Source organism: Varroa jacobsoni, unplaced genomic scaffold (assembly GCF_002532875.2).
Source record: "Varroa jacobsoni isolate VJ856 unplaced genomic scaffold, vjacob_1.0 contig01641, whole genome shotgun sequence".
Classification (NCBI taxonomy): domain Eukaryota; kingdom Metazoa; phylum Arthropoda; class Arachnida; order Mesostigmata; family Varroidae; genus Varroa; species Varroa jacobsoni.
In genome coordinates this window covers 1-72,089 of record NW_019214670.1, presented here as the reverse complement: position 1 = coordinate 72,089, position 72,089 = coordinate 1, and the positions used below count along the sequence as shown (strand labels likewise).

Below are 72,089 nucleotides of genomic sequence, written 5' to 3'. Positions count from 1 at the left end.
TCGAAACGCCAAGCTCAACACAGGCGGTTAGTATATGCCACACAATCGGATTGGACCATGTCACCCGAATTGAACGATGCTCTCGTTTCCTCATGGCACATACTGACATCGATGCAGAGATACTGGCCAAGATACACAAAGAGCTACACGATAAAATGACTGAACAGGTCTATGAAAAGCCTTTGACGACGTTCGAACTGGACCAGAATCCGGATCAGTGGACCGAAGTGGCTATTATAGGCCAAGGTAGGCCAGCTCTTGAACAGTGCTCGAAGGAGCTGGGACTTGCGTTCGACGAGTGGGATCTTGACTACTATACAAATTTATTTAAAAATAGGCTGAAAAGAAATCCCACTACAGTGGAGTGCTTTGATCTCGCGCAGTCAAACAGTGAACATTCCCGCCACTGGTTTTTCAAAGGCGATCTCGTTATTGACGGCAAAGCCGAAAAAGAGAATCTCTTTCAGATTATCCAGGGTACTCAGAAGACGTCAAATCCTAACAATGTTATAGCATTCAGTGACAATTCGTCGGCGTTAAAGGGTTACAGGACTCAAGTGTGGATACCTGAGAATCCGTGTGGTCCGAGCAGGCTCACGGTACAGACGAAAGAGCGGCACCTGCTCTTTACAGCCGAAACCCACAATTTCCCGACGGGTGTGGCACCCTTCGCTGGAGCCACTACTGGTACGGGCGGCAGGATTCGTGATACACATGCGACGGGACGCGGATCGTACGAAATCGCAGGCACCGCGGGTTATTCGTTTGGAAACTTGCACATTCCCGGTTACGATCTGCCCTGGGAAGAAGAATGGGAGTACCCACCAAATTTTGCCCCTCCTCTTCAGGTAGCTATAGAAGCATCCAACGGAGCCTCTGACTACGGAAATAAATTCGGTGAACCTGTTCTGACTGGTTTTTCACGCTCGTTCGGGATGCGCTTGCCCAATGGCGAGCGCAAGGAATACGTCAAGCCCATTATGTTTTCGGGCGGTTTTGGATGCATTGATGCGGACACCTGTGCAAAAGTAGCGCCAGAAAAGGGTAACATTATCAAGACATCAAACAGTACCTTATTATAAAAACAAAAAAAAAACTACCTATTTTGAGATAGGAGTAAATTATATTGCAAAGCGGAGATATTACCTTAAGGGATGCTTTTAGCTAACGACAGGTGTAGAAGTGCATTTTTAGAAGTAGTGTCTTGCAGTGCAAGTGTCTTTCTTGGGTAAAGGTTTCTAGTGAGTATACTTGACGAGGTAACTATCGCTTGTACGTCTTGACTCTTAGGCATGCTGGTTGTGAAACTCGGTGGGCCGGCGTATCGAATCGGTGTGGGGGGAGGAGCCGCGTCATCAATTGTCGTTCAGGGTGATCAGAGTGCCAAACTTGACTTCGATGCCGTGCAGAGAGGCGACGCTGAAATGGAGCAGAAACTCCATCGTCTTGTTCGCGCTTGTGCTGAACGTGGTGTTGATGCCAATCCTATTCAGAGCATCCATGATCAGGGTGCTGGAGGTAATGGAAACGTGCTCAAAGAAATCTCGGAACCTGCCGGTGCGATTATTCGCACCAAAGAATTCCAGTTAGGTGATCCTACCATCAGCACCATGGAACTGTGGGGTGCTGAATATCAGGAGAATGATGCCATCCTTTGCAAATTAGAAGACAAAGAGCTTCTCGAACTAATCTCACGTAGGGAACGCTGTCCTGTTAATTTCGTCGGCGAGATAACCGGCACAGGGAAAATTGTTCTGGAGGAATATGAGGGTCAAGAACGTCCACCGGTCGACCTCGACCTCGAAAGCGTCTTGGGACATATGCCCCGAAAAACATTCCAGCTTGACAGCTACAAGCCGCCTTTGAAGGCGCTCAGCCTGCCGTCAAACCTCCAAATAATGGATGCTCTTCATCGTGTTCTGCGGCTGCCAAGCGTGGCCTCAAAACGTTTCCTTACGAGTAAAGTTGATCGTTGCGTCACGGGTCTTGTAGCGCAGCAACAATGCGTCGGGCCACTCCACACGCCCTTGGCTGACGTTGCTGTGATAGCACTGACTTATTTTGACACAGTCGGTGGAGCTACATCGATTGGCGAACAGCCTGTCAAGGGAATTCTAAGTCCATCTGCAGGCGCTCGCATGTCAGTGGCTGAGGCCGTAACTAATTTGATGTTCGCTAAAATTTCGTCCCTGAAGGACATCAAATGCAGTGGGAATTGGATGTGGCCCGCTAAACTACCCGGTGAGGGAGGCGCTCTTGTTGATGCGTGCAAAGCGATGTGCTCCAGCATGAAGGCGCTTGGCATAGCAGTTGATGGCGGTAAAGATTCGCTCGGTATGGCGGCACGTGTAGGCGTGGAAACCGTTAAATCGCCTGGTACCATCGTCATCTCTTGTTATGCACCTTGTCCAAATATTACGCTAACTGTTACCCCGGACATCAAGGGGCCCTGGGCTGGCGAGTCTACAAGTCTTATCTACGTCACGTGTACGCCTGGCAAGGCCCGTCTCGGAGGCTCCGCTTTGGCTCAGGTATACAGCCAACTCGGAGACCAAGTTTCAGACCTGGATAGACCGGAGCTGCTAAAAGCGGCATTTGAGGTAACGCAAATGCTTTTGACGGAGAAGAAGATCCTCGCTGGCCATGATATCTCCGATGGTGGTGTTATTACCTGCGTACTTGAGATGCTATTCGCTGGAAACTGTGGAGCTACCATCAATATTCTAAGCAATGGAAACGAACTTTCGGCTCTATTCAACGAAGAGGTAGGTTTCATCCTTGAAGTTGCTAGTATTGATTGTGACTTAATCATCGCCAAGTACAATGCTACGGGAGCCAAATGTGTAAAGATCGGTGAAACGACTATCAGTGGACCCAGAGCGAAGATCAGCATCACTTGTGGGGCATCGCAGGTCGAATCTGAAGTAGCGGAACTACGGGACATTTGGGAGGCGACAAGTTTTGAGCTGGAAAGCTACCAGACTAACTGCGATGCCGCTTCCCAGGAACGTCGAACTCTCCAGAGTCGCACTACTCCCCCGTATAAACTTACGGAAAAAATCACATTACAGATTCCACGCAATATTACCAGTCGGAAAATTAGGGTCGCCATTTTGCGTGAAGAAGGTACCAACAGCGATCGGGAAATGCAAGCCGCAGCATATATGGCTGGGTTCGAGGCCTGGGATGTCACCATGACCGATTTGCTCGATGGAAATATTGCACTAGACCATTTCAATGGCATAATTTTCCCGGGTGGCTTTTCCTACGCCGACGTACTAGGATCTGCTCGAGGATGGGCTGCCGGCTTCAGATACCACGACAAATTGCGCTCACAGCTCGAGGTGTTCAAATCACGCAGTGATACGTTTTCACTTGGTGTGTGCAACGGATGCCAGCTGATGGCACTTCTTAGTTGGGTTGGTCCTAGTAAGCACGGCAATCCGGGCGTGTCGCTTCTACCAAATATTTCCGGTCGCTTCGAGTGCCGCTACAATGCCGTACGAATTGAGAACACAAACAACATCTGGCTTAAAGGTAAGCGATGCAGTTATAGCTAGCTATAGCGTCTAGCTGTTTGCGTAGGTGAGTATGCCAAAGGCATATGCTATGCTAAACAAATTATTATATATCCTCATGTTTTACAAATCAGCTAAATAGAACAAAGAGCATAACATAAGATCGCACATTAGTTGAATCATATTTATTATACATATGGGCATGGTAAAACTTTTGCGTGCCATTTCTGTTAATGTATAGGCATGGAGGGTGCGATACTGGGCGTATGGACAGCTCATGGAGAAGGTCGATTTGATTTTAAGACTTCCGACCTGATGGCTGCATGTGAGAACAAAAACCTCGTCACCGTTCGATACGTCGACGATAGTGGCTCACCCACTCAGGTTAAGGTTCACGTTTTCAAAGCTTTTACTAATAGTAATGTCATATTGTATCATTTATATTATTTCGTATTGGCAGTGGCTTTTAAACTATCTTAGCAGCGCATACATGTTAACAGGCTGAAAAGCTTACTTTTTACTATGAGAATACATTTACATATGAATATATGGCTTCACGATCGAGTCCTGCCGTTTCTTCTTAAAGCTGACAATCTACCCTTGCTTTGAATTATCATTTAGACCTAGAGCTCGGTAAGGGACATTGTGGTGATTTGACTCCATCTAACATCTTCCCCCATTCAATTTTTTCCGTTCTCGTTCAGGTCTACCCCCTGAATCCTAACGGATCCCCGAATGCTATTGCTGGTTTAACATCGGAATGTGGTCGCCATCTTGCGCTTATGCCTCATCCGGAGCGTTGCTTCTTGCCTTGGCAATGCCCTCATTGGCCCAAGGATAAACAGCGTGATGGCGGCCGCTGGGCGTCTGCTACAGCGAGTCCCTGGCTTCAGATTTTTCTCAACGCGAACAAGTGGGCAACCGACAACCAATAATGACTCACAACAATTTAATATGATCATGAGATGGCTACATGACTACTTTTATGCTATTGCTATGAGAGTAAGTATCACATATTCGTTTGTTGGTTAGTTTGTAAAAATTTATTGACGATAGTTAATGCACTTCTTCGAAGCAAGAGCCGAATTTGTTGATTTAGAAATCGCGTTTGAGAAACCACACAAAGTGTGCATGCGATTCAGGGTGTGAGAACGTATGCTTTCTTGATTTAATAATATCATGTCTTCTTAACAGGTTGCAGCTAGTAAAGATGTTCATTGGTACCTTGCATACATAAATTTACACTTGACATTATTACATGTTATTTGCCTATAGCTGCATGGAGCCTATGGAGATAACCATGGCGGATGCTTGAAATAAATGCGATACATTTTGTTATTCTCGTAACTTCACGGTCTCTTTATTAACTAGCTAACCTTTAAATAGATCTTCATTTAAAGTCGGATTTGGCGCGTCAAGCCTAGGTGGTCGAACGAATATCCCTTTCTTTTTTTGCCACTGTCAGACACTCAATTACTACTCCTAGCTTCGAGTTGCTTTAGGCATGGAGAAATACCTCATGTCCTTTAACTTGCCAGAGGGAAAAATTGGCCCTTTTTTTCTTTCACTAGACTCTACTATGCGCCTTTACTGGTACACTTGTCGTATTTGAAGTTCTTCTTTACCCCCGACCAACGGCTAGCAATGTCCATGCTCGATAGAGGCGTGCCATTTTTACCAATTCTGAATGCTGGCAGGCAGCATCGCTTCAGCAGACTTGCAAAAAGCGGTCGCAGCAGCTCGTTGCTTAAACCCTTGACATGAAATAGGGGTGAATCATGTAGGGTGAGCAGCCTCTTTGGCCAGTTGAGAATGGCAAGTGAAGTGTAGTCGAGCAGATCAAGGTCCGTCTTTTTGGCTCGTCTGCCTAGGGCATTATCGATGAGTCACACAAAGGACAGGCAGGCCGACAGGACCACAAAGGCAACGCACACGAGATCAATGTTGTACATGCACTACAAATCAAACTCTAAAAACCACCCAATCTGATCCTTTTTTGCCCACTTTTTCTCTCTCTCCGTTTCGCCCTTGCCGTCTTCGAAGAAAACAGTCTTTTGTCTTTTTTCATGCGTTGGACACTTCGTACTCATATATGTTGAGCCAGATATAGGCTGCCACTTCTAGAGGATAACTCATGAACGTACTTTTTGATTGTCAGTTTGCATATATCAGCATAGTTTCGATTTGCTTAAAGAACGTTTCTTTGCCCTATATGAGCGACCCCGTGCCATTAGCTACCATGTATTTGGCTGGCCAATGGTACTGAGTTCAAGCTCGTAAGCACTGGAAAAAGAAGGCGATCGATATGTATCTGGATAAACCCACTTAGAGTAAGTAGCATTGTATATTTCAAGAGTGCATATAAACGCTGACTCTACCTTAGCACAGTACCATATAAGGGTTACTGTATGTTATAGAAGGGTTCTGACATGCTTAAACACGAGTAGTTCGATCTCTCAATTATATCAATTCTATTTTGCTATACGAACCCAGTCCATGTCAATCAACGAAACGTATAGACCTCTCTGTTTTGCGTAATCCATTTTGCATAATAGACTACACTCCAGTCATTCGTGGTCTGTGTCGATCGTATCAGCAGCCTTTCTGGCCTTTGCTTCACTGAGAACTGTTTGGTTTTCGTAGCTGTGAAGCGGCTACACCAGAAAGCCCAATCTTGACGCGCTGTTTGTTCTAACTCGAGACCCGCGCTTGTCCATATATCCCCAAGGGCCTATAACTTTGATGTATGGCTCACTTGCCGGGTCTGAAGCACGGCCACAAAGACCGATCTAACGTGCCCAGAGCTCGCACACTTTGTCGAGCCGTCCTCATTTTCGACGTTGCGATTCCTCATCTCGCTCCCCATTGTCAGCTAGCTTGTTTGCCTGCTTCGAGAGCACCGCCATGCAATGTGTCTTCTGCTCAGTCTTGAGCCCATTACATTCCTTTGAACAGGTCACTCTGTCCTGTGCTCTGGTTTCTTGTCTGGGCCTCCCCACGATTCCTGCTCTTCATTTATTCTGTAGCTCTTCCAGCATTTTATCCTTATGCTGTGTTCTGTACCAGCAGCGATCTCTACGAGCTTAGGCATGGCCGTAGAGCTAAACCACCTTGTGCGTCTGTGTGTGCTTGTGTCGGATGCATCAGCACTCACGGCGATCTTAGTAGGTGCTAACGTTGCTAGGTCTCCCAGCCTAAGCCCGTGCCCAACTCTAAGGGTTTCCATCGGCGATCCCCAAACGCTTTTCTTCACAGACATCGTGGGCTTTTCTTTCTCTGCTGTCGTACACGGTGTGTGGTAATTGAGCAATCAATGCTGCCACCTTCTCCACTCCGAGCAGTTCCCCTTCGCTATCCGGTAGGGTCCCTGTACCTCGTTTATTCTCCGGCCTCCTCCCCCATCGTTTTGTACTCTTCATATCCCATAGCTAAACCCCATCCCGACATCCTTTACTTTGCAGCGATGTCAAGCACCTGCTAAACTATCTGTGTCTCATTCTCTCTCACTTTTCCTTTTGAAGCCTATTCCTGAGTTGCTTTAGCAATGGGAAGAAGGAAGGAGCCGGCAAACGCCTGACCGTATGGAAGTATCAGTATAGGAGTAGGCTATGACACTGTGGGTTTCCATCCCTCTAATGAGAACCGCAGCATTAAGGGGACGAAAATGAGAATAAGCAGAGGGGCACGTAGTGAGTATGAAGGAAAAGAGTCGACACCGAGGCAGGGAGACTTGGCAGGGCGATCATCTATTTCCCACGCGCGTAGTTAGAGCACGGCGGCGGCACCAGCCCCAACAAGGGCGAGTGGCAAAACCCAAGTAAAGCAAGGGCCGCAAGCACAATGATACTTGGACACCGCAGATCCACCATTTTCATCCCGCGGCCCACTATGAAGGGTTAGACGGAGCAGTGAAGACGAAACGAAGCAGCATAAGATGAAGCAATGAAGTAATGGTGTCGGGAACGGAACTGTACGCGAAATGAAGACCAACGCTCTTATATTGTCAGCCAGGCACCTCGGTGTGCCATCCAGCTACTAGGCGGCAGCGCAGCGAGTGGAGTAACAGACTTAACAATCAAGGAGCTTCGCTTGTCAAACAATAGGAGCTAGGCATTCTGTAAATGGATATCCACATCATGGGGGAATGTCGCTGACGAACTCTGGACACTCATAGTTGGTCCGGTTGATTTCTGCGTAATTATTACATGTAATAACGATAGTTAGAATTTCCGCAACTATAACTTGTGGCGCCATAAGGCAAGCTTTGGTTGCATATAGATCGAAGTAAAGATCACACTTATTGTAGAATCCTATTTCTTAGTATGCGATTAGCTCTCGAATTTAAGATTTATCACGTATTTCGGAATATTAATTAAAGTTCGTATTATTGGGTGTAAAAATTAGATACATCTCGATCAGCGTCCTGGCTGATCCTGGCTATAAAGTCATCTGTTTTTTCAGGTAACTGGGTGAAAGCAGGTTATGATAGATATATATATACGAGTAGTCGAACGACATCGGTGTTTGGAATGCGATTTGACCTTTATAAGAGATGTTACGACACACCGACCCAATAGATTCCAAAAAGCCACCAGTCAACAGTTTCTGGCAATTTTTTTTTAAATGTGTAGGGTTTCTGCGTTCGCCACTGCCCGTAAGCATTGCTTCAGATGGCCGGCTTCCAGGACGAGTGAAATGCGCCTAGGTCCAATTTCCAACCTAACGTGTCTCAAGGTTTAATACGCAAACACGTCATTATCGCATCTTCATGAAAATAGGTTTAAAGGTATCTGATCTTTTTAACCTTCAATTACTCAGTAAAATGCAGCCACTAACAAACTATCGTCTGTTCCAAATCTAAACCACTCAGGAATGGTTGAAATATCAGTATGAGAATATCTTCTATGCAAACGCACTTGACCAAGAGAGACTAGCAAAATCGCAGAATTTGATCTGTGGTCACCTCTTTAATAAAATATTGTCTTTTACTCTACTTTCATCGATGCAAGATGTCATGAGATGTGAGACAGTAAGAGAACGCGAGTTTGCGAAAGCTAGTGCCTTAACCCACGAACAATGAAACGACTTGAACATTGGACCAAAATAGCATATAACTGCCGTGACTGGCCAAGCTTTCTTGCTCCACCTGATCCTCTTAATCTAGACGAGTTGTGTATCCGATCATATCTCAGACAAACCTAACCTCATACACTCGTACTCGTACCTGTTTTACCTGTGCTCAGCTTTGTCTCCAATCACCGTTACCAAAACAGGAACCGAATTCTATGTATTCTTCCTTACTTCCCGCCCTATACCATGATAGGGTGTTATCTATGCATGTGAGCGTCGAATCTTGACTGGCCTGGATTGTCAGTTTTCTGTCAACACCCTCATAGTTTGGTCACTGACTTGCCCAGATTTTCCTGCGGTCTGCTGACTCACGTATCTGAGGATATTGGGGGGTGAAGGCAAGGGAAAAAACACAGAACACCTATCGTGATGTCTATGAATCGGCGACAGTGGCCACTTCAATATTTTAGCGATTCGTCCGTCCGCGTCATCGTCAGCACCCAATGCTTCAAAGACCTAGTCTTTCACTCTTTTTCACAGTTCTCAACGGACTCTCATTGATATATACTCTCGCGCATAAGGGCGTGAAGGTGCCATTTACGAAGGTGTGGCTTGGTTCCGAGGCAGCGCCTGAGCACGGCTGTTACGGGATTTGTCCGGATCACGCTTTCCTCCAACGCTGTCTCAGTTCCTTCCTCCAGGACCTGTTATTGCCCCGATTGCTCGTACCGATATGAATCAGTGAAACGGTGTCGCCCCTGGCCTAAGCATAAGCCTGTTGGTTTTAGACAAAAGGGGTTCTAAATATACGAGATGACTTCAGCCAGCTTTAAGCCCTGTCGATTTGAGGTCTGAGTCGGTAAGTCGGCTATTGTTCTAGACAAAAAAACTTAACCAAAACGGAAGCAAAATTGTCCACAGTAAGAACGATAACAAGGTCCCATGATGAAGAGAATCAAGTTTTAGTGGACCAGTGAAAATGATGAATGAAGGGAAGGATCGTTACACTGACAATGGTCAAAGCCGTAGCTCGACCCAAACGAGTTGGATGACAGAGGGAGAGAAAGGCAGCACTAAATATGTACAATCGATTGTGCAGAAGCCGAACGATACCCGGCAAAATTCTGTTTTTCGAAACTTCATAGTTCACGCTTTAACCAGAGATACACGTGGTTCTGTGGCTATTTATCACTGATGAATGACACACAATCGGCGTATTAATAGTCAACTGGCCACAGCAAAAAGTTTTACTTTTGCTTTTCTCTATTCAAATCTATCATCATCATCATATACTGCAACAATAACAAGAGGAAACAAGTAGATACAAGCATTAAGTTATCATAGCTGTAAGTTTTTGCCTCCCGTGGGAAGCTCTCAAGTTAATAAGGCTTTTGACACTCGGGAGATAGCTTTGCATGGCTTGTTGGCTTTTTTTTTTGACTGGCATGTGCCGTTGGAAGGAAAAATGAACAGGCTAGTACAACTCGGATATAACGAATACAAGATGTTTCACTTTCTGTATGTTTGATAGCGAAACCTAAATGGGTCCCCGCCTTATAAAAGCGTGTTCGTGCTATATTCAACTCTGGGTTTCCCAATAACAATATAAATACTCATCTATACAAACAGACTCCAAAACGGGTGAACCCAAATAGACATAGAAGCTCTGTGAACGCAATAGTAATGGGTCGGAACTTCAACCATCACTACTGAAATCAGGTTTTAGATTCACAGGATGCTATGGTCTACCTGCGTTTTTAAAAATTAAGGCTTAAGACTTCTTTAGAGACTTGTAGCCTGATGGCGTTAAAAAAATGCTTTACAATAATAGCTGGTACTGTGGAAATCTCTAGAAGGGGGTGACATCTAGACACATCACGTTGTGGCATATAATCACGCTTACAAAAGGCAATTGTCGATGGAACTACCCATTGAACAACCAGAAATCTTTCAGATTGGCAAATAGGCTACGATCAAATAGGCTAATAGCGAATAGGCTGATCTTCCCCATTGAACAAGCATCTACGAAATGTTATAGGAGTTCGAAGATGAGAAGAGACCCGGATACAGCGGTCAGGTCCACGAATGAGGCCCTATGTCATTGATGGTAGCCAAGTGCCCTGGGCCATTCCGAAAAAAAAATAGACTAAAGTAGAAACGACGGAGCCTCGTTTAGAAGAAGATGGCGCTTCGATAGATATGGAGGTCTGTCGGAAAGCATTGAGAGATGGCTGACCCATTTCCTAACTATTACCGAGGTCCACTTTTCTTTGGCAAGATCAAGAACAGCAGGGAAAGAGAAAGGGGGGCCGAGCGAATAAGACGAGAGGCTGCAGTGGAGAAATGCAATCAAGTTTTCATTAGACACGTTATAATATTGGTTCTGAGCAGGCTATTGCAACTGCCTCTTTTGGCAGCTAGCCCTAGCAGTCCTTGATGCAAGCTTACCGTTATTACCCGATAACTTCTGCTACAAAGTCAATATTTGAGCTGCCCGCGCGCTTTCGACTCTAGCTGCTCCTCTCCACGATAGTCTCGTATTCGCCTTTGCTTGTATAATAACAATTGTCCAGGGACTAATTCAGCTGCCTCGGGCAGCAGAGTCTGCAGCCGGCTTCAAAGTTGAACTTTTACGTTAACTCATATGCGGGCTGACAACCCGTCGGGCTGCCGGTTAGTCTTACGAGTACACCATTCGACGATTTTGCGTGTCGTCCGAAGACTTTCAAAGACGTTCTAGGAATAATTCTTCCCTATAGCCATGCTGATTGTCACATTGTATTCGTAGTTAATCCAGTGTTGAAACAGTAAATTCTCAGCAAACAGTTAACAGGACAAAAGAGTCGCATATAGAAACGTTTTCGACTTGCGTCTTTTGGCTTTTTCGCCATCGTCACGGTACATTATGATGATAAGCAATTTTCTGTAGAACATATTGAAATGAAAAAGAAGTAACGCGGACTTTTGTGAAGCCGAAAGCAAAGTATGTGCTTTGGTAACACCTGATAGCCGGAAGCACCTACTAAACAGTCTACAAATGATCTAGAGTTATCTCAAGCGCCTTATACAGATTTTCGATAACGTTTAGTTTAGGAAAAAATACGGCCTAATAGATCCCTTTCTGACGCAATATATCGTTTTCATAACATGTGCAGCTATATCAAATGAGAATCGATATCACTGGCTATTCCTGACAAATATCCTTTAATGCATGTACAATAATAGATGATATTTACAAATCACCCGTTGCACTTGTTAACGTTTTGTATAAATCTCAGCCATACTGGCAATATTCTAGACCGCTTGTGCAAAGTATTATCTGGCTCAGTAGAACGCTAGCCAGTGCAGCTGAAGGGCAATCCGCTAGTTTCGATTGGCCCCCCCAGAATTTTTGTGTGGAATCTATTCGTCTAGTAGAAGAGGAACACGATTACTGTAGCAATGCCTAAAGCAAGCGCTAAAATAACCTTTTAGTGTCGCATAATGATACCGTCCGAATCTTTCAAATTAAGACACATTTCAGGCTCCCTGACCAGCAAAACCGGCGAGGGTTCATCATCAACCAAAACAACCGCATTCGGCAATTGGATTTGCTGTTTCTAGCTCATTTTTCACCACTCTCGTTAAGGCTAACAAGACCAGGAAAGACTTCGTCGACTTTTTATAAATAGCTACACTTATAAAAGGTTGGTCTTTTTTCCTTTTATTTAATTATAGTTGTCGTGTAATATATGTCATAGAAACTTATGATATCCATATTAGAAAGTTATCGTGCATACCTACTGAAGTTCTAAGATGCGAACTGTAATTTGCATGAAAAAAAAAATAGAATTCATTTGCGGATAAAATACGTTTACATCTTTTATGCACGATGCGGTGTTAAGTTTTGTACTTACCAACTAGACAATAAATATACCCAAATAATACAGAAGCCATGTTATTTCTAATCATTGTTAAATTTTTAATTATTAGGTTTGAGTGAATGAACTGCAAATAATATACGGATTCATTTATTTGTCGTGCATCGTATTATATAATCAAGCTTCCGTATAATGTTTCAGATTAATCCTGTCGCCACGCGCGGGAAGACAAATAATACCAAGCCTGACATTGGTACATTGTAGATAAGGTTCACTGTAGTTTAACGAGAAAACGGATTGCTATTCTCTACAAAAACGGCCACATAAAAATAGAGAACCAGCGTTTTAAAGTCTATTGTAAGTTTATAGACCTATCAAGGTTTATAAATAGAACTGACTTGGTTATTGTCTTGTATATTATCAGATATGTAAATTTGATGCCAAGCACAAACTAAGACGATTCAGTGGTGATATAAAGAAAAGCTATTACACAGCGGAGGTCATATAAGCGCGCAGTCCGTGTGCTCAGTTTAGAGGTTATCACAATAAATGAACTGGAAAGTTTCAAACACAATTTCTTACACCCTCAATTCAATGAGAATTGAAAGTTCCTATTGCTCTTAGAATTTGAAAGAGGCTTACGTTAGATTGTGTAAGCGTAGGTTGCAAATGCCAATTAAAATAGCGAAATATTTGAACTAGGAAACGTTTAAAATAGTTATAGCATACAAAAATATAATAGATGATCTTTATCAAACATCACAGTTCCAACGTCTAAATATAAAGAGGCAAAAACGATTATGGATCTCAATGTTTTCGGGAAACGTGTGGGGGGCAAAACAACTAACTGGTACGTAAGCCTATCATTTTCCTTCGAAAAAAAATACCCTCCCACTGATCAATCCTTGCACCTAGAGAGGCAAACTGAATTACATATTCTTCAATCACGTGTCGCTATCATATAAGAACCCGTACAGTATGTGCTCTCCTTATATTTTGTGAGGTCGCACTTTAACACGAAACCGCTTCAGTACTATCGCTAGGTACCAGTAAGTCATAATTATTAGCTAAGTTTCTCATATTAAGTGGCGAAAAAAGTTTTTGCCTTTACACCAGAAGTTGGAGCGATTAGCGAGCCTTTTTTAGTGTTTCGGGTGCACCACAGTCGGTAGTAAACGAAAAGGAATACGCGAAGAGTTTGAAGCATACAGAATTTTACGACAACAACGGTCGTAAGGTGAGCTGGACGTCAAGAAAAAATAGTGAGGCACGCGGTTGAGGTGAAGACCCGGGTTAAAAGGCTGACAAAGTTAGCTTGGTTAATGTGATGATCATGATGGACGACGTGCCGGCCTGTATAGAGAAAGAAGGGAAGACACTGGTTCTTACGACTAAGTCACAAAATCAGGTGTGAGGCGAACATCCGCACAAGTTTTGTGCCCAAGGAGAAGAAAGGATAGCGAAAAAAAGAAGAGACTGAAAACGCGGAATAAGATGAGTTAGTTGAGAATCAATAAGCATTGAGTAATTGTTTTTAATATTTAATGTCTTTAAAACTTTAGGGAATGCTTAGTAGATGATGATAACATCTGGCAGTAGTAGGAGGGAATTCCGTAAAAACAATTAACCAATTCAAATTCTTGGATCTGGAGATTTTAATTGCGTGACTTCATAAAACGTATAAAAGCGCGGCCTCGTAAACTATCGCATTCGTTGCTTAACTTTATTCTGCTATAACGGACCATCGAGTGTGGGACTTGGAGTGGGAGAGTGGGGTAGACTCCAACTAAAGGAGATTTTGCATCTAATATATGTGTTCATTGCTCCGTTTTGATGCAGCGTCATCACCATGCAATTGCTGTTAGAAGGTATAAACACCTTTATAAAGCCTGACTGTTCGGTAAGTGATAGAACGAATCCAAATAATTAAAAAAGTACTCGCCTTTGACTCACGACTTAATCCTGAAAGTACTCAATTGTCGCAAAGATTGTATAAATGCATTTTTATTTTCGCTTATTTCTTATGCTTGCTTATTCTATCCGAATCTATCGAATCCGGTTTCTACATTTCTATCTAACATAGGTATTACATTAGAAGCTAAATGAAGCATTAGCTTTCTTTAATGTATTACTTAATTAACTAGCATTGTCTTACAGTTTAATCAACACGATTTCATGTGCTCCGCTTATCTAGTTCTATATTTTGTAGAGGTTAGCCAGGTTCCATAGGCGTTGGCACTTCAAGCACTGTAATATACCCCTGGATCGAGTTTTGTGCGTCAACATTATACATGTCAAGAGATGAGGTTACTGCCGGCGTTAAGAAGTGTGCTTATTTGTGTCTGTGTGCTTAATGTAATCGGAAAATTACACCGGCTTCTCGAAATAAGGGGCTGCGAACGACATTAGAGACGAGCCCATTTCTGGGTCTTTAACACATGCTATTAGATAAGCTCTTTGCTTCTTTAGCAGCCTGTAAGTGCGGAAGACCGCACAGTGTTCGCGCGAAATTTTTTGCGTGAGGGGTAATAGCAAGCTAGAAAAAATAGCTGTTGGGAGCTCAAGATAATCCCCATTTGATGGAAATAGGCAACGGGAACAAGAATTTCCATGGAGCTGCGGTATAGGAAGGAGACTCGACCAACACAGCATGATACTCTGGAATGAATAATAACGTTATTCTGCCAACCGAATTCACCCCGAAGACCCGAATGAGGGTCTGGAGACCACTATCATTGACGCCACGAATGCAGCACCGGTGACTTTACGCAGAGAAGAGTCAATTGCCATTTCTGACGCCCGAAGCCCACGGAAGCGCCTCCATTCACAAACACTAAATGCGAGAGTGGGCCAAATAAGTCGAAAGGAAATGAGGCCTGTCCACGTGTAGCAAAAAATGCCTGACAGGGCGATAATTAATGCTGACATTATATATAGTGCGTTTTAGGCTCAAACGAATAAATATGGCTTTTTTATAACTTGTTTCCGGTGTTGTATCTAAATATTATATTATTATTATTATTATATTTCAATACAGATATTTCAACTAAATGTTTAGCATGTGTCAAAAGTGTTTATTCTTATTAAAGTATATGTTATATTAAAGTAAACAATAATGTTTATTCAGTGTAATCTCTGGTTACCTTGACTACATCTTTAGTTCAGGGCCTAAACCACCTGCAAACCATTTTCAAATTCTTTCCTTAACCTATTAATAAATATCTGTAATAGTAATAAATAATTTTGCCTGTAGTAATAATAAATAACTGTGCCTCAAACGATCTTTGTAAGAATAAACTTGTTTAGATGTCGGTCAAGTACGCTTCACACATGAAATCCGCGCGGAATTCAAATTTTATAGCTGATAGCAAGTAAAATAAATGAGCTAAAAAAAGCACTGAAAAGTTAAACAGATGCAAAAAGGAACAAAAAAATTCGAAAAGTTTAATTGATAGAATTCATATAGATTATACAATTGGCTAAAGATATTCTCCTTTTAAAAATGATTGCTAATTTCTGCATAAAAATATAGCCTTATCAGATATAGTGGTTTTAGCTACTTTAATCAATTTTCAGGTCCTTTAGATTTTAATTTTTCTTATAATCTTTCATTTACATCATGGAAAAGTTGCCTAAATGCCCTGCTGCTGATGACTACTAATTACGTAAATCATCGATTTCAGGCAAAAAAGTAGTTTTAATTATAGTAAGACTTTCTCTAGCATGAAATGATTGAATAGTAGGTGCTCTGTATTCAAATACCGATGTCGACGCACTGCTTTCAGTAATAGCTATTAGTTTTCTTGGACGATGTTTTTCTTAAGTAATAAAAGTTTTGGATGAACGCGATCGTAAAACTGCTGTCACCTTTTCAAAAAAGCCTATTACCATACATATATTCTACATAAACTTCATATGAATGTGTATGTAATCCGTGTTTATAATCTCTGGTTAATGATAATCATTTTAATTTTTTGTTCATATATCCATGTTACGTAATCATTATTTATTTTCGTGTTACTTGTCATTGTACGACCAGCTGACACTAAGTGATAACAAATCATACCTAAAATTTTGATTGATGAGATTTGATTCTCTTATTTTTCCATCAAGCAAGGCTTTGCACGGCAGAAAATTAAAGAATTTAAAAGGTTCAGCTATATGACAATTGTCTTTTTCCTGTCTCCTGATAGAAACTACAGTTGTAATTAAATCATTTGACTTATGTTTTGTTCTTTCATCAATTAGTTACTTTACGTTTTGTTCCGCTGAACCCCCGTTTGAACCAATAAAAAATAATAAAATTCGTTATGATTGTCGAAACAAGTTGATTTTTATTAGCTTACCCACGAATTTCAGACTTGTAATTCTTGATCATATAACCTTATATTGTATAACTAGACTTATATTTCTTGATGATTAGGTACGGACTCACTTAAAAATAATAATAGTATCGCCATCCTTAAACACATTACGCTGCGATGAAAGAAACAATATTTAAAAAAGAAAAAGGTAATTACATTCTTGATCAAAACAAGAGTATAAGAATTCAAAATCCATTATTTCAGCTTTCTCATCTTTTATTTGTAATGGTGACATGACATCCGATGACCTTCTAGCAGGAACGTAACTTCAAACGTATTGAAATATATTTGAAGTAGAAGTATAATTGGATTTAGAAGATTATATCGGTGTCCCTAATCTTTATTCATCATACAATAAAATGAAGATACTAAGATCAACTTTAGTATTTTTAACAGAGGCTTAATAGAAAGACCTCTTGTATAAGAACGTTAGCCGAAGCCATTTGCCGGCTGGGAAAAGAGTAGCTTCACACGTTCTACGCATATGTAAAATATTATTCGTTAATAATTTTTTTAAACTAATTGACAGTTACACCAAAGCAAAAATGTACCTATATATTACTAAAACTATTTCTGTCTGAGCGCTGGCCTTAAATAGTTGCTTTCAGTTACGGTGTCGTGTTGAAGTGGGGTACGTGTGAGGCTGATACGATTGAGTGGCTTTTTTTTACTGAGCGGAAGTTTCTTTCTCCCACTGGGCATAATGCTAGGTTGGGCAAACTGATTTGCAGGTGACTGGTCCAACAATCGTTTAGGATTTGTGCAAGTTTTATACTGAGGGATTGCGTATCTTTTAGGTTGCACAAAATTGGAGAATAACTGGGCACGACAGGATGTCGGCTGGTGGGCTACGGAATTACGGCAGAAATGTTCCACGCCCATCAAAGGCGTCAAAGGTTTATGTCAAGCTGCGTAGGTGTACTGCGGATCAACATCAAGATAAGCATAGAATGAAGCTCTTTGGTCTATCTGTTATTATTCAAATTTCTGTTTCATTCATTTATGCGTTCAGCAAATGTTCCAGTGTAGTTGCTTTTGCTACTATATTGTGCCCTCATGTTAACTGTCAGGTTCGTTTTTAGCAGGATACGTTTTCGAAAGTATTGCATGACAATTGTTACAAAATAAAAAAAACCCATCTAAGGGAAATAGCAGTAAAAAAGCGATCACTTTTATGTGTATAGAAATAGTATAAACGTAAGCAGGATAAAATCTGAGTTTTTTTTGCTTTGATAGAGAAACGAGAGCCTCCCGGCGACTCATGCTCTTTCTTTATACTCTCTTTCCCATATACTTTCAAAACGATTAATGGAGAATAACTACCCCTATTTATAGACAATAAATCTTTTTTTTGCAAAACTCGTTCATCCCGTATTCCCGAATTATATTATCCGAATGTTAGCCACGTTGCCACGAGGCCATACCACGCGAACGCTGCTGCTGCCGCTGCCTTCGGCTAAATGTAGTAGCAGACGTTGCAGGGCAACGCAACGAGAAATTACATTGATCATTTATAATCCCGCAAAACTTATTCTCATTGCAGACGAACCTTTTTTTGCCCTCACGATCTTGTCCAATGATTCTCACACTGCTTTCTTTACCCCGTTCCTTTATTATAGGAGAAGAGCAGGAAGCAGCAGACACACAAACCACCGCTATGGCCGACTTTGAAGGCGTTGTTGTAGCATTTCTTATCAGACTCTTATGTTTATTTCGGTCCACGAAGAGAAACAAGGAGGAAATAGAGAGAGAGAGAGGGAGAGAGAGAGTGAGAGAGAGAGAGAGAAAGAGAAAGAAATAGAGAGAGAAGTCGGGGTTAGGCAGGAGTACCACCTCCGGAGACGTTCCGATTGCGTTTCCGGCCGTCTGATGAGAGCCCAGTTCTGATGCAGCGGGGATTCAACCGTCGTTGCCGATTCTTATCTGGCTTGCACTTGCCGAGTGAATGAGGAAAAGTGCAAAAGAGATAAAAAGCTGGTTCTGGTACAAGAGGTATAGTAGTATAACGACTGTCGCCGCTTTACGCGTTTCTTGCGTTTGAGTGTGGCTATTTACCAGGAATATCTAATCCTCGGCTTTAACCGCATACCACAATGCTTTTTTTTCGCTCCGCTATACCCCCCAGAGGCACGCAAATGCTTTCCACCCTCATGGGACTAATAAACGAAGCATAAATAGAATTTGCTGGCGTTGAAAGGTATTGAGGATATCGGTAAGAAGTCCTTGCGTGCTAAGCATATGTTTATTTATTCTCTATATTCTAACATACTTCTTTGCCAGTGCAGTGTTACAAAACGATAACTTGAAAAACCTGTAAGTAATAAACAGATTACTTCACTTGCTAAGCAGATAATGCACCCTCAAAAGAGCCTCAAAAATAGATTGAAAAGAAAAACAGTAAAATAAATTATTTGGTATTATGATTTTCATCGGGTTTGCCATTCGACTGACTGTAGTCATTGTAGGCCCTGCCATTTTAAGCTATTCGGACTATTTAGTTGATCCTGTCGCTTTCTAGATTGGCTCCCTACACAGTTACACTGAGTGACTTTACCATTATTCATTCAACCGTGTCCACCTGCGACCCAATTCTGTTGGACAACAGACGCAAATGCTTTGATACTGGATCTTAGCAGCAATTAACATGCCATGACTATTTACGTGCGTAGGTTACTACTCACCGGGAATAAAGCCATCAAATGTTTATAAAAATAATCAGTCAAGTTGTTCTTTTTCGTATGTACATACTCTGCTCCTCCCTTCTACTACTTCCTATAAGTGTATTTCCACATGCCAATGGCTACTAAAGGAAAACAGGTTTTGTGAAGTGGGTTAGATCATCTTCTAACGTCCTCTTCTTCTCAGTGTTCCCTATTACTTGATTCTAAATTTACTGACTACACAGATATGGAAGATAGCAGCAGTATCCATAACAGCAATATGGCCGCAACATAACTGCTCGGCTACCACTCACATACGGGGCCCTTTTTCTACAAGGCTGTGTCACGTGACTCGTACACTACTCCCAGTCTTATTACATAGTGAGAGCGTTTCAGCGGACTTCCTCATGGAGGTCATGATCATCATCATTGCCGTCATCATCACGGTGATTTTGCCACCACTTTGCGCTAAAGGGGTGCTTTGCGTATTTTCAGTTTGTTTCTCTTTTCCAGCCCTTCGATGCTGCCTACTAAGAATTTTTTCCCTGACTGTGACCGCGCACCTTTTCTTTTCTCAAGTCTCCGAATAGACGCGATCTCCACAACACGTTATCTTCTGCCTTCTCCAACCGTATCTGTTCTCTTTGTAATTCGAGAGTGCGACCGGCAGATTTTTCGTGTGATGCTTCTGTGCTAGTTTCGTGTTGTAGGCACGAAATGAAGGAAGACTAGACCAAAGAAAGCCGTACGAGACGCAAACTTTTGCGACGTGACCACTACAGCCGCCATGCAGACCACAGTCAACTGCTGGGCCATGGCAAGCCTTCACGAGAATGGAAAGAACTCGGCAACAACTCGGTTAACGTTGTACCACCTTGACGGTGGCAGGAACAGCCCGTCAGCAATTCGCTAAACAGAATAAACAGAAGTCTGATCTCTGTTCCGAACGTAAGGCGGAGTTTACTTGTTTCTTTTATCCCACTAGCCCCAGCGTAGCCCCTGCCCAGCAGTTAAATGCCTTTAGCGTCGGCGATCTAGCTCTAACTGAAGAAAGTCTAGTTGACTGAACTAATGAATACCACTCCACTCGAGGATCTCGAAGCTTACTACCGTGCCTATGTCATATAGCAACAAGCAGATTACCTGTGTGTTATCCGGCGGTTTCCAGCGCGGCAATGTTTGGTGATGTAAATATGTCCTTGTTTTTATACCAAAGAGCGTGAACAAGGATTTTCCGTGCTGTAAGGTTATCACGCAATAACTTGCCTTAAGTAGTGCACTATTTCTTTTAAAAGTAACTGTGAAGAAAACAACAACGACCTTATGCTACTACCGCGGTGAGGATGGTTCGGGTTAAATCGTTTGTATAATGTAAATTTTGTCAGAGGTTTTACTTTAAAAAAAAAGACATTGTGGCCATACACATTTTGTTATTTCGCACAGCTGGCTCTCCAATAAGGCTTGAAAAATGATCGCTAACAATTTTCCACACGACCCATACAAAATGAAGATAACCGTTTGCCTTCGCCCTTCTACAGACAACATCGATCGCACGTAGTATTTTTGTTAAGAATTTATGGTCTAAGAAAAAAGGTAACAGGTTTCTGCAATCAGTAATTTTTATCACTTGCAGTTGTTATTTATTTGTGGTTGTTATTATTGTGCAATGATGCGTATGATTTGACGACTAACACATAGCCACACAATCGGCATATCACACGTAGCATCCTCCACAGAAATAAAGCTGAGAAACGTAACATTACAACAGACGATTCCATGAATGCACGTACCTTCACAGACACGCGCACACACATATATACACGTGTGCATATATATATATATATATATATATATATATATATATATATGCACACGTGTAGCTTTAATGATTAACCACAATCAAACCATTCAAAGCTAGTGAGGTAGCCCATTGAATAATTGAGAAACACTTTAATTCTATGTGAAATATTTAATTTCATTATTGAAGCACCCGTGGCTCTTACTCCTCTTTTACCTCTCGCATTTTGATTGTCGGCCGCCGTGGGGTGGTTTTTTCAGTGATGTGCCTTCAGCGGGGTTCCAAATTCTTTATTCACTTTATTCAGCCAGTGACCGCACTACATTTCCATCTTTTGGTAATGAGAAAACGATGAAGGAAAAGTGAGATGCGAGCGGTAAGCTTAAACAGTTCTACCGAGTTAAGTTACCTTTACAATGAGAGAAGCACAGGGGTTAGACGAGAACGTGAAGTGAGTCTATACGATAGCTGTCGTACATTGTGAAGAGGTAACATCAACAGCGGCGGTCTGACCGGTTGTACATAGTAACTAACCATCGCAGTCGAAGTAAGCCCAGCGGGCGAAATTACTTCAATAAATTGTTCGGCTTGGGGAGGACCACGGAACCAATGGCCCGCGGGCACGAACTACCTCTCGCGTCGCTGTGTAGTAGAAAAGTCGAGCTTGAGAAACCGGCAGTTACCTCGCAGGTCATCGCGGATTCGCGGGTAATGAAAAGTGATCGAGAGAGAGAGGTTTTCGAATGCTCATGGGAGAGGCGCTATGTTGCTAAAAGTAGCATACCTCCATCACATGACGTAAATGACTATTCCGGTCATAGGCATAAAAGTTCAAGTGTATAATGGTCGGCGCAAGCAGATCGAGATATGCAGACATCTAATACAAACAAATTATTGCACCAACACAGCAACACGGCTACCTGGATTTGATGTATTAATGCCATTACATAACGAGGGCAAGTATGGGGGTGCATTTATACAAGCTTTTTTCCTTTGTCCCTCTTTCCAGTTACCTCACTCTCGTCAACTGAAAACCACTTACCCATAGTCAAGAGCATACAGACAGAGAGGAAGGAATTTTAGAGTGTTACTTCAGAAAGAACAGCCCCACCTTTGCATTTATTTCGTGAAACCACCGCAGACCTTTGCATTCAAGCAAACACCTGCATATTAGCTTAAAGTCCTGCTTCCCAAAAATAAACGGAGGGCCATTCAAACCTTAATATTAAGCGCTAGCGCAATAGGAGAGAAATTGTAACAAAAGGCAGAAAAATAAAGCTTTTTTAGAACATACCAGCACCCAGAAACGGCCCTCTGGATTTCGTTACTTGTACGGTTCACGTCTATTGCGCCGACTGAGGTAGCGTCTGATGTCAATGATGAAGCAACTCTGTTGCAAGATCTTATGCGACTTAAGTCGTGTCACTTCGATACTACTCCCCCCAAATTCACCCATCAAAAAGGTGTTTCAGTTGTAAGCGTTAATGATCAAAACCATTATCCTGTAAGCAACGAGTTTAGAAAAAACATGTTTGTACTAGAGAAAATGAAACAATATTATTCCTAGTCCTTTTAACAAGAGACTATTTTAATTTACTTTTAATACGTATAACCTCATAATCATCTATTACCTTATCGAAATACCAAAATTCTTTTACTTCAATTGTGTCAACAATACAGTGATTTTTGATGGCGGTCCGAAAAGTTGAGTACGTATCATTGTTTCTTATAATATTAGCAATTATGGCTTCGCACGAATTGTTCTGAGTTAAGAATCCTGTAATAAGATTCACCAGAGAACTTATAATGTCCCTATCAAAGACGATGTCTGCTCCTACAATGAGAACATTGTCCGAAATATCGCCCCCAACACACCTAAAAAAAGAAGAAAAATGATATTTAATATCTGAAGAGTCACTGTGTCGAAACCGAACAGAATTATTAGGCGTGTACGAATTTCAAAACAAGTAGTAAACGTTATTATTACAGCTCGTATATAAATGTCATTTATTTATTATAGTCTGTTAATTCCTGTACGGTACGCACCAATCTAATAACTGCACTCGCGCACGGGTGTCACCATTGCTTAAATTAATTTGAATATTTTCCCTTAGCGTATCGAGAACAGCCGCGTGGCAGTCGGTAAAAGTGAACGATTCGATTAAAGGCCGCGCTTTTAATATACACAGACCGGTGAGGCCAACCCCTGAGCCTAATTCGAGAATTCGCCTTCCGCTGAAATTGCCAAGGCGGAGCAGTACTTCCAAGAGGATTCTTGACGCTGGCCACGACTTCAGCCCTGTGGTTCCTTATTAAAGTATAACACAATTACCTTGCTATTAACTGTGTCATTGCTGTGCTTCCCTAACATGTTTCTAGTGAAAGCAAACACAATGCATGATACTTTCGTATTTTTCACAAATGTATATTGTTTGTTATGTCGATAACTCGCGGTTTGAAAGCCACGTTTGTATAATAGTTCCTTGACATACAGACGGAATACACTATGTTTGACCTATCAGCTAACCAAAGCATGGGGTGATTAGTTATCGAAAACTTTGTTTGCTGTTATGTTGTAAACTGCGTGTGTACGACGATTAAAAAACAGTATAAAACGTACTATTTGTATCGAAAAATTTACCCTGTGAAGCGAATGCGCGGTTTTCCTTCAGCGTAACATGGAATGGGCCACTTCCGCACTTCTCGTTTATGCTATACGTGACAAAGCCCTCATGACTTTCTGCCGACATTGCGGTGCTCAACTCTGTATACAAGGCGTCGCCAAGGTCCCAGTGGCCATCTAATCTTGAGATGAGTGTTTTCAGCACAGATAATCTGCCTTGTACAAGTGATACATTTGACAATTGAGTGCGCAATTTGATCTACCGTATCTGGTTATAGCGAGGTAAATTAATTACTTTCTCTATAGATTATTACAGTAGTTTAGGACGATCGGCTTCGAACGAAATATGTCCACGGCGTGCAGAGGCTAAATGAATAGAGAGTACTGCTCTGCAATATGGGTAATAATCGGGCATTAACACTGTTATTACCAAAGCAGCCAGTAGACTATAGCAAATACCTTCATACATGCGAAAAAAAACAAGACAGGCTTTTCATAAATACACTTGAAATCGTCACGTACAGAAGAACGACAACTAAACGATGATCAAAACCAGACTATGTAAAAAAGATATGGCACTGTATATACAGATATGTAAGCAATTTTTTAAAAGCAATATTGCATTTTTATATTTTTTCAAAATGAAATCAGATCTAAATGAAGCAAGAATTGCAGGAAACACTAGGTTTCGTCTCTTTCAAAAACTAAACATAAATACTAGCTATAATAAATAGCACAAGGGTCAACCTGTAGTCTTTGTGGGGTGGAAAGGCTCTGGCGGTGGGGTTTTGGAACGCAACTTCGACCAGCATAACTTCATCGAGATCTGGTAGCAGAGCTTCCACGGCATCGGCGATTTCCCTCGCGGGTCGACAAGCCAGATACTGTTCACCAATGTTCTTGATTTTCAAGAGTATACCTTTGTTGTCGATGTCATTCTCTCGTTGTATCTTCTGCCTCGTATCCATCAGGCTGGTTTTTCTGTACACCCTATTAAAATGCTTCTCTATCCTTCCAGAGAACCTCCGATACTACACTTAATACATTCGCCTCGAAGCAACCGTTCCGTTTCTCATGTAGTTCCCGTAAGCTTTACCTTCATGTTCACATAATTATACTAGTACCATGTATTATATAGAAGCCGTCAGAATACCTTACAGGTTGTTACCTAATGCAAGAAAAAATGACGCCCCTCAGAAACTTCGAGACGAAGCTGTGTAATCAGCTGTGTAACATATTACCAAGCAACCATGTTTGGGAGAGGGCGGGCGATATGTTTGAATTCTTGGCGCCAGATGGCTCTGTCGGTTAGTGTTCACCCACTTGTTGTTGTAATCGCTACTGTTTCATTATTGGCTTATTCAAGACAAGTTCCAGCATTTAATTTTCTAGCAAAGTTTCCTATTGTAATTTACTTAATACAAACAGGAGTATCCGTTTATTTATTCGATGTAATTCTTATTATATATATATATATATATATATATACATATATATGATAGTTGAGCGATTTTTGAAAATCGGGACGCGTTACCTTGGTATAATCTAAATAATGAAGATGGCCAGATCTCATTAGATCAATTTAGAAAAAGGCCTACGTAAGCTAGATTATTTTATTCAAACTATTGAATATCGATGAAAATTTTCTCAAAGCAAAAAAATGCAGACGGTGTCTAGAGGACTCCACACTATTACCGGTTTGTGCTTTGGTGTCATTGAACATTGATATAATCGGTTAGAAATTTCTTTATTTTGTCTAATAGAAGCATCAAACATTCACTTTTGAAAAGTGTTGACACGTGTGGTAAGAGCTCGTATTATGAAAGTAGAGCTTCAGCTTTCATTATTTGTTAACTTACTAAGATCATTATTATAGTTAGCATTAAGCTTGTTAGCTAAACGAGGCAAGGCACGATTTATGTATAATAGGGAACCTAACATAAACGATCTGGCTGTGATGCAGTATTCCCATTGTAACCCGAACGGCATTTGTAAACTGTTTGTTCTCAGTTGATTGTTGCAATAGTCATGCCTTTATTGAACGATTAAATTTATTACACTGCCACTACACGCCATTACTAGTAGCTAATAGCGTTGCGTAACTGAGTGTTACTCTAAGTGCCGCGCATGCGTCCCATGCTAAGCTCAAAACCACGCCATTCTGTTTTACAGTAGACAGTGTTGTGTGAGCTGCCGTAAACATTTATTGCTTGGCGAATCGTGATTCACCCCTGTTTTAAGTGACGGGAATGGCTGGCAAACGGTAATTGTCGGCAGTACAAATTAAACATGTTTATTTCTATTATGAAAGCTGTTATCTCCATAAGACTTAGCGGCAAAGGGTAGGATTTCCTCACTGGAGCAGGTATAGCAGCGAGTTGTTCGAGAGTATTTTGCTCGCTATCGGCTACCTTTCATCTTTGATTAGCTGTCTCGCTCTAGGACACCGATTATTACCCAATGTATCCCTTCTAAATTCAGAATTTCATTAGAATGACTACTATTCAAATTGGTTCTTCTTCTCTTAACAACATCATCTCCTGATATCGTAATAAAAGTCTCTGTTCCTTTTTAGTACGACGAAGTCAGTTTGAAGGACGACTCTCGACGTAGCATAACATATAGCTGCTTCACATCAAAGGCTTCAAACTCATTGCGAGGAGAAGTCCAACAGGACCACAGCAGCGAAATACAGCCGAGTACCTTTACGCATACAATCCCCCATAGAGCCGTGTACAGCCAAATACAGAGTCACATACACAAACTGTAGATCGACTACAGAAATTTCGACCGCCCTACACGCCCCCAGTGAAATCTGTGTGAATGTAACACTAGCCGTAAATGTACCCGAGCTCGTAGATGCAGTGGAATACGTTGCCCGCAGTGTTCACAAAAGCGTGTCCCCTTTCGCACTCAGTAGTCCCACCGTCCCACGCTAACAGGCGTCAGAAGTCCAATCCCCCACGGACTGATCGGCTGAACAAGACACGAATTTTCAAATAGGATTCTCGCAAAAGCGAGGCGCGACTCCGATTTTCTTCTTCGTTCCTCTCATCCTCTGTCCCGATGGCACAAGCTCTTGTTACATCGTACTTGTACAGGCAGATTCGGCAAACCTCTACACGCAGTTCCATGGTGTCGGTGCCTGCCTCGACCCACCCTTCTCTCGTTTGCCCTCCTTTATAGTCTGACTATGTTGTACTAGTATGCTGAAGCTGGAGTCGCCGCTGCTGGTGCTGCTGAAATAGAACCACCGCATCTTGTGCTGCCGCCGCCGCCGCCATTGCTGCCACACGCGCAAGATATTCGAAGAGGCCAACTTTTTGTCCATATTCAATTTACATGTTAAACCACCCAGTGGTAGAGACAAGCGCTCAGAGCCGAGAAGTAGAAGGGGGATTTAAGATAGAGCAGTCCACTGGCAATGGGTGAATAGCTTGGGAGAAGGGCTATGAAAAAATTCAGAAAAAAGTTTTTTCTTTCTTTTCTCTGTTATGGTCTTTCTCAGAGTACAGAGTGACCTCATGTTTGGTAATGTGAGCGTGAGGCAAACGGCTTCAATGGGAATTTAAACTCGTTGAGGCCAGAACGCCGAATTGAAGTTAAGATGGATAGGCGGCAAGTTACTCGTCCTTTTGCGTTTGCTCCTCGAGCGGTACAACACCGTAGACGAGACTGAAGCGCCCGAGTGGAAAGAAAACAAAACAGGAAAGGGTTGTGACGAAGTAGAAACTTGGTTGAGCTGAACTATGGTGAACGCGTTGAGTGAAACCCAAATGGAAAGGCGTAACAAAGATACTTCTGGGTTAAGTTGCCGGTAACGCAGCCGCATTCACGGTCAAAAGGAAACAGTGACAAACCCAGGAATATAGTTTGTTTCCGCGAAAAGCCCTTGGTGCATCGTTGGCAATATTAGGCAAGATAAGGATGTTCGAAATATACATGTTGAGTGTGTTTTGGGAATTTTGATGGGAAATAGATATTCGACCATATTTGGGTTCTGTGGGTATATCCCGTGGTTTCGTATCTCTATATCAGGCCAGGTACACAAGTTGAGACAACACTGTGGATGCTCGTCTTACGCTTGCTCAGAGAGCAATGGGGCCTGAAACGTAATCTGAGTCGCTTTTTGCAGTGCAAAAATGCCCTATGGCGGAAAGGCAACCAACGAAAATGCAATAAAAAATCAAAGCGTAACTGTTTCTTTCAGGCAATCCTATGTAACAAGCTAAGTAAGTTACGATGCAAAAACCTTATCTACCAGTTTATCGCCATAATATTTTATTTATACTCAGTTATGCGTGCTACGCGTTTTCTGGTGGCTGTGAGATTACCTATTAATCTTTTTTTTACCGTGTTGTACCTTCAGATAACTGTTTATAGGTGCAGAGTTCGATAGCTATATATATAGTTCTTGCAGTCGAACTAGCAGTTCATTTAAGGCGTTTTTTTTTCTTGTTGTAAAACGTCGTGAATAACAATGTTAATAATAGGGCAATTTTCTGCTCTTATATTATTTTACACGACAAACACCTAATTGTGAATGATTGCAAATGTCTTCGTTAACTTTCGGACAAAGCTAGTCTTCGAATTTTACAAACCCGAGGTGAGCATTCTTGCGAAATTAGCCCCGGTTTTGGCATCATTTCCTGACCCTATTAGCGATACCCAAGTTGAAATGTGCAGGAAAACAATGGCAACCGTACTATGGACCATAAGTTGTTGTTAACGCAAATGACGCCATAGCCTGTTGGGTCTCTCTGTTTTAGGAACGATTTGTGGCGGGCAATTTTGAAACGCAAATAGTTGGCCCAACAAAATGGGCCGTTTTATTATCGGTTTGCATCTAGATCACCCTAGCCATTCACAGTGAATGAAAATGCATCATGTTACCGTATTACTATAAATATATAACAGTTGCTTTTGTGGTATTCTTGTAAATAAATTTTACGTTTTTAGTACGCTTACAGAGCATGTATACGGGGATATCTCTCTTTCTCTACTTTTTATTGGGCTACTTCGCTTCTGATTTCCTTAAGTTGTTTCTCCTGCAACTTGTCCAAGCTACGCTACTGAGTGCAATGGACTTTCATTCAGCCTTTACTTCTCTCCTTGTTTCGTGCCATTGCCTGCTTCACTTGCCTTCGTTTTTCGCTAACGAGTGAAGCCCGTAAGCTTCACTTTGACTTCAGTGCACACGACCTTTTTCAGCGATTCGGCCTTATTTGGCTCCGTAGTATCCTAATCTTTAGCTTCTATATACTCATAGTACAAGTACTGGCTATATGTGCTGTCCTACTTGCTACAGAACAAATAAGCATCCGATCACTGGCCAACTCAGCGTGCCGCTTGGCACAGCAAAGCAGCACGCTCGCTGAGCACACCATTCCCTGCCACGATTTCCAAGGGAATGCTGGAATTCTAAAGGAGCGGCAGCTCTCGCTAAATCGAATAGCTATCGAGGGACAGGTGAGTGACCCTTCGCAAGTGCCAATGTAGTTTGCAGACAGAGGGGTTAGTTATACAAACATAAAGTAGACTTTTATAAGTGTCTATGTATATATATAGGCGTCTCTGGTGCCAGGCGTCTCTCAGCCTATATGTGCGCGCGTGCGTGTGTATGCATCTGTGTGAATTGGTGTCCCGACCCCTTCATTTCTCCTTTCTTTCCGCTCTTTGCCCATGAGTCGTCATAAGTTTTGCTGACTATCCAGCTCGATAAAGGTAATTAACACTGAGATTCCCTGGTTGCTTTATTGGACCCACGTACCAGATAAGTGAGAGTAATAGGTGCGGAAAGCTGGGGAAAACAGCTGTGCATTAGAGTAGGCGACATTGCATTGAAGCTCGACCAAATAGGAGGCACAGGCAAAACGAGGGCCCCTGGTTTAACGAAAGCGAGGAGAATCGGAGTCGGAGTAGGAAAGGCTGCCGGTATAGCAGCTATACTGTCAATCGATAGGAGAGCTTCGACGATTGATAGAACAATTATTATACGATCAGTAGTATCCCATGCGCACCATAGACGAAAAAGGGCAGAACAGACAGGCCGCTACCCGATTAAAGACGTACCAGGGAGGACATTTGTGCGGAAAGATATTCACTTGTATAGGTCCATGCAGGCATAGGCAGATCAGACGATGAAAGTGGCAAACAACACATAGCGAGAGAACGAAGTTGAAGCAAATCGAACACGTGTCTCTCGCGAGCTCAATGTAGGCCTGTGGGTTTATGCGGCCAAATCTCCATCACTCTTTACATCATCTAGCACATGGAAGGGGGATCGAGCGCGTACCTTAATGGCCGTCTGTGCGCGCCATGTTCGCCCGTTTCCCGCACACAAACTGTTCTATTGATTTACCTACCGGCTACCACTTATTATGCTAGGTAGGGGATCCGGACCCGAACGCAGCCCGGGTGGCGACTGCTAACGGTTGTTGATAGCGTTGTGGGAACCAACCAGGCCAATAAGGCGCCGGCTCTGGTGATGACTAGGAATTTTTATGATGATGATCTATATTCATTCTCTACGAGAAAATAAGTTGGTAAGGGGATAAGGTGAAAGGCAGGCGGGCGTTTGCGCAGCCGACTCCTTTGATCGCGTGTCAGATACAGACCAACAGTAGCAACGCTCAGAAAGGAGAAGCTGTTGCGAAGCTTGCCACGACACGTCAACCCAATGACAGAAGCCAACTGTATTACAGGTAGTAGAGCTTGTATTTTTGCACCTCTCAACCTAAGGCATTGCTTCAGGGCGCCAAGTTCGTCTTGCTGATCTAAACATACTAGCTCAAAATGCACAGCGTGTTCTGATATCCTGTAATAATAATAGTCACAGTGTGCCACCGTCACCGGGTAATCAATCAGAAAAGTCCTGGTAATGAGCTGAGGTTGCAAGCGTACGTAAAAGTGGTGACGATTTGTGTGGTGAAAATTGTGAATCTTTTGTAAGCCAGACTTTAGCCGGTGAAAAGTATCAGTGAGGCTCTGGCAATTGTTGTCTACGGTTTTTGGAAGCAATTCGTATCAGTGAAGGGAGAGCTAGTTGACACTGTTTATGTCGATTTGTCTTAATGACCATTTTCCTATTTACCGGAGAAGTCCCTAACATACATAGTCAAAGCTCTCTAATCCAGAGTTGTGTCCCCTGCTGGTAGCCAGCGGTGCCATCTTCAAGTTGCAATAGTCTATATAGATTTGCTGACTCATGACTGATACTTTTTAATCACTCGCTTTTTTGAAGTTGAAAATATCTGCATTGTAATCGACATGCCCCATGTAGCCCCTCAGAATGAGAATAGCATTTTAGAAATAATCAAATGTTTTTTTTTGCCTGCTATTGGCCCAGTCCTTCCTTTGGAAATTGGTATTGGCATTGGAGACGATATCTTGGGATGACTATACATAATAAAAGACATTTATTTTAGTCAAAGTTTACTTCTTGCCAACAAAGTGGTTTAGAAGTGGAGGTAGTGTTTTTTTTTCAGCCTCCGCTCGAGTTTAGTTGCTTTTCATCAGCGACAAACGGTCGATGATGCTAAATTATATAGTGCAGTCATCTTGTTTTGCTACGGCTTACTTACTATCCGTATATATATATATATATTTCTCGCAATGTCTATGATGATATATTTATCCTTGTTAATGGAACCTTACTTGTTTTATTTCACATTATAACTGGGGCTTATTTGTTCGCTAATAATAACAAGCTAAAAATTACCACTTACTGTTCTTGCGCCACCATCTCCACTTCCAATGTAATATAAAATATCATACAAAACCCAATGCGAACAAAAAGAAAGTAATAAAAACCACAAAGAGCTGGTACATCAGTGCTATTACTATGGCACAAGGAGCATTCTATCGTTCATCATCGGTTATCGTTTTCCCCTCGTATTTACATTTAATTGTATGAGAGTCGTTTTACATATCGCCGCTCTGCTGAAACCTAAGAATCTTCTGCTATTTTTTCCGTTTTGAGCTTCGGCCCGGCCTCAAGACTTGGACGAGCTGTTCACAGCGTGACAGCGTGGACTAGGTCGTTGTTAACCGGGTTCTTCAACATGTTCATCTTTCGAGAAAGGCTGTTTGAAGGTCGATGAAGATGGGTAAGGGCATTTGAAACGATTTTTTTTTGCAATCCGATTCCTCGGATCCAGACAGGCTGGAGCCCGATTGGAGTAGGATGTTACTGTTTCTGTTGATGACAGCTACTTGTGCAGCCGATATCCATTCAATTTAAAGCTGTAGTCCGCTAGGAGAAGTTCCTTTGGAGCAGCGTCGCAACATTAACAGCATCAGTAGCCCACATGGCGAATAGTGGGAAGGGCAGACTTCGAAAGGGTTTTGTTGCCACTTGTTCTTGAGGTCTGTTTGATTCGATATCTGTCGCATATATTCGAATAACTCTGGTGTCAGTCATCGAAAGGTCGATGTAAATCCGACCAATTCGACGGTCGACCTGCAATTTGCTATGGCAGAACCGACCGGACTGATTCTTGTGGCAGCAGGTGACAGAAGCAAAGCGAAGCACGATCGTCGCTTACCATGTCGTTGAACGTAAAACCCTGACTAGCAGAAGGAATTGAAGATTTCTTAACAGACGCAGAGCATAGGAGGCAAGAGGACGCAACTCAACAAGCATGGAACTAAGTATTATCTGCATTTTTGTTGGCAAGATTTTTGTCGACGTTTAGGAAGATGGCCCTGAAGGACACTGTTGAAGATACAACAGGAAATCTTGTCATCTTGGCGTATTCTTCTTTTAGCTTTAGCGTGTTAATTACAATTTTGTCAGACTTTTCGTGTCGTATTTACCCTGCCAGTTCTGAGAAGTGACTTCTATACGCGGCTGTCGGGCGAGCTATAGTTTGTATTGCACAAAACGAAAAACATGGCGTATCTTTCTGGCATTATCTGGCCCTGCGTCCTTGTTTTCTTATAAAAACGTGGTTTTTTATAGTTTTGTGGGTTCGAGCATGTCTATACTACCACAGCGCAGAATCGGACAAAATTAGCAATACTGTCTACACTGAAGACGCACGCTTATGCGCGTAAACAAAAAGTACGAACCTGCTTCGATTAACACAAGATGTCTATTCGGGATACGTGTACGGCTTTTCACTCTGATACGTTAGACTACTCCCTGAAACTAACTAGAAAATACTCGTTCTCCAAATAAGAGCTGTGATGTTGGCCAAAGAGGACGATGCTTCATAATTCATTAGTTTCAAGCTAGTTGTGTCAAAGATCACGCCCGTTTGCGAGGGTCTCTCATGAAGGTGTTCTGGGTAATATGAAGTTGGGCTTCAAATAGCCAAAATCCCGGCACATCGACGTGTTGTGCCATTTGCGAAAAGCAGAAGGCACCTTAACAACGCACCACGATTTCGTATATGTTCAAAATTCGTATAGCCTAGCTTTTTCATAACCTATATGCACCCCACAGTGTGGCTATGTACTATAGTATAAACTCAGTGTACTTCTCGATGAAACATAATCCACTTTCAATCAGTTCCAATCTACCACAGAAAAAATTGTCATAGATTTTAAATTAACCAAATATTGATTTAGATATTTTTGTTTCTATAGTCGTTTAGAAAAACGCGAAAGATACTTAGCTGATAGCTCAGGTCACTCTAGCATTCGATGCTCGGCCAAAAAAGGACCTACTAGCTCGAACTTTTCCGGAAAGGCAGACACTTTGATAATTACATTTTTTAGACCAAAGTTTTTTTGCTATAAAACAGCATCTTATATACAGCTCAATATTGACATAATTTTACTACTTTCTACGTTTTGGAACTTGCGCAATGCCTACGCAGGTTGCATTTTAATCATGTGGCTCTTTGATTGGTTCTACTCCCTCGTTCTGGCAAGATGATGGTCTACTCTCAGCGCAAGAGGAAGTTGGCTCCTCAGAATATATGGCTTTGAAGGCGTAGAGACTAACGGTCGTACACCGATTCTCTCCGCTTTTGCGCAGGTCTGTTTCATATCACAGCTCTCCCTCGTACTTCGCTGATTCTAGAATGAAAATTTAATTTGTTGTGTCTGTCAGGCAGCTATGGCATCGAGTTCCTGTGGTCAAGGATAATGCGCTAATCATGATTGTCTCTTGAAGGTGCGACCTTCAGATCTAAAGTGTGCCGCTTTTCTGACACAATTAACCAAATTAGTTAGATTCAATTACGAAATAGCAACTTTGATGAATTTGAATGTTATGGTAGGTAAATGGAGTTATCGTACTGACGCAAACGAAGACGGAGCATCAGACTGACTTTAGATGGCATACAGAAGACCATGATGGCTAGATGTCGCGATAAATTCTTTTCTCTATTGGGCTAGCTTGCGCCCTCTACCAGCTTCTATAGTGTTTACCTGTTGCCATAACATATTTTCTCTTCTAAATACGTTAGCATAACAGGATTGGCGATTTTCTGCAGCAAATGCTTGATCCGACTAATGATCAGATCTCAGATTTTGCCGATGTGCTATAGAGCTTCGGTGCAACTGTTTCGTTCCTCATAGTTAGTGGTGGCATAGAGGTGAATCCAGTTCTGTAGAAGAACTTTTACTTTCAAGGAACAAGTCACATATTGGCGTTCTAGCTAGCTAGATGTATCAAGTTAGCTATAAAGCTTGTAATAAGCACAGATGGTTAAGGAAGCTTGAGCCAACAGAGTCCGTGTCAAACTGAGCATAGCTGGTCAAAGTGGACCGTTTCCATTTATTCAGCCAATGTCAGCAAACAGAAATCTAATATTTTTTTGCCATAAGAAATTATTATCTGAGGCATATTTGTAAGAAAAACACCAATTACGTGTGATAACGAATAGGCACTTATAACGAAAGCGTGTAACAAAATATTTTATTTAGACCGTCACGAAAACGGTCTCTAAGGGTATTTGAGGTTGTGGTTGGTAGGAGTTCGAAGCCAGAAAAATAAATTTACAGCCTCATTTTTCATGTAGATCTAATTCGCCTATTTAGAAACAATCTGTTATTGAACTGCGTAAAGTCTGTCAGTCAATGCTGAACTGATATACCCGCCTCATGTCCTCGCACTCTTTAAGCTGTAAGGCAAAGCACTTGTACGTAAAACATATGTCACAGTGGTGCTTTTATCTGCTTGGTAAAAGATAAATAATTTTGAAAATAAGGCTAATCGCATTATCCTGAAGAACTTCAGAAAGCGGTTTTAAGGCACAAACTCGTGGGTTACAGGCCCAGCGTACTCTAAGGTTGCAAGAGACTCTACTAGCATGGTTTTTCGAAGAAGCATTAAAAGACTCGCTCGAGTGTTTACTGACGAATTAGAAAATTTCCACTGGATTGTACTGTCTACTTTATGGATGAGACTACCGTGTTTCATTTTCTTTGCTACACAAATGTTTTCCACTGTAGGCCCCTGATGTGCCCCAGCTAAATATATGTTCCATACTGCCTTAGTAGAGCATCGCTTCAGACGGCTGGCTTCTAGCCTAAGATGTCTACGCCCAGCTGGCCAGTCTGAATAAAGCTTGTACACTATACATAATTCGCATTCGCCATGATAATGTCTAATTCGTTCGAGCACTTTTAATCGATTCCAGGTAATCAAAGGGGCATTTCTACATCTCCAATAGATTGTAAGGCCTGTACTGTTAATTACGGCCTATGTCCATATGCAAGTACACATCTGTATAGCAATAGAATACATCTATGGCAACAAATAGAACATGTTATTGGTAAATTCTGCGTTTAACGCGTGGCAGCGTCTCAGGTCACGAAAGGTCATTGCCCAAAAAAAAGACAGATTCGTTTAAATACAACAGGAACTTTGGCGTTAGAGGCCTATGTTCCAGTTACCGCAAGGAGGCGGAACACCTAAAAAAGGTCTTATGGATAGCTGGAAAAATAGATCACAGTCATCATTAAACGAAACATTTTTATTAGCAATGTTTCCTATTATTGTGCCTGATATTGTAGACTGTTATTGACTGCCGTTATTATGTTGTCCGGTGGGAACTACTTTGCGATTATAATAACAGTTGTAATTATGATTGTGTTTTTATGACGATTGGGTGTCGGCCTTAACTATGTAAAAAAAGAAAGAACAATGAAATAGCCAGGAGAAATAATGTCTCTCATATACTAAATACGTAAGACTATACGGTTTTACGTCATCTCGCTTACGCATAAACTAAGCTCAAATAAAACAAAAAAATGCTAAGTATGCATACACAGCAACACAATTAAATCACACCAGTCAAAATCAAGAATGAAACATATGTTTATTTATATAAAATAGGCAATATATTTTATATAGGCTTTGTTAGGGTGTAGTGAACATAACTTCCTGTAGCTAAACATTTTAGAACTCTCGAAATTGACTTTAGAATCCAATAAAAGGGGATTTGATTTACGTGTTTGGCTGTTTTTTAGCCAGTACGAAATTACCACATTCAAAGAACGGATCTAATGGGAATATGGGAATTATCATCAAGATGGACAGCCGCGTGTGTGGTTGCCGTGGCGTTCCATAGGCTTGTTGGCAAAAACCCCCAGATAAACCCAGCAAGACATACTCCAGCTGAACTCTTAGTGCGGGCAGGTCTTCGATGTTCTACATGAAAGAGGTGATTTCAGGTACTTCTTCACATAAAGCAAAAAAGCACTGAGAGTGCCAACGAAAAACAAGACTGTACCAGTAAGGCAAACACAGACCTAAAATGAGGTGCACGAACTATGTTAGCCACAGGAAAAATGGACTCCCAATCTATGGGAAACTACTCGACCGAGTTAAGTTAAAATTCTAACTTATGTTAAATCTTCTTTTACCAGTTGGGAGCCTTCCCGATCAGACAGGCAACAGCAGCTTTCAGGATGAGACAACTTCCCTATTTAAAGCAGTTCATAACTATTGAACACAGCGAAGCAATCGACATTCGTTAAGTTTCGTTGACCGAATGTACTTTCTGCGGACGATTTCTTCTTAACAGGTTCTGAAATTTCGTGCTGACTGTTTCATAAACTTAGCCGTTGTTTCTCACATTGAATAATGCCTACTTACAGTTTTATTGGATTGAATATATTTTTTTTAAAGTCATACACCACACTGAGGGAACTGATTGATTATGCTAACTACCATAGATTAATTAACTAATTAATTTCAGATATAATCTCTAAAATTTAGCGGATATATGAGTCTGTTTGGATGGACTTTTGCTGCCAGCAAATCACCTAGAGATTGGATCATGAAGCCATTTATATATTCTCTCGAAGGTTGTGACTCGTCGGTGCAGCCTTGTCATCGTCGGGTTAACAGCATTCAGAAATGTTTATATGGACATCTCGATAAACATGAACAATCCGTATAGGTTTGAACGGGCATCAACTTAGCTTAATCGTAACATTGACTAGTACTATGGCTAGACGAGTTGCCAGCAGCCGGATGTTACTGTTTCCGAAATGCGGTATGAAGAGGTCTGGGGCCGCCGCTGCTACACTACCTGCCGAGCAAACCTATCTCACCGCTCACATCACAGAGCCCACAACGTGATCAGGGAGAGTTCACGATGAAGACTGAGCGTTGTATACACTGTCAGACTCGACCCTTGAGGGGGCAGAGAGGTACTGGCGTTGCTGTGCGGCAAAAAAGACGGCGAGAATCTGCAGAGAGGAAAAGGGAGAGATGGTGGGGGAAACGGTTATTGAGATCGTGAGGCGGAAGCCAAACTTTTGATTAAGTAACGTTTGACGGAGGATGGAAGATGGCTAACGGAGCGGTTCGCTGGGTCTCCCACCAGTGCGAGACAAGACGAAGCGAGAGAAACCGAACGGTCAAAACGAACGAGGAAAGAAGGCAATGGCCATCGAGAATCCAGGAACCACAAACCTCCAGAAGACGTTCGTTGGAAACGGCGTAGTAATATAGGGCGCTCGACCGAATGTGGCGGTCGCTCAAGGTTAACCGACGTCAACAGAAATCCATGGAGAAAGGGTTCGTCAACGCGCGCGACTTACTTCTCCTACTGCTGTATATGTATCTGTATATAAATGTATACATGGATGTATCTATATATATACATCTATGTATATATATATATATATAGAGAAATCCGAGGATTACTTGAAGCCAGGATGATTGTGGAGACAAGCAGGCGTTTCTAAATTGAAAAAACGAGAGTTGCAGCTAAAGGATAGACCTCGGCGGATCAACGTACCGTTGGTAATATATTGTTAGAAAACGATGTAGCGGCTGCTGATGCGTATCTGTTTGAGCGCGTCACCATGCCAGCCATAACTATCGAGCATGTTGCCGCGATGGTTCAAACTTTAGCGTTGAAGAAAATAATCAATACATGTTAATCATCTGGAAAATAAAGAATAAAGAAAAAATACGGGTTTAAAGAAAATGAGATACTATTAATACTGATAGCTATTTGTATGGCTGTCATGCTGTTTCGAAGGTCTGTTGAAGAAAGCCCAGGTGAGTCCAGCAAGACCCACTGCGAGGTTTCTAATGGGAGAAGATCTGGAAACTATACCCAAAAATAGATGATTCTGTAGACTTATTTATACAAACATAATCATATAAACGAAAATATATAAACAATAATGACTGAAGGAGTAAATAATAAAGAAATATATTAACATCAAAAATGTATTAATTTTTGAAGTGCAAGTAGAAGTAATGAGCTACGATTGAAACCTTCCAATTAAACAATTAGCGATTCTATGTATTTATCATTTGGGAGTTAGCCGTGTGCGCAGTAGAGTGTACTGGCTCCGTACATAACGGTTTGCGGGAAGAAACTACGAAGTGTTCTTCTAGTCAACGCGATTTCTTTTACCGCTGAATTGGTATTGATAGTGACAATTTCTTGTCTCTGGATTACAGTTCAACTTGTACTTATTTCAAAGCTAGAATTTGCTAGCGTCAATTTATCCGAGGCATAGTTTTTTTTCATTCTACGTATGAGAAGTTCTGCTGTCTTAGAGGTACCTGATGAAGCTGTTCATATCTATACGGTAGGGTTGTACATATGTGATCCACGCAAGCCCTCCTGTTCGTATGGAAAATTTTATAATGATTAATGCAGGTATGGAATTGGTCATCATGGACAATGTTTTCATCCTACAAACATACTGCTACTATACTATGGACCATTTGTATGGTTATACATTGATAATAGCAATGTACGGTTTTGGAAACTAAACACGAAAGCCTTGGCATGAAGCCGATTTGTAAAAGTAAAACATTTAAAAGAAAAATCATAATCTCGTTTTTACAGATCAGGCATATCGAATGTCACAGGTACATATGTTTGGCCTGCCAAAAGCTAGGACAATACGAATAGCAGGGGAATTTCTTTCGGGGAACTTGCATAACAAAGGCTCTGTGGTGACGCAATCTCAAGTTGAAGACTTAGTTTAACGTATAATATCAAGTTTAACGCATGCATCTCTAAATTTTTGCTGTTTTTGTTAATTGACCAGGTGTTCTTTACCCCAATTGTCATGTTTATAAATATAAAGTATCTTTCCTTTTTATTTCTAGCTTTGATCAAGGTGCTCCAGGCAAAGTGGAAATCTGAAAGGCATATCGGACAGGGTAGCTGGTACGGGTGAAAGATCTCAGAGAAAGCTACTCTTGTTTCCTTTCGAATATAAGAACCGTCAAAGACATTTTTTCCTACATTTACGTCGAAAGATTATTGGGCCTCTAAATGCGACTTCGAATTTCTGTTGTTTGAAATCGTTTTGATAAGGAAGCCAGCTCTCCATTCGATTTTACGTAATGATCTTCAAGGCTTCGTTGTTCTGTAGTGTGTTCGTTCGGTCCACGAGTGCACTGTTTCGCATCGTTCAAATAAAAGCTGACTGTCTACTGGTCAGTGGGTTCATGACGACTCTGAGCAGTAAGAAAATAAAAGAAAAAATACATAGTTCACTGACGAATTGTCCAGCTATTATTACCTCGTAAAGCAGTGTATAACTGAAACAATGTAATGTCCATAATTGTGGTGATTTGAGCTTAGCTGGGACACAGAACGGTGCCGAGGGTAGGAAATCGCTTCCTCGCATCACTGAATTCTATCTCGGCTAACTTGATAAATTTGCAGGTTTAGAAGAAGAACTTGAGGGAAGACACGTAACAGGAATCAGAATGAGATTGGGTGGGGTGGCTTGGGATATGCCAACTGGCTGCTACCATCTCGGCGGACAGACGGGCTCAACAAAACTAACGATCAATTTGATATAAGTAAGCCGAGTGTGATTGCCAACTGTAGAGAGGCTTTGACGCAATCTAGAACCATTTTATACAGTATTTTGTTCGAAAACCGCTTATAGGGAAAAAAGTTATCCAGATGCAATAACGATGATTAAAAGCGTCACTTTTCGGCTCAGTTACGAAAAATATCCAAAAGAACAATTTCCAATTCGAAATTATTCCAGCTGTACTATGTTACAGTGAGTTAAACAATTGTTTGTTAAAACACAGTGACAATGTGTATACCAATTAGTATTAGGAATATATGAGCGTAGATTCGAATCGAGCAACAGCAAGCTGGCGTCAACGTATCCAAATAATAAGTTTTGAGCATTCGAAGAAGCGGTAGATATTATACCTTTTCCTGCTTACTTACTGCAGATTTCTCCGTAGCGAGTGCTTAGTTCAGTGCCACACGCTAGTTTCGAGGCGTGACGTAACCTGGACAATTGAGAATCAACTATGCACAAAAATTTCTGGTAAGGTTTTTAACTATGTAGAAGACTATGTTTTTTTGAAAGCTTGTTTGAGGAAATCTTCTTTCGAGAAGAAAATCATTTTCTATTTCTGTAAATATATTATGGCTAGAACTGTAGATTCTAAGCAAGCAGGTTCACTTTGAAGAAAGAAAACGTTGCTTCAAGTCCCGCCAGCCTTTAACAATATTTTGCGATTTTCTGGACAAGAACTTTTAAAAATATTTAGTTTTGTGGTTAGTCCAAAAATATATCTATAACGTTTTAAATAGGTAGATATTTACGGGTCGACAAAATAGCAATAATTGCACGTGAAGCTCTTCCCAAAATGTCTGAAGGAGCAGATAACGATCTGAATCTTGTAATTTACATTAAGTAGAGAACTGCTTAAACTAGTTACGTTCCTTCTAAACTCCTAAAAAATATCACAGCTGTTGAATAAATATCAATTATTGTCACTTCGTATTGCAAAAACAACACACAAAGTAACTTACGGTGAGTATAGTCAGTAAGGAATCACTTATTGTATCAACTTCTAGTATTATTATTTACCATTTTCTCAACAACACCGTTTTCACGAAATTTTTTCCGTGTTTTGTGTCGCTCAACCTTATCGCCTTCGCCTCCGTTTGTATCATTCGTGATCCTCATCTTACTTTTCTCTCTTTATCGACTCGTTTATTCCTTCATCAGACTCTCAAGATTGTTCCTTATTTTGTCCCAGCTCGGTGCCACCTCACAATCACCACAAGCAACGAACACCATTGCTACAGGACTGCCACAATATGCCACCACTGAAATAAGAACAACACGAGTGTCAGAACAATGTTAGACTGAAGCAAGAGCTACAAGGGAACGTGGCCATGTCGATAGAGGCTTCAGGCAATAGGAACCAGGCAGAGACTTGATAACCACCAAGCAAAACGATATGGTTTGAAAAAGCGGTACGACGGTTGAGAGGCGATAGATGCGTCGTCGGCGCATTTATCGCCGACCACAAAAAAGCCTTACTACCGATTCTGGCGAAATCCCACAACAACTATGGACCGACCCTCCTCGACGCAACGGCGTCTGGGCCAGCAAAACTGCGACATCAACATTAGCCTAGACGTCTACTGTTCCCTATTGCCTACTAAGAACGACCGCAACAACAGCAGGATGCAACCAAGCGCTAACAAATACACTCTCACTCCTGTCTGGTTCGTTCACCGTACCCTTGACAAGTATCTGTAACTGTAGAGCAGCCGCGCGGAAAGTCGGCCAAGGCGGAAGTGGAACGCATCACAAACCGACAGGCCAGCGCGGCCTTTTCGTTCGAACTCTCCCCTTGAGTTCAAGTAGAGGATATATGCAATGTAACGTTGTACTGACGCTGTACTAGGCCGATGGATACTAGGAACGCTGCATTTCGACTCGGCCTGCTCCCCGAAGAGTGATAAACGTGTGGAAGGGGCGCATTGACGGGACTGAGGCAGAGGAGGAAAACAAAAAAGTAAGCGAGCCAGCGAACAGTTGAGGAAGTTGTGCGATGTACAGCGCAACGATCCCCTCGACGGAATAGAATGAAACGACTGTTTGAGAGAGCGATATTATCCGTATGTATAACTTGTGGTTCGTTCGTATGTATTTATTTAGCATTTATTCTTTACACACTTACGTTTAGCCGGCTTTCGCCGTGCCGTTTAATGTACGTGGATAGATCTCTCAGAAATCGCACTATTGAAATCTAAATTTAAAAAGTACCTAAAACAGGCGAGTGCTAAAAGTTTCTTGTAGGTAAGCCTCTACTTTGACAGCGAGACTGACCTAGTGGCAAGCGGACACTCAAAGGCCGGCGGAAGCGAACCATATGAGGTCTTCTAAAGTTTATTTTCGAGTTGGGCCTTTAAAAAAGTTATCCTTTTTTTCGTCTCTACCCTCTTTTTTGTACTGGGATTTGATTCCGCTGCTGCGGAAGCGTTCACTACTCGAGAGTCCCGTTCGGAGTTCTGTGTGGTTATTTATTGGTAGCTAGTGAAACTGGTCAAATTTGTTCGTCACAATGAATAGGTAATCTTCGGTCAATAGGATTGTCAGGCTCAAGCTTCACTGTCGCGACCAAATTTTGTCGTCTCCCAAATATGAATACGTAAGAATTTACGACAGGCAGTTAAACTCAGTGCTTGCGTTTTAGTAAATGTGTACGTGCCTGTAATCGCGTGTGTTGTGGCTTCAAAGAAGGACATCAAAGAGCCTGATTTCTATAGGACCTAACAGGCAGTTTTGGCGCTTTCCCAAAGGTGAGTACGATTCGCTTTTGATGTCTACCGGTGGTCGGCTCCATCTCAACTGCTATTGTGCAAGTCTTAACCTAATCCCCGTTGGCAAGCTTTGACAAAGTTCAAACAGGGAAAGAAAGGCTTACGTTCACACCCTTCGTCGCCCTCAGAAGCGTTCATTGGCTATACTGGAACTACGATCATGTTAGCGTGGTGGTATAGCTTTTAACGATGGCAAAGTTAGTAGCATGAACGTGTGGAAATGATATTTTTTCCATGGAATATTCATAGTAATAAGGGAAGCAAAAGTAGGCAGTAGATTATTAACCGTAATAGAGTTAAGTAGCAGGGTGTTGCAATGAAACGGAGCCCGACCACAGTGCGTTAGAAAAGGCGACAGGGTGATCCGTCAAGAAGTGATCGGTAGGCTGTGTGAAAGGATTTAAATCTTTTCCAAAATATCTAGCGTTAGTCAGCACAATTTTCTCAGCTGTTTACATAGTTGGCAAGATACCCGTCGTCATAACATTTGAATCACAATTAATGAGACAACGACTTTACGGATATATTATATACGGATATATAATTGAACATTGAAACTCCATCACATAGAAAACTTCAATCTCATGTCAATGCATTTAGTTAATTTGCTGTTAAAGCGAAAAGCCTACTGAGCAATCATTCGGAAAGGGATCATTGGTATCGTAGAATAGATACTATTATGTGCTTAGGACACATCACGGGATGCCAGCCGTTGCATCGGTCGTATCGAAATCGACGCAACCCCTCGTCGCTGTCCTCAATTTCAACTGAGGAAAAGCACACTTTTTAAGCTCTTGTATATTTTCAATTTAAAGGACTTCTGTCTTGTGACAGGCGTAAAAATATACACGTTGATTCTCATCCACATCGGAAGGGTCAGATCAAACGTAAGGAAATAAGGCTGTCTCTCTACCGCCGGCAATCTGTTCCGATAAACGTACCATGGTTCGCCGACTGATATGTTGGATTCGGTAGGTCGAATAGATGATATGGTACAAACCCCATTTTGCGTATCTGTCTAGTCTACTGACTGTTAGTTGTATATTCGACATTTTCGTCTGGCGAAACGGAGCCCGATAGCCCCGAAATATAGGGATGTCCACAAATGGCAACTATATAGAATATTACAGCAGTAATATTCCGTTGGCTGGCGGTGGTCGAGGGACGGAGCCAAGGGCCTGATCCCGGCGGTACGCCCCACTCAGTTCAATTTAAGTCTGTGACCGAAAACTCCCTCGGTGCACGGATGTCTTTCTCCAAAGAAAACAGCGTGCTTGCGGCATTACCCTGGAGAGCGGAGCAATCGATCGCGGTAGTTGTACTCGTTCAGCTTTTATCCGATCTAATGTTTGCGCACTGGAAACTCGACCAGGAACAAAGCCGACCCAGCCAGACCTAATATACGAAGAAACGCAAACATTTACACGCAGATTAGACGGCCATGGGATACAAGCATGATAATTTTGCCTGCATACATTAGGTCGAATGGAAAAATTGTATTGAAAATAAAAAAAATCGATGCGGCAGCTAGAATAAATGGAAGTATTTAACGACTCTCTTAGTCCACACGTAGATAACGAACAATTACTAGAAGATTTCTGTTTAATGACAAAGTTTCCGCATAACGGAAATTTTATAAGGGTCAATTGGCTACCGCGAACACGTACTGTGCCAGTGGGCAGCACTAATAAGATTGGTAAAAGACAATTTGGTATCCCTAGTGCTCTATATTTCGAATTTGACATCCGGTTCCGCCATTTAGTATTCCATCAGACGGTTGGCTGGCTGGCTGGCTCCCAGCAGTCACGAAATGAAGCCTGCCTATGCCCTGTAGGTTCGAACCTAGACCAAAACGGACAAACGTTACGAGGCAACTAAGCTATCGCCGGGCCAGTTGGCTATCCCTAGTCTAGTTGATACTAACCTCTGCCAAGGATACTGTTACTAAGAAGGACGATTCCGCTCAATAGACATACAAATCCATTTCTCCTCTGCTAAGGGAAAAACATATGGTTGCAATAAGGAGAAAATTGCATGATTGGTCCACATTTTCACTAGTAAAACAAGCATTATTTTAACTGATCCCGTGCTGGCCAAAGTTCGCTGTGCGTTTTATCTTTCAGGCAAGGCCGAAGTATAATTTTTTTCATTTTACGTAGTTAATGATGACTTGCTCCAAAAAGGCCAGAGCTCTTTATACTTTGACTTTCTGTTTCAATATACAACGTCTTTGAGCGAGGAGTGTCGCCATGTTCCTACAGTAATCGAAAAATAGGTTACACCAGCTTCCGCTTTTTCAAAGCCGGCGCCGTTGTGACAATGTTAGTAACGGCATCAGCACTTTAGACCTCAACGCCCAGATTTGCTCGTTGAGGTCGTTGATGAGTGATGAATGAAGCAGAGAAATCATCCATCTCGGCAGGAGCCCTTGCAGATATTCTCATTAGTTACATTAAACGCTTAACCGAGAAGACAACTTACCACAATAGGCTAATTTGTTCCTTACAATATAATCACTGGAGGGGGTTAGGCAACAATGTATAATGTAAGCAATGCGAGCAACGATTATTTGAATAGCGAACAGAATTCGGGTAGTTTTTGTGGGCAAAGTTTTGTTGAAGATCTTCACATTTTTCGAACTTCTATCATCTACAAAGTATGCAAATTCTTCTTCTGTTGCTTTCAAATGTAGCCGCCAATTCCAATAGGCCATATCGTTCTAGTAATACGCTCTGGTTACGCTTCGTTTAACGTTGATCTGTGTATTCATTGGTTTAGTTTTATAGGCTCTTTGAACAATTGTGAATAAGAGTCATGATTAATATCTATCACGAATACAATCTTGATCAACTAAATGGGTGTCAATAAAACTGGGGCGTACTTGTACTATTTTGTAATGATGACTGATAGGCATTCAAGTCTTTTTCGGAGTTTTTCTTTTAGTACATAACCAAGATCTCCGGTACGAAGATATATTATGGCCATTGCTACGCCACGAACTAACATGACTAGTAGAAGCATACTACAGCCCCGCAAGATCAACTCCGAACAGGGTTACGTCTCACTGGATCTTAGGAAAAAAAAAAACCTGAGGAAGCGTTTATTTTGCTGGGCTGAAACGGTCGAAAAAAAGCGTCTTTTGATCCAATTCCGTCGCGCATCGATCGTCCAAATGGTACGTAAACTTAAGCAGTCAATTATTCAGGTAGCTAGTGATACACGGTCCATATATCATACATTGCGTTTATGCAAATGGCACAGTAATATTATACTTTAGGCGCTAATTTCAGGCTTACTAATAGCTAAACGAAAAAAAACTTAATCCACTAATCAATAAATACGTATTACTAGGACGCCGACAATAAAAATACAACTATCTGCTTTAACTAACGGCATTTTACTGTAGTGAAGTTTACACTATATAAGAAAAAATAAGGCAGTCGTTATATACGATAGTTTATTGAACCTTCGTTTTAGCTTTCTTCGCGTGTCCAACTTGCGTTGTTCTTCTGGTGTTCTTTGCGCCTCGCCTTCTCTTTTCTCTCGCTGTCCGGATTTACAGTGGGGGGTAATAAATTTGTCTTCCTCGATATGGCCGGTTTTAGTTTATGATACGATAAAACGAGAACTATACGTTTTCGCTCCGTTGATCAATTGGCTATCGTTGATGGATGTGTTCAGTACAAAAGCGAGGGAAAGACCAATGCGAGAGAGAGAATTGTTAATCCGACGTTATTTTTCGTTCTGCTGCCATCTTCAATTGTGTGCTTATATCACTACACAGTTAATGTGTTATTGATTCAATGAATAATTTCGAATTACGTTCGTTGTTGACCTTCTGTTTTTCTTCGCCAATATCTCGTGATGTAGCTCTGCTAACCGACTGTCGTCTTGGCAATAGTATCTTTTTTGTCACTCCTTTATTTTTGTTTTTTTTTTTTTGAAAAGACCCTGAACATTCTTTTTGTATAATTAGTGATTAGTACTTATATGCATGTATAGGCTTATAAGTGGGTCCAGTAACGGGGTGGAGCAGTGTTGGCGAGGCTTAGACAGCGACGTCTCTCCAAGAACCTAATTCCTATTTTTTTTCTTTCTTTCTTTTTTTTTTTCTTTATATAACCGTTTACGGAGACCCGTAAGTGATTAGCGGTACTTTAAATGTCGAATAAAATCTGCCCTGTCGATATGAATTGTGCTAAATTTCTTCTGCTTAACATCATTAGTGACTCGGTCGGAAAACTGGAAGCCAATTCAGACATACCTACAAAACATCAATAGATATAAGGGTATATACTACATGTGAATCAATCGAATGTTTGTATACTCGTTTCTGAAGATCTCATCTTTAGGTCTTCAACAACTTGAAGATAAGCAGTCAGCTTTTCTACAATTACTTCACTCGTTAGTTGCGGATATTGTTACTCTGCAGCGCGATTAACTACGTAAATGTATTTAGATTATTGTTCCTCTTCGTTACTAGTTTATCGTTTTCAGTTATCAGTAGCGGTGCAATGTTCAGAATCAGTTGATTCAGATCAATTGATGTATATATATATACATATAATTAGAATTTGTACATGTGGACGCATCGAGCTATCTCTCCTTTGCGCCGCTGTCGTTACAGATAATGTTGTGAGACTACCGTATGATGATTGCGTGCAAAAGCCTACGACCTAAAACGTTAGACCCTTACGTTAGTTTTTCTCATTGTGACTGAACAACTCTGCAATACATCTACATACATTTATTTATATACCGGCGTCGTCTATTTGCCTTTCCTCAATCTACTCTTCTTTAAAGTAGATTTCACAGAAAACTAAACAAATTTAGGCTGTTTTCTCTTACCCGGTATTAAACTGTGTACCACAATTGGTTGTCGTCCATTGCTCCTGTATCTAGCACTATGTATATCATGCATAAAATAATAGCTATGCACACCCGAATAGTGCCATTTCGGCAATTATCAGCCATTCCCGTCCTCAATGTAGATTCGACGCGTCGAAAAATCATATGGCTAGCGCTGTCACTGGGTACTACTTCGGGCGGCTGACCGTTCTTAGCACAAATCGAGCCGTGTACTTACGCTCAAGCTAGAACCCCTATGTTTCGAGATTTAGCTCTCGTATTGCCGTTAGGCATTTTACCAGGGCAGACCCGAAAGAAGAACCTGCACCAGCTCAGTAGATAAACACGTTCCTACCGCATCGTGTCGGACATCGAACCCACCTTAAACACCAGTCCCTTTCAACCCACCCCCACTCTCGACCGCTCAACGACTTTTTGGTATTCGTAATTCCTCAAACTTTGGCCGGTATAGCGGCTGTACATGGGTGAGGTATACGATTATAATAGCTGAAATCCTAACCTCGTTCACGAAAAGCAGATCAGAAGTCAGCTACCATTGTTCCTATGTAGATGTACCTAAACATTTCCTTTCTATTATTGTTAATAAATTCGCTAGTAATCAACGTGTATGCTATGCATCCAGTTTGTGTCGTCACCGTCAGGAATCTGGGTTTTTCATTGCTGACACGTATTGCTCCCTGTACAAACGATTAGAAGATACCCTCATTTACGTACAACGGCCGTAGGTAAAGAAGGGTAAATGCGGCGACTGAAAATTCAGCGTTGCTTCTTTTCGATCGAAAGTTCAATTCATTTGTATGTACGTGACTATGGTACCAGCTGACCTTTTCTCACTTATACCATACGTGTCGTTTTAGTTAGACTGACAATTGGCACGAGACGATGAGAATGAAGTACCTCGATTGCATATTTATTTAAAATGGCGCTTCTTTTTGCCTGCACCTAAATTTTAGGATTTAGTCGATTTGTCACACGTTCAAAAGTGCCCGTCTGCCTGCTAGAAACTCTCCACCGCAGCATTTACCTCCAGCCTAAAATACTTTATCATCCTTATTCTGGCTATTATAAGTTGTCCTGTGGTACTTCGTGTAAGAAATGTAAGTTCGCATAGTAAATGATATCAAATCGCTGCTGTTTGTCGCCGGTTTGGATTATCTGTTCTTTTTTTCAGCTTTGTCTTGTTACTTTTACACAACATGCAATGTATATTAATTCATATAAATCTTGATATTAATTGTATCGTTCTCCGGTAACGTTCGTCAAAGTTTGACCCGTTCGTACTACCTACGTTTAAGACCCACCATTTCTTTGTGAGTGCGCTAGATGACCCCGATTGAGCGATTGCAGTCAATAATACTATTATAAGCTAACCGCAAGAACGCAAAAATTCAGACTCACGTACTTTTTATACTTGCGTCCAATAGTCTTACATTATGACTTTTGTATCCTATATTATTTGTTTATAATTATATTAATAAGGATGTTATTATAATATCATCGCGTTTTACCTTTTGCATCCACATACATATGAGATAGCCATGACACTAACCTGCCACTAGAGGCAACTTTTAAGTGATTCCATATAAATCCGCTAGACAACTTCTAAGACGAGTGTGCTGAGCAGTGTATGATATACGCACTTACAAAGACCAAAGTCCCATTTCCTGAAATCTTCTTGATCTTGATTGTTTTGTGATATATGGGAAATAGAAACCTATTCAGAAGTAGCATTACGCTCTTGCAGCTTTGATCGTTAACCGTTCAAGAGCTAACAATCAGTCTTCCATAACACAATCTGTACACGCTTGATACAATCCATTGCTCGTATCCACACATGCTGCTTGGATTGGGTTTGAAATGGTCATTAATATTACTACTGTAGGTGGATTGAAAGGCAAGACGTTCTCTTATTATGGGACTCTGATAGGATTAAGACATCGTTTAAAGTAGAGTCGGATGAGATGTCAAATTACGTCATAATGTGTCGCATAATTCCCGTGTTTTTCTAACCGAGGTTTGCGCAACTACGATTATGTTTCGGCCGTCGTGTAACTTTGACGGATGGGACCTTTTCTACGATTGTTTTCCAGCTTTCTTCTTTATCCTTGATACGCCAGCGCAGTTCGACATGAGCCCAGTTCGTGATCATTGGTATGATTATCCATCTTTTCTATTTACTGATATTGTCTCTACTGTACAGGTAGTGACGTTCACTCGGTCCACAGCTCATCCATATTTCATTCGTTCATCCATGTATTCTGTGTTTTTCGTTGGCCGCATAGGCAAAGTCTCCTGCTCTTCACAATCACAATCAGCACCAATGTATTTGCTCACAGGTGGGCATCCCACTTATGCTACGATACTCACAATTTGCCCTAGGTTCTGGCAAGGATAGCAACAGCATATAGCTAAGAGATGCGTCCGTTTTTGTGGCCATGATCCGCCTTCTCTTATATAGTAGGAAGGTTTCCGTTGTTTTAGTGGACCTACGGTCGTCATTACCGACGATTATTGCTTGGCATGATGCTAACGGCTAAAAACTTTAACCCTTCGTCATTTGTGTATTTCAATGTATCACGATACTTTTGAGGATACTGATGAGGTGCTCATTCACGTGAGGAAGGCGGGATCATTAAATTGGTTATTGTTACACCCGTTACTCTTCAGCACGATAACGCCACCGTGGCCCGAATCGCACGCCTCTGCAATACGAAAACATCGTAGGTGGTTAATGAATTGTGTCACCGTTTACTATCGCTTGCTCTGACGAAAACGTACGAAAAATACTGTCAGCGTTTCAATTTGTCTTTGAATTGTTTTCATATCCATTTGTGGGAGTACCTTCTTGATCAAAAGAATATACGGAGGAACACGATTCGAATTGGAACGATCCTGCTACCAGAAATTTGCTATTTAAAGCACAGCGTCAACCCATATAACTGAAAGGTAAAAATAGGAAACAGCGCAGATCCCTGCTAAACAGCCAACGGCAATAACATCTCTCTAGTCTGTTATTAATATATTCCCTAATGCGCTGAGCATAAACAGCAGTTTCTGCTGGAGCCAAAGCAACGCAGCAGGTAGGACCTGGCCACCTGACACAGCCTGATCGAACAATAGAGCAATAACGTTGTTTTTGTACGTTCCTCTGGGTTAGCACAGCGGAAACTTTCAACGTGACTCGTATCTAACGCCCTGCGACTACGTCAAACAGATGGTCTGTCGTTGAAAACAGGTAACGAAAATCGTTATATTTAAGTCATCAACACCGAAATCGATCACATATCAGCTGTACTATTAATTGTGGTGTCACGTAAACCCTTTTCCTCTGCGTTACCCTTTTTGTGGACAGAAAGGGTAACACAGAAGTAACGCTGCCCTTTTGAGCGTCTAATACCCAATGAGCCCGATAAGCCAATCATTAATTATATAGAGAGTATAACACTAATCAGATCAGCAGCTGTCTCTCAATCTCAGATGAACATAATTTTTTTTCGATGATATATTGTAGGTACATAGCCAACATTTTCTACCCAACTTATCGGATCAATAACACTTCTATTATTTAGCGGAATGGAGTGAACTTGCCACGATACCGCAAGCTGTTAAGTGCCTAAACGACTACTTACTAATCAAATATAATTCCAATATCCGTTCGATTACTGCCTAACTTACCCTGCATATAGTCATGGTCACGGCGACGGTTCCGCAATACGACTGCAAACGAAATTAACATGACGAATAGGAGAGCTAAACACAACGTAGCTGCAATTGTTACCTCGTCCGCCAGCCAAGGGGAGCCTATTTTAGAATAGAAATATATATGTATCCGCTAGTTAGGACCAAAGTTGAGTTTGAAGTTCATTACCTATACACACAAAAGCACTGATCTCCCCAACGAGCATCTATCAATGTCAAGAATATATATAATCTTGAAGAGAGCTGCAGGCAAAGCATTTGTTCTATGTTTATCTATTAGTAGAAAGCTGATGGCCTAAAGGCATCACATTTTTCCTCAATCTAAAAGAAAAAACTGTTATCGTGGATGTTTTCTACTAATTTAAACGATTTCTTGATACTTGATATCGCGCGGGTACAATACACGACGCATTAATATCGCACCTTCAAGAAGGTAAGGTTACACATGTCTAGAACCTGCTCGTACGTTCTAGTATGCAGTGTTTTTAATTTAACGACTAAAGAAATCTATGGCTCGATCACTGGTGCGCCCTGGCCTGCTGCGTCTATATTGGTCAGTTCTTAAGGTTCGGCAGCGTCAGCAGTACGCGGCATCCTATAGCGACAACATGAACCGTAACCGTTTCGACGTTAGAAGAGCGGTTGAATAGCGCCGAACCGAACGTAGACAAGAATTTTTCCCATAAGCTCTTGTTCGAAACCTTTGGTTCACCATTATAACGGTACGCCAACGTTCAGCCTGATCCTCCCTGCTTTCTCTCGCTTTTTCCATCTTCTCGTTTTGCAGCGAATCAAAAATCGATTTCGTTGCTCACCGGCCATCGACTCTTTACGGAACTCTCAAGACCCGAAGAACACCCTCTACAGGGCAGACCACTGGGAGTAAGCCTCAATGCAGTTTTTAAAGACTAGTGCTCCGTGCAACGCGGGAGGCACACGGTTAAGGTGTACAGAGTGTGGAGATCAAAAATGTTTGCGAGCCGAGTCCCGCTGCCGACTTATATATGTGTTGGGTCGGCGGTCTCGGGAGCAAAGAGGAGCTGGTAATGAAGTCAATGGATGGGTGATCGGATCGCTAGTCGGACTAGCCAAGAAAAATAGCTTCCGCAGATAATGATCGGCCTTGGGTAGGCCCATTAAATTTCCCGTTAGCCCAGCGTTTGCCCGTTACGCCCCCATGTCAGCGACAAGAAGCAAGCGAGAAGCGTTCTTGGTGGGCTGGTTCTTTGTCTGGTGCGACACGTAGGGTGCTTTAAGAGTCAGGTGGGTTCGACTTAATTTTGCAGGTCTAGCTGAACTGTTGTTTCCAGATGACGAGGTGAAGTTACTGTGAGAGAAGGTTACGCTAAGAGTCATGCAATTTGTTACGACGCAGCTAAAGGTAAACATGCGGCTAGTGCAATCTGCTTTACCTAGTATCTTTGCTTAAGGTAAACATATCTAAAAAGACACGTGTACTGCCTTCGAATCGACTTCGTCCTTCGCCGGTTAGCATCGGCAGTTGTCCCGATTGACAGTTTACCTGGAATCGCGCATTTTGGAAGTGACAATGCTGAAGAGTGGAGCTAGATCTGGACTCAGACTTGCTGTGTCACGAGGACGCGGGGCAACGTCCTTGAAGCGACCTGGGGCAAGTTTTCCGTTACGTTACGTTACGTTACGGATAATATTTGAATCCATATTATTTGACGTTTACCCACAAAAGGACAAACAACCGGCGACAAAAGATTCATGACGAGTGAAAAGCCCGTTTTCAGCTGTAGTCCTGTCAGCACGCGCGGATTCGGTGGCACTCGGCTTAAGAATTCTCGATCGCTTACACAGACCCCACAGCCGTCCTTCCTTCTGCATCAGTCAGCACTTAAAGCAGTCACATTAGTGACTACCATAAACCTCCCGTTTCATTGGGAGGTGAGTAACAAACAGCTGAGGCGACTGCTGGTAGTGGAAGGATCAGCAGCGAGCGCAACTGAGTCTTTTATAATCCGATAGTTATAAAGAAGCGTTCTTTTTACTTTGTGGATTCATGTTGAAAAACTGCGCGAAAGCAAACAACGTGCACCTAGCATTTGCGTCGTACTATGTGCACGTTTATTTTTCTAGCCAAATATGCAAATTGGTGTTCTATTTTATGCCGGCCCCCCAGTAGTTGTGGCAAAAAGCTTACCTCTGACAAACCTATAATGGGCGCAATGTCTCTAAAGATTTAAATTTCCACGAAATGCTTATCGATCCGTCAGATTAGCCCATTCGGTTTCCTTCTAAGGATCCTCGAACTCGACTGCCAGTCCAGGTTGAGGGGTGCACTAAACCCTACTCTATGGTTATAATTATAAAATAACTTAATAAGCTTCATTTAATTGTGGTCCATTGAGTTGCAATTCGTTACTATTTTACCGTAATCACAGCGGGACTTCAAGTTTTTCCTCTCTGAAATAGCACTATATTTATACCACACTAAAGCTGCTGTGTAAAGACAATATTGAGCGCAATTTTCTTCATAGTAGTTTTTGATGCCGTACCAAAGAGGTGGTTATGAGAATTTGCTTATACAGCACAGGTTATATATATATATATATATATATATATACGTACAAGTGTATAAAAAGAAATTTTCTTTTTATGCACCTTTACATAGCTCACACATAAGCTGATTAGTGCTCATATCCATTACTACAAAATATTCGGTTTTATCTAGAGTATCAGTGATACCGAAGACTTCAAGACTAATTTTAGAATTTCCGCACCTCTAAATCTCTCTGGTATGACAAACTCCCTGTGTTTCCGTAGAGTGCAGCAAGTCCCTACTTCCAGCAACAGCTATGCAAACATTGCCGCTTACTGAAACGTATTGAACCACACAAGCAAACCTGTCTCTCCCTTTATCTGATTCAGTAGTCCAGTTGTACTGCGAATTTGCAACAGAACTCGACCCCTAAACCTCGATATAGGGACAAATACGCGTGTTCACGCTTACCTAAATCAACAATGACGAATGAGCATGGTTCTCGTTGATCTCCAAGCTGATTCCTGGCCCAGCAAAGTAACGTACCAAAATCGCCACTATCTCGTGGCGTAAACTCTGCTTCACTCGTAGTGCCATCCCATGTAAACCTGACAGATAGGAAAATGTACACAAGAAATTATACCGGGAGGTTTTGTAAGGTAGAGGCATTGCCTTTTAGCATAACCCTGAATTGATGTCTACTGTAATTTTCACAATGTTTTCTATAGAAATACAAATTGTTGCATTTTACGCTACCACTAACCTGTCAACTCGTCCTTCGGTTGTTGTGCTATTAACCTTCCATCGAAAGGAAACCGATGAGGGATGTGAGGTGACCGAACACTTCACACGAATAGTCTCACCTACCCGGGCATGATATACAATTCGCTGGTGAGGACGGCAAAGGGGGACATCTGTAATTCGAAATCAAGCAAAGCAGCAAGCATATAGAAAATTTGTCAAATAGGGCCATAGATGTATCTTTGCTAGCAACAATATGAGGTAGTATCTTGTTCTGCCGATATGCCTTAAAGATAATAAAATCCTGACATTAACTAGTAAACTTTATAATCGTTTTGTAATTCAAATGTTCATGTGACCTTAAAGCTGAGTAATACTAGGGTATTCCAAAAGTTAGAAAATATCTCTTCTAAAACTTGAACCAGAATCTACTAGCTTCTGTCGACACCACATGTACTAAAATACCCTTGTTATTTTTTTTACCCGGGCCCCCTATTACGAAAAAAAAATAGTACACTAATGTATTTCATCAAAATTAAGCAGATGATTGTAGTAATAATGACACACTTTAATTCAACAATGTATAAAAATAATGAGTACTGTTTTTCATGAAGACGCATACACAAAAGAAGGGAAACAGAATATATAAGTATTTTCGAAGATCACAGCATACGTTTTGATTTAAATGCCCTTTTCATCAAAGTGGGTGTCTGAGGCCATTCTGCTTACTAACGCGTTGACACAATGTACTAGCACGACTCCACCCAAACATCGTACACGCCCGATACGACAATTTTCATTGCAGTATCACTAAAGCGACCATTGTAAACTCCCTAGATTTCAATAAAATGAAAAACAGGTCGTTAAAAATAAATAATTTATTTTCCAGAATAAAGATCATACAGGTAATCGCTACAAACATCAGATAACAACTGGTCTAATTGATAGGATACACGGTGTTTAAGTAGTTTGTTGAAATGGAAATTACATCAATTGTGAAATATCAAAATACCATTTGGATATAGAACCTGGAACCGAAGGGCTAGTTAAAACAAGGACGTCAACGACGATAGAACATTGAAAATCCGTGAAGTATTCGTCTCACGGTACTGTTTGTACTATAATAACATAATTGCAACAGCTATGAAGGCACCGAGAAACGCATACGGCGTACAGGGCATGTTTCATAAGCGTAAACGTATCATACTCACTCTTATGTGGCTGAATAAAGGTACCCGTACCGATATAGGTTCTACGGGCCGCCTGAATAATAGCAGATCACTATTCTAATTGCAGTGCCCCGTCCAGGTTTATCTACTGACCATTGTTACGCTGTTTTATTTCCCTTTACTGGTGCGGAACATGTCGACTACGCTTCACTTTTTTTTTATTCGCAGTTCAGTTATCCTTGTACCCCTCCACCTCTCTAGACATTCGGCTCTCCTTTACACAACGATTCGCATCCATAATTTTCATGCATTTTCTCTCCTTCTGTCTACATTGGAGTTTGCCGAATATGTCGTAATGTATCTCATAGGCGCCTATATCCGTCCGGTCACCCTGCCGCTCCTCCGTCTTGGTTTCCATCTATTTCACATCTTATTTTTCTTCTTTTCCAGGGGACAGCTTCTTCATTTTTCATATTTCACGGTCACTGCGTTTCCCTCTGTCGCTGCAGCAGCACCAGCTCCAGTGATCGAGCTGCCTGCAAAGATTCACAGGACAGGGTTTTTCTCTGGAAAGACCGTCAACTAGTCCTCGAGACTGCCGTCGACTCAACTCCTATCTCAGAAAAATCGGAGTCTGGCTTGCCGAGACCGTGCTCAGGGGATCGGATCCCAAGCGTCATCAGTCCATTCCTTCGACCAACTCAATCTGCGGGTGGCGCGCGAGCGGCACCGAATAGAAACGTTATGTTGAAACATTTGGGGGTTTTAAGGGGAAACGACCCCCCCCCCCCCACCTTGTCACCCATGGCTTTTTCTCGGGCGGCTGCCTTGGCCAAGACTCGCTCAGGCTCTGTCTACTTCGACTATTTGGCGATATATTGACAGAACCAGCAAAGAGCTCCAGCAGAAAACGAGGCAAGAACAGCTGAAGGCGCAAATGTGAAAGAGAAATATGGAAAACGATTGCCTTGGCCTATCTCGTCCTCAACGCCTTGAAGTTTTCGGTTTGCGCCGCACACGATTACTGTGGAAAAAGAGGACCACGATGTCCAAAAAAAGAGGAGAAGCACGAAAATGTTCAAAGGCGTTATCGTTCTCACCGATACCGGCGTTGCTTTTTCGGTAGCCCCACCGTCGCCACAGCTTACAAGGAATAGCGCAGGGAACAAGACTTAGACGAGACTCACTGAACTTGACCCAAGCGGAAATCATAGAGAGATAGGGCCTAGGGGTAGAGCATGGAGGAAAGCACTTCTCGGGAAATATCAGAAAGACTTCGGTGACCCCTCCAACCATGTGCAGAATAATGAACGGCGAGACCATCTGATTCAACAGTTGTCCTTGCGCTTTTGCAAACGACTAAAGGTTCTGTCGAAAGAAAGATAAAGAGGCAGCAGGTCGCTGACGAGGGAAGCAGAAAGGCTTGTCAAAGAAGGAGGAAAACGCACCTTTGAGGAAGCGCAGAACAAAGCGGAAATAGGCGTAAATGTACACACAACTGGTCTAATATAAGCTTAAGAGGCTTCATATAATTTTTGTCCTGAGTCGTAAATGAGTCATTCACGAAGTGGAAGGCAACCTCATATAGTTACCATCAAAATGCATTTACGCTTACAGCACTAATCATGACAATTTAATATTAAAGCGCCATTAAATACATTTAGGAATATCGCTGATGATGCGACACGCGAGGAATTTCGTTTCGGATCTTATTATTAGGTCGAACGACTTAGACGCTGCTTTTTATCTATATATATTCCTCATCTCTGACACATTTGCATATGTGTGTATATATATATTATCTAGCGAATGACTGTCTACTCAGTATGAGCCAATAGCCATTTGATCGGATCAAATATGCGGTCAGTATTGGTTATGTAACGTACTAAAATCAACTCTGAGAAGAGAAGCGGCAATCCGGCGAGCGAATGTGGCCGGTTCACTAATTGGTGTCAAGATAGCTCTAATCGTGCATGTATTTCACCTTATTATATATATATATATATATATATATAGTCACGTCTGCAAAGCGTATGGCGTCTTAAGCTTTCATAAAAAAAGTTTACCGGAATAAAGAAAATGCATATGTACCGCACCTGACTCAAACTGTGCAGAAGTCCACGCTTTTTGGCTGTCCTGCATGTTTACACAGTCGCTTTGATACGAGAACACGTATTTAGTTATCTTTATTCTGTGATACAGCTGTTCTTATACAAATGCACTGTACAGTGAACAAAGGATCGCGTACGGCCATATGTAATGCCGGAAGCCTATTCTGAAGCTTGCAAGCACTACATTTTGGCAGTAAGCTCCATAAATTAGAGAAAAAAAATCGTTATTTTTGGGCCGCCTTCGTGATTATCAATCACAATATAATTAAGGTCCCTCTAGCGGCCGCCACTGTAATACAGGGTCAAAGGATAAAAATATTGAATCCGATCTGGACAATTGTGCAGCTTCATGATTGCTAAGGAACTGCACCGGAATAAAATCTTAAAAAAAAACCCTTGATATTTTCTTTTAGGAGTTGCTATCTTTGGACCACCCGAGGCTGCCTAAAAACTATTACATGATGAAAGAAAAAGTGGACCGTGCTCTACAAGTCATTAGAAAAGTTCCGACATATGGAAATATCGAACTCACAAGAACCTTTGTTAACCATCTTTTTTATGCGTGGAAACTTTATCAATTTATTTACTTGCTGTCAAGCCCAGCGGAAAAACAATTCGACAATGATCGAATATCTCTACCTAATATTTTGATCTGAACACTTATTTTTCTTATATGAATAACTCAGTTTGCTTTATTTGTCCTCGTAAATACGGCTAGAAGGAAGTAGATATCAGTAAATAAAAAAAAAACCTCATTTAGTAGTTTGCGACGGATGAAGTCACTGGTCTAATTAAAAGTCGAAGGTGTTGAGTCTTATCAAGGCGAATATTTGCATTACGTAAGAGATGTGTATTTTGGTCTTGAGCACTTACGCTTTATCCGTAGAAAGAGCGCAGGCGACACGCCGGACCCTTGGCCATTCGCAGCTTCACACGTATAGTTACCGGCATGTCCATGGCTGACGTTGCGTATGTGAAGACGATTTCGACGTGCGCTCACACCAGAACCTAATGTGGCCGAAAGTTTGTGCTCATTGTGTTTCCAGATGAGCGGGCCAAACGGTGCTGGGTTAGCGTCGACAAGGCACAATATTGAGATATCACTGCCCTCCGTTATTGACCCTTGGCCCGGTGCATCAAGTTGAACGCGTACCACGGGACGGTCTGTGGAAAGAAGATACGAACCGTACGCTAACGCTATGGACCGAGCAACCCAGTTTCACGTGTTTTAATGATTTTTGATATGGTAGTTTGAGGGGTAGAGAGCAGAAGCTGGCTCTGTAGTTAAAGTAGAATTGGGGCAAGGAAAACGATATCCAGTACCAACTTTGTTCCTAACCAAACGAAATCTACCCTTGTTCTAAGCGTTGATAAATTTGCGTCCTGGTCATAAATCTATCTTGCCTATGTCTGTCTTTATATGTTCAGTTATAATAGACAAGTCTAGTACAAGCATTAAAACTGCTAGGCAAGGTATGAATCATAGGAACTCATCTAGGATGCTCCGCTCTCAAAAAGGGATCTATATGAATCGATTTAGATCGTCTCCTGAAAGCGATATGCTGTAGTAGCGCCTATTCAATTTATACAAATAGATCCGCTCATCTTGTACTCGTCGACTAATAACATATGCACACACGATTACACTAATGTACATATATACATACATTTGGTATACACACTTCGTCTAGTAAGATAGGCTGACTTAAATAGAACCATTTCTGCCAACGTCCGTCACCTTTCCCTAACACGACTAGTTGTTCTATAGACCTTTTCTGACTGATTGCTCTCTTTTCGTAGATGAAGCGTCCAGCACATCCGTCTAACGTCTCGTTATCCTTTCAGTAATACAAAATACGCTCGTGCTTACATGTGATGCTTACAAAAAAGCACATACGCTTAAGTTATCTCTGACACATATATGCAACGTTGTTCTTTAAAAAAAAAAGAGGGCTGGCGCTGATTTTGTCTTGCGCGAGTCTCCACAAAGTAACTTCCCATCCAAACACTTGCTTGGCCGTCGCTTCTGCCGCCGCCACTGTTACTACTGTCGTTGCAGAAAGACAAAAAAGCAGTTCCGCTAGAGCTAAAATACATTCCAGACAACGAGCGTCATCGTGCCCCCCCCCCCCCTCACCCTAATCGATTTCATGCTCATTCCGTCTTAGCGGCTAGTCACGCTCAGACACTTCTTCGTTAACATAGCCACTACAATACAAAGGAAAAGGCAAAAAGGACGCTGCGTCTCACTTTATTGGAGCGTGGAAGCAGTCCGCCGGCGCCAGCGCCGTAACTCGCCCACTGCCTAGCTAGCCCAATGTGCCGAGTTCCGAGCAAACAGAACGACCCTCATGGAGATGGAGGAAAAGGAGAACTAAAATAAGCTCATCCATTTTCAAGTAAAGCACCTCGTCTTCGTGGCTGCTTTTCCATCCATGAAGTGAGTGCGTGGTTGAAACAACCTCGACTTACAGGGTCGTATGTTGTACGGAGAAAATAATTGGCAGAAAAAAGAAGCATGAATCGCCCTGAACAAGATCTAAGAATAGGGATTTAACTAAACTTGAGAAAAGCCAAAACGGATCAGGTCGAGCCGTTTACCAGCCTCAAGTTGATTATGTCCTGTTTTCACAGGTGCATCGAAATGGCCATATATTATAGGACAAATTTGCTACTTTCGTTGTTTTTTTCCGATTTCGAATTTCGAGAAGCCAGCCGAACGTTGAGCTTCTATCCATTCGAATATGTTGCTAGAGCCCAGAAAATAGGCAAGTAAAATGCTTCTTGGAGTAGATAAATCTTATGGAATTGAACAGGTTATTTCCAGCTGTAGATCGACGGGGCGGGTTGAAGCCAAATCTGCGGACGGTACCGTTGATCCCGTTGTTTTCGAGTCAAACAAAGTGTGTCTTGCATCAGCCTCTCCAAAAGAAAAATCCCAAAGAAGTTTCTTAGCTAGTTTCGGATAAAGCGAGACACTGCTGATCTTTCCTGCCTTCCCTGATAATAGTAAGATTTGACTATTGGTTGCATTATTGTTGATTCGCTCATTTTATCTCTAGGGGAAGCAACAATTACTGTCAGCGTCCAGGGCTACGTAAGCGCATTGAAATACTTAATATTATCTAGTCTCGGATATTCTAGAGCTTGATACTCTAGATGTTCTAGAGCCCGCGCTTCTATTATTTGCTTATTTCTGTTATTACAGGCGTACTTACACGGAACAGTTAGCAAAGTTCGCTCGAAAGCTTTCGCCGTTAGTATCGTTTCTCATAGGTAAGGTCAGCATGCACGCAGATTTTTTTCCGAAAAAACTCTGAACTTGGTTAAGGAGTGCTCTGATAGTCTACTTGACATGCACAATAGTGCTAGGAACGCTCCTAGTCATTAAGTTATGGAAGCAGTTAGTGACTGAATTGCGTTAAGTTAGATAACTTACAGTGCACATTTAGGTCCCATTGGTCTTCTCGTACCCCAAGCACAGACATGCGAGGGTTCTCTGCACGACATACCAAGCTCTGTCCATTGTCTTCTGCTCGAGGCTGAAATCGGACCACGGAAGTCGTCAAATTTCCATCTGAAAAATAATATAAACGGTTTTGATCGGATGCCTTAGAATAACCCCATATGTCGCGTTTGCTGCGCTCGATCCTCGAAGTGATCCTCGTCAGCAGAATTTTTGAACGTTTCAGAGCTATTTTGTTAAACTTTTAAGCGTACATTTCAACTGCTGACAGCGTCCTCTAGAGCGGTTATGACTGTAGTACACAGGCAACTCCTGTAGATTAGCAAGCGGGTCGTGGTTATATGACAAGCAAAGGTTAGCCGTCCTAGTCGAGTGGTGCAACTTACCCATACTCGTGTGCTCAAAGTCCTGCTCAAGATTAATGCCATTCTTCCACCAAGACACCTTAGCAGGCGGGACACTACCCCACACTTCGCATATAATTTCGGCATGGTAGCCACTACTTAGCGCGGCATCACTTCGACGAATTTGGACAAGGAGCGGTGATACTGACAATAGAAGAATATAGATTTCATGAATAATTCTATCACGAAACTCATCCTATCATTATAAGCCAAGATTGGGCCTTAGCTTCCTCCTTGTCTATTAGCTATTCCATTGCGAACTTATTGCGAAACTATCTACTGTTAAGAACTTAGTAGATAATGATAAATACTTACGATTGAGCTCAAGCCGCAACTGGGTCGTGTGGTAAGTGATCTCGTCATTGGCAGATTCACAGATGAACTCAGCGAGGTGATGCTCGCGCTGAAGTGGATGTAAAGTGAGGATCGAAGCGGTTGTGTCACCAATACGAGACGTACGAACGTTGCCCTCGATTTCGCCGGTGCCTCCTCGCTTCCATGTTACACTGGGAGCTGGTTTGCCTATTAGATCCAAACCACATATATTCAAGTACATTTTAAATAAAACAAACAGATCCCAACTCAGATCTGCATACACTGTTTCGTCATTCATTAGTAGCACTATAGTGGATCACGTTCCTATACGACTGAAACTCTATCATACGGATATGCTACTGTGATGACTTTTATATACGATGGGCCACATGTCATTAAATTGTCTGTCGCATTCTCCACGATATCCATATACCGTGTGTGTAATAGGACTGAACATGTGGGTGATACCACACACACTTTTCGACCATCCAACGCACTACGAATTGTACTAACTCTTTTATATTTTGCAGTAATGAAAAGTAGAAAAGCATTTTTCAGAGCAGTGATATAATAGGAACAAAGAACGCTCTCCTTCATCTTCTTGATTGGCAATCAGCTACGTTCACTGATAGTTGTCTAGTCTTTCAGATCTCCACTAAAAGACGGGGAACGAAAGCAGCAATTTTGTAGAAATTTGTCAGGGATTGGCAATCCTCAAAGCAGTCAGGCACACCCAGACACACACAGATGCACACGTGGCAGATCATGGAATAATCGTTCTACTCTACATTTCTTCACGCTTCAGCTACCACTGCGAGAAAAGGAGGCAAGGAATCGCCAAACCTGCTGTTGCCGCTCCGGCTGCTGTTACGGCTTCTGTAACGGACGTTATCTGGTCTCGCTTAAAGCTCCATACCAGCTGTGGGGGTGATCTGCTATACTCTATCGATCCTTTTTTTCCTATACATATATATACACACACAAATGCCTGAATACTAGATATACCAGCTAGAAATGAGGATGCATGTTCGGCGACAACGAACTAGCATTGACTAACTTGGCTTAGCAAGCAGCAGGTATACGGGTTTGGGAAACCTAGATGCCATGAGCAAGCGGCAGCTGGCATTCAGTCTGTCCCGTTGCTGATGTGTGCTATTGCTATATTCGGGCGGCAAATACCAGCGCTGGCAGCCTAACCTATGCGGTTGTACTTATACCCATATGTTCTTTTACTGATGTGTCTGTAGAGGCATAAGGGGCATAAGGTTCTATGCATGTATAGCAGACTACAATCTACTCGAATATTCACTATGCGGTCCGATTCGGAGTCGACTGGCTTACCATTCACAGTTATATTGCCAAGGGAAAGCTTGTCGCGGATCCTGGAGGAGAAGGCAATTAGACCATTATAACAAGAGCAATATCTAATACCGTATCGTCAGAGTTTCAGCTGCGCATACACTTAGATATGACCGTGTCGCTGGAATTGGGTAATGCGGTCATGACGACACCCGCTTCGCGAAATATCTACATGACGCAGAATATTAAGCAACGCAAACACTCCAATCTTGATACTCGCGTACGCGGAGTACGCGCAATTTAGGGGGAAAAAGTTAAAAAAATCGCGAGAAAATTATGTCTTCCAGAAAACGTGAGGGATAAGAAAATATAAGATGTGACAGAGAATCGCTATCCGCTTATGATTCCATAAGCTGAGGCAGCCTAGAACGCTTGCTGCTAGAGTCTTGGGCGCTTTTCGGGATAGTCTGAAGATTTTAGCTACATTCGACAGTTTTTAGAAGATTTGGTACTGAAGCATCCGCCGAGCGCTATGTGCCACTAGAAGTGCAAATAATTTATGCAAGATCCAAACCACGTTAAAGATTCGGGTAGAGTTTGGGGACCTCTTTGTCTTATACTAAACCCCGTTTCCGACATCGTCACAGTCGACCCTTCTTGCTGTTTCTTACAGACCCGTTTTTTCTTGTTCAGAAGAATCATGCTGCCGAAATTCGCCAAATCTCGGCTCGTGATTATTCTTAATTCCATCATTGACTCCGAGAATAATCAAGTTGAGCGATACTGATAATGGGCACATTTGTTCTTCTTTACGCCGTCGACATGCTCGTACAAACGTCATTCACTACTGGGCTTCTATATAAGTCTCAGCGCGTAAAGGACAAAGGAACATTGGGATCTCATAAGGGGCTTGTTTTACCAGTCGTCGTGTGCTAAGGACGGATCAACTCAAGTAGCCAAAACAAGTGGTTGTGGGAGAATCTGAATGGAAGTAACTGCCCAGAAAAAGGCGGAGATTACAGTAGATGAAGAGCTTATAGGTGCCTGCACTTTTGACCTTATCTAACGAATAAAATGAGGCCGCAGAGTCGGCGGAGAGCTTCTACTGGCCTAATACGTTTGGTAAAAGTACATCTTTTATGATAAACTAGTTACACCGTTACAGAACAACATAGGGAATATTAAGTGCATAGATCTATAATTTTAGCAGCATCTTGAAATATGTAACTCATCAAGAATTATTATTGTATTAAACCTTATTTTTAAACGTGTCCACTGAATTCCCTTACCTCCTTTGACTTTACAGACGAGGACAAGCTTGGACGTTTCATTCAGGGGTCCAAGGCTTGTCTGAACTTCCTCCCCAGTTTCCGTGTAAATGTGTGGAGGTAACGGGGGTACTGCAAGTTATAGTTTTATTTTTATTTTGCTATAAGTTTGTTTCGGTCGTGGTATCACTCAGTGTCACAATTACGATAAAACTAATTGTTACTTATGCTGAAAGTAATTAATGGCTTAGTTATTTTATCTGACAGAGTTACCAGATAGAAATGTGTTTTTTTTTTTGGAAACCGGACACTTATTTGTTAGCGCTGTATCTTTTTTTGAACAGAAATGGCGTCCATCAAAAATCAGAACTGTATCATTAATTAATAGCGGAATCCTATTTTGGTGTCATTAACATAACGTGCGTTAAGCACTATTGCCTCATGTCTGATTGTTTCAGTTTGCTACCTACCGACAACTTGTAGCTGGACGGTTCCATTTCGTATACTGCCATCTTTGAAGTGCACCTGGCAGATGTACGCACCCGCATCCGAGTGTTCTAGTCGAATTAGCTTTAACGAGTACGGATATGATAATAAGCTGAAGTAGGCTCGAGATGTCCACTTCTCTGATGCCCAACGCAGAACCTATGTGACAAGCAAGCAGAAGTGAACGGAAGGACAAAGTTGACCGACTGCTATTGTACACATAATGCTGCTACACATAAATATAGAGATCTGTCTCGGTATAATAAACTTCGTAGAAGCGTTTGACACCAACCTGAAGACAGCGCCAAATTTAAACATAAGCAAGCTGATATAATTACGATAACCTTTGATTTACAACGATTTCACCTAAGTTTATTGATTTTCTAAACAGGTCTGCGTCTCAAATGTCTTTTCAACGACATCGGTCGTCGTTTCATCGACTGGAAAAACGCGTTTTTCTACAAATGCATCCTAAAATACCATAGATGTTTTACCTGATTCGAAGAAGTGAGATCGATGGTATAGAAAGGGTTGACCGCAAACGATCTGCCCGGTCTTTGGTGAAACCACCAGACCTTGAGTACGTTGCCCGTTTTATTGAACGATGGCTGATCCGTCACACACGGTAAATCTGTTTGATGACCTTCTTCTACGACTATACGTGTTATTGCAGTACTACCTGTAGAAGAAAAGTTCAAATAGCAATAAGTAAATTATTGGCTTCGAATTTTTCCTGATTTAGGTTTGCTCCTAACTTTATCATCGGCATTGCTCCTGCTTAACGATTCTGTGTGTGACATAAATGAATGGCTTGCAGCTTCGACACGTGTTTTTAAGAAACATACGTGCCAGCTAAAACGAGGTCACTAATATCTCTCGTTGTGTAGGGACGTGAAACAACGTACACTCTTGGAGAGCGTGCTTATTTATGCGTACTATACACTGATTAACGTAAGATAACGCTATAACATATGCAAATGAGGGAATAGTGAACGAGAAACGATGTTTGCACCTAGAAGGTTAGGTCAATCAAAACTGATACTAGCTTATCCCCAGTCTATTCATTTATAATCATCGTAGCTAATTAGTAGTGGCTACGGAGTAAAAATATAATCATATATAGGTATGATAAATTTGACAGTAATGAATATAATTTTTTTTTAAATTTAAAGAATCTCGATATCTTGATCCTTTAATCGTGTTTTTTTTCACGAGGCCTATTGCCTACCATAAGAAGGTACAATATAGTCCTAGCCGGACAAGTGAGCAGCACAAACGAAAGTCGAATTGGTGTAAATTGGCGACTACGTTTATAAACGTCTCATTTGTGGGCCTTCTTCACTGTGTTCGTTCTGCGACCGCAGCCCAGCGAGGCCTCAGAGGTTTGGCCGAAGAACGGTCAGGTGTCAAGAGTCAAATTCCTTCAATAGTTTGCTAAGGTCAATTTCAATTAGAGTAGGTCTTTTTGCTCATGCGAGCGCGTCACCTGGATTACGTACTAATTAGAAGCTCTCTTTTCATAATACTGCCGGGGATAATATTAATGTAAACAGTAACTGTCTCTTCGAAGCCAGCACGTTAGCTAGCGTAGTCTGAAGGACGGCAGGTCGAAATGTCGCCACCAACAAACGACGTCAACGGGCGAACCATGGATTAATAGAATCTAACCAACCCGTCTATAGAGCTCATAGCTGTCCTTTTAGCCGGTTGAAAACATGCACGTACCAAGACACGAATTTTCATACAGTTTTGTTAAAACATGTTCCCGAACTCATGTTTTAAGCACTGACGCTCTCCCAAAGCTGGGCCGGAACTAGTCTAGGGTTCTCGGAACATCTAGATTTGTACTTGGTAATACCAATTCTTCGAATATGAAGCAGTCACTTTACCTAAACGAGCTGCGTTAGCGGATAGTAAACTCCGTCATTCACTATCCGCGTTCATATTAAGCACAACACTTTGAGCTATGAAAAAAAAACACTAACACTAACACTAACATTTGCCAAAACACACCGATTTCCTTAAAACGACGTCACACAGGGGTTTGTCCCTATAACCGACGATGAAGCAGATAAACAGCTTCTAATTTTTTTCCTACTTAGAGGGCATGAGGATAGCTACTCAAGTCAAAAATACTACACAAGAGGCATAAACACTCCTGTCACGGTTAACTACTCGCGGCTTGCAGAAAGTAAAGGTTTGTCGGTCTTGGCACAGTATAGATTTATTGTTGAGGGTTCACGGCAGGCGAGAGTAGACAGTTCCACAAATGATACAGGCTGCTTTTTGTGATCTTTGCCTTTCCGCCAGCGATGTATATTCATGGCTTCCTGTAAACTGCAGCTTCGTATTGTTGGCTTTCCAGCGCTTGATACAATTTCGTATTTGTTTGCGTACAAGGACGGGATCCGTATCGAGAGCAAGGCAGGGTTAGGTTCCATGCAGCACTTGTAACAGTGAAGAGGAGAAGGGATGCGGAGAAGAAGCTGGAACGAAAAGACGTACCGCAAGGTAGCCCCCCGGGGGGCTTACCGTTAACTTCGCAGAAGGACTCGTCCGTTCGATATGTACAACAACGGCACCGTACCAACCATCTCGGTGAAGAACAGCATCTTTCGTTTTTACATCTCAGCACCGGGAGAATGTCTGAGCTTGTTTTAAGAAATCCGCTTCCTGTTCCATTGGCATTATGCATATTTTTCGCGAGTACGCTGCTTCCTTAGCAGGCACAGACTCGTACATACACAAAGAAATACGGTACTCGATATAAAGGTTACGATCGAGCATAAAGTACTGAGTACAAAAATACTTCTTGAGGTGACGAGATGTTTGCTTTTGACAGTTCTGTGAAATATGTCCATGAGGTGATTAAAAAAAACTGTACTTCAATTTGATCCCAGAGATAATCATTGGCGACACACGCTAGAATAGAAGAGAACACAAAAGGCAGTTATTCTTCAATGAGGTCCAGTATTCAAGATGAATCGGCTCAACAAAAGCTTCAAGTTGCAGTGCAAAAAGAACACAGACCTTTAGAAACAATATTCTCATCCTCGTTAGATTACATAGGATTCTGTGTAGAAGTTTTATAGATGTTTCTTATATTTAACATTCTTTATTCGTACAGATCGTGTGGTATCTATGCATAGCTATTGGTGCTTCAGGCTCCGCCCTAAGTCTTTCCCAACCAAAGACTTGGTTGTCTAAAGCACCGTATTTCCCATATCAATATTCTAGATTGGACTGAATTATAAAGTAGCGATCTGCAAGTACTCATCCAACCGCAGACAGACTCTTATCATATCAGTTACTGACGGGCTTTCGCCCATATACCATATATAGAGCTAGGTAAAATACGTACTGCTATGTAAAGCTGAAGCTTTATGCAGAATAGAGGGAGTGTTTACTCCAGAAACCCAAGTAAACGTAGCATATAGACATAGCCATTTTCGCTCGCCCTAACCCACTCATTTAAACGTTTCGAGTTTTATGTCCGGTGTTGCCATCAAGCGTTGCTTCAAACTGCTAGCTTGAAACGTAGTGCATCTATGTTTAGATTCGGGCCTAAACTACTACCTATCCGTGACTTTAATAGGAGTACATGTTACCGCTATGGAATCATGGGAACAAGACGTTTGTTTGTATGTAGTGTATTTCGAATTTGAAAAACCGAGAAGATACGAGTCACTAGTCTACAACCAACATATAAGGCCGATCGATACGATCAAAACATCGGCTAATTCATTCATTTATCGGTTCAACTTCTCGAGCCCTTTACGTCCGTCCATTTATTAAATGCAACGGTCACACGGGTCTGGACCCCTACCAAGGCACAACGCGTCGATAATAAGCGATAACTGATAATAATTAAATCTGTTCTTGATTCAGCATTATAACTTATTGGCCGAATCGTTGACTCTCCGCCGGTCGATAACTTCGATTTCTATTAAGTTTCGACTCCAAGCCTAATGATTACCTTTTCCTCTTTGCTAAAGGTGACATTTAATTTCACGCCCGTGTCTCTGAAGATATCTCAAATCTGTAGATGGATTCATCGTGTGACCATAAATTTTTATTTATTATCCGTACCAACGTATTCAAGCATTGCATCGTTATCCGTCGCGTGCGAGACCATGTCGTAGAGACAACAACAGCATATTGCTGGTCTTAGTGTCAAAGGAATAGGGGATCACGAGGACAGAGTACAAGGAGAAAAGCGTTTTCTACGAGATAAACAGCAGCGATCTTCCGAACTGCGTACGCCTGTCCTCATCTCTTGTTTTCAATAACCGTTTCAGTTCCTCATTGCACACTGAAATCGTCCGTTGTCACTACGCAAAATTGCCTATACTCACACGATCGCCTGATTGACCTCTACATCCGTCGGCGCTGCTCGACAACATGGCATGGTAAACAGTCAAGATAAAAGCTGAGTCTGACTCAATCGCGGAGGACCTCGTGTGAGCTGCCATGCTCCTTAGCTATCCAGCCTGACCCCAGCATCAGCCGATCGTCCGAGGAAACACTTTCTTTATTTCCATTGATTTGTAGTTTTGGTTCGAAATGGTTGCTGTGTGTGAGGTAGGCAAACTGAAACCACTAAAACAGCGTAATCTGCTTGAACACGGGAAACAAAGCATGGGCTGGCACCGATCGGCTAGTTGAGATCAATACGTTTAGATGTATTCTTCACAGAAACAGGTGGCTTAGAGAACAATCAGCCTGCAAAACAAGCAAGCTGCTTATAGGACTCACCGAGCCGAATAGGACCAATTGTGCGGTGGGTATTGCTATATATGTATATTGTATATACGACCAAGCGTCTTTCCGCTTAGTATGGTCTCTGTACACTGCAGTGGTGGAAAATTACTGCCAGAATTGATTGCGTCTTTCATCGTGGTAGCTGGACTTGTGGCATTTAGTTAAGAATAATGGTGACCCATGTGGGCTTGATATACTTAGATCAACTGTTTAATGTAACATTACTTCTAATCGATACCATCGTATGCCAATCCGTGTACGAAGCGTTGAATACGTCTGTAAAAGCCATATATTGTGTTTGGCATTAAGCATTAAAGACATTGCACAGTAGCTATAGGCCACGCGCTTATCACCGTACGTAATAAGCGAAACGACAGAATGTTATAAGATTGGCTTCACAGTTTTTAGCTCAAAGAGACGATGCTTAGAAAGTTATTACTAACGTGAAGGCAATACTAGCATTCTTAGAGAAACTAGACTTCGAGGGGCGGGGCAGGAATAAGTGAGGCCCAACGTCGTATACAATATGCCAAGTTATTGCAATTGTTCGTCAAAACTATTTTTCTCAGGATACGAAAACTGAAACGGAAGGGTTGTTTCAGTTTGGATAAAACGTCAATCAAGTTAGGCGAGAAAGAAATGCAATTTTCAACACCAGGACGAAGCAACTCAACCTGACGCAGGAACCTGATATTGTATCTGTGATTTATCCTAAAAGGGGAACGGGGGCTGTAATACTGGTCGCTTGTAGATGGAGCGATGCACTTCGGCGTCGACACAGGGGCGAACATAACCCATCGGACGACTGGTTGAAGTGCCAGAGGATGGCCTATCTACGTAAAATAGGAAATGTTACTTTATATGATACACCTGACAGTGAATTCATTATGCAGATTGATTTGTCAATATGTTTACTTGTGTCTGAATGGTTTCCATAATAGTTGGATTCCATTCCGTAGGCAGACGTTCTTAGATCAGTTTGTAGTATCGGTTTGAAATACCCAGTATTCAAATGGTGATTTAAGAGAACATTTCGTCTAGAGGAGAAAAACTGAGGACGGAGAACAACGACAACTCCATGAGATGCAGCCATATTTCCCTGAACTTTTCGATACATTAGTACAAAAGCTATATACATATAAGTGAAATAGACCAACATAGTAGTTATACAGAATAATCTCAGATCACGAACAAGCTGCTAATGCTACTTTCATAGTGGGTTTTTCTGTTGAGCGAGGTTTGCTCGCACGACCTAATCAGACTCAGACAAGGAAAACACTGATATATACTTGGTGCTTTTTGTCTGATGGATCAGCAACTGTCTATTTAATTGAATGACCCCTTATTAGTACACTGAATTGTTCTGAAGCGTCGATAACATAATAACAAACAGCTGTCACCAGATACCTGATCCATTCCTCAGCTTGATACCTTCTACACCTATATCATACATATATACAGCCATACAGAAAGTTATCTGGTTGCTTATCTATTCGCTAAACTCATCGCAAGTTTCCTATCAGTCGAGTGCAGCTGGCCACTTCGTCACCTTTTTCTCTACCCGAATCCTTTTCTAATTCGGCTAATACATGACGGTAGTGGCCAATTTACTAACAAACAATCTTCATGCCTACTAGCTGCTCTTAAGGCCTCTTTACACTGGGCCCAAAACAGTTATCGATGCTGGGGGAGGACCTGCTGGTCCTTTCATCCTTGCGGCCAGATTGATCAATTAACAGTGCAAGCGAACCAAGGAAACATACAGGAGTCTGTACACTGACGCAAAGCGATGCAACGGATACCATGGAAGGAAGCACGATCAACTCAACAGATTGTGGATTACTATGGAACGGGTCATCCACAGTAGAAATTTAGGTTGGCAGGGGGTTTTCAGCTGATTAGCGTCAGTAGCTAAGTTGAAGCGAATTGCTTTATTAGATTACCAACAATCACCGATATCAACGTCGAGGCTCGTTTAGAGCCACGGTATGCGTATTGCAGGCCAGCTATTTCGGCGCCTGCCGATTTATTGGTGGATCTCAAATAGGTTACTGTTTCGTTATATAAT

General features: G+C 41.8%; 3 protein-coding genes and 2 long non-coding RNA genes across 13 annotated transcripts in view; 2 read left to right on the top strand and 3 right to left on the bottom strand.

Moving 5' to 3' along the window:
- Nucleotides 1-4,865, top strand: part of Pfas (phosphoribosylformylglycinamidine synthase) — a 5,495-nt gene extending 630 nt beyond the window's left edge. Inside the window, exons 1-4 of one of the 2 annotated variants that reach the window (XM_022853383.2) lie at nucleotides 1-1,044; nucleotides 1,291-3,537; nucleotides 3,760-3,908; nucleotides 4,223-4,865. The exon at nucleotides 1-1,044 is cut by the window's left edge and continues 630 nt beyond it. In XM_022853383.2, coding sequence (XP_022709118.1) covers nucleotides 1-1,044; nucleotides 1,291-3,537; nucleotides 3,760-3,908; nucleotides 4,223-4,453 — 3,671 coding nt within the window. In that variant the 3' untranslated portion in view covers nucleotides 4,454-4,865. The remainder of the gene's footprint in view (nucleotides 1,045-1,290; nucleotides 3,538-3,759; nucleotides 3,909-4,222) is intronic. The other variant, XM_022853384.2, reaches the window with a different exon arrangement.
- Nucleotides 4,866-21,073: 16,208 nt separating this feature from the next.
- Nucleotides 21,074-25,127, bottom strand: LOC111272135 (protein-lysine N-methyltransferase EEF2KMT). Of its 5 annotated transcripts, none has more exons than XM_022853386.2 (4): nucleotides 24,641-25,127; nucleotides 23,912-24,105; nucleotides 23,317-23,569; nucleotides 21,074-23,145 (listed from the first exon to the last, which is right to left on the bottom strand). In XM_022853386.2, the coding sequence occupies exons 1-4, from the start codon at nucleotides 24,859-24,861 to the stop codon at nucleotides 22,854-22,856; spliced, it is 960 nt and encodes a 319-aa protein (XP_022709121.1). In that variant the 5' UTR covers nucleotides 24,862-25,127; the 3' UTR covers nucleotides 21,074-22,853. The 5 variants fall into 5 exon arrangements, with proteins under 5 accessions (XP_022709121.1, XP_022709120.1, XP_022709122.1 ...); XM_022853385.2 differs by having other exon boundaries at nucleotides 23,317-23,578; nucleotides 24,641-25,126; XM_022853387.2 differs by having other exon boundaries at nucleotides 23,317-23,578; nucleotides 23,912-24,109; nucleotides 24,641-24,874.
- An 11,022-nt stretch (nucleotides 25,128-36,149) lies between these two features.
- LOC111272132 (uncharacterized) lies at nucleotides 36,150-41,834 on the bottom strand. Of its 4 annotated transcripts, none has more exons than XR_002687333.1 (4): nucleotides 41,642-41,834; nucleotides 41,180-41,421; nucleotides 40,528-40,611; nucleotides 36,150-38,249 (listed from the first exon to the last, which is right to left on the bottom strand). It is a non-coding gene; the product is annotated as an uncharacterized LOC111272132 (long non-coding RNA). The 4 variants fall into 4 exon arrangements; XR_015315612.1 differs by having other exon boundaries at nucleotides 40,528-40,592; XR_002687332.1 differs by lacking the exon at nucleotides 40,528-40,611 and having other exon boundaries at nucleotides 36,150-37,546; nucleotides 38,101-38,249.
- A 12-nt stretch (nucleotides 41,835-41,846) lies between these two features.
- On the top strand, nucleotides 41,847-42,907 carry LOC111272133 (uncharacterized). Its single transcript, XR_002687334.2, has 2 exons — nucleotides 41,847-42,222; nucleotides 42,801-42,907. It is a non-coding gene; the product is annotated as an uncharacterized LOC111272133 (long non-coding RNA).
- A 3,460-nt stretch (nucleotides 42,908-46,367) lies between these two features.
- LOC111272131 (B-cell receptor CD22) lies at nucleotides 46,368-65,939 on the bottom strand (the record flags this gene model as incomplete). Its single annotated transcript, XM_086973170.1, has 10 exons — nucleotides 46,368-50,498; nucleotides 51,472-51,597; nucleotides 54,473-54,609; nucleotides 54,765-54,924; nucleotides 58,896-59,186; nucleotides 61,462-61,599; nucleotides 61,875-62,088; nucleotides 62,208-62,295; nucleotides 65,238-65,419; nucleotides 65,722-65,939. Coding segments are annotated over 10 exons (1,646 nt in total), but the record flags the coding sequence as incomplete, so codon positions are not given.
- Nucleotides 65,940-72,089: the final 6,150 nt, after the last annotated feature.

Coding starts and splice junctions, on each gene's coding strand:
- LOC111272135 (XM_022853385.2), bottom strand. CDS start 24,861: ATGGATACGAGGCAGAAGATACAACGAGAGAATGACATCGACAACAAA. Junction 24,106..24,640: donor CCACCCCACAAAGACTACAG/GTTGACCCTTGT, acceptor TGTACAAGGCAG/ATTATCTGTGCTGAAAACAC. Junction 23,146..23,316: donor CGAGTGCAGTTATTAGATTG/GTGCGTACCGTA, acceptor TTCTTTTTTTAG/GTGTGTTGGGGGCGATATTT.